We start from the raw sequence: 72,089 nt of genomic DNA on the forward strand, positions 1-72,089 counted from the left end.
TATTATTATCTATTGTACAGTCAGTATCTATCTTACAGTTCCGAAATTCACCTTCATTGTTCATGAAATCATAGATCTGAGAGTCCTGGGAAAAGATTTGCCAATACTTAAGGTTATATGGTATAACAGGACTGTGTTTGACTTCTGCAGTGTATTGGTGGTTTGGTTGAAATGGCAATTTACAAGTACTAGCAAATGTAGCCCAACTGTGGGCCTGCATGTTTTGTTTTCTGGGAATGGCAGCAAAGTTTGATTCCAGGAGGTCCTTGACCAAGTCTGAAATAGTATCCATATATTTACCAAGCCCAGGGTTGTTTACAAAATATTCACCACTGATCTATTTCATAATAAACTCTGAGCCTCCCATGAAAAAAACTCTTTTGGCTCCCAATTTCGTAACCAATTATAACCCTAGAATCATGGCTTCATATTTGGCCACGTTATTGGTACATTTGAAGTTCAATCTAAAAGCATGTCCCTCAGCATGGTTATTTTCCATATTATGGATCTAGACTCCTGCATGAGACCCTAACCTATTTACAGACCCATCAAAGTCTAAATGCCAAAGTGACTCATGGAATATGTTCTCACTGTCATTTGTTCTGTACTTAAGGTATTTGGCTATAATTTCCTTTTTATCAGTTTCTGTATTGTATAAGATGAAGGAGTCCATATCTGAGTGCATGGAGTATATGGGAAATTTTTTGGGCTTCTCCTCACTGCTAACCATGTACTTCATCAATGTCTCCCTATATAATTTTTTTGGTTGGCCAAAAATAGATATGGTGGCATAAGAAATATCCAATTGCAAAGATCCCTAAAGTTTTTCTCCCCATGAGCGAGATAGTATCATTCCATATTCTGGTGGGATATCTGCGACTACAATGTCCATCAAAATGCTCTTTGCAGGGCACTGGACAAGAGTCACACATAATTCTTTGATTAAGCCAAGGAATTTAACCTCACTGGAGTCAAAAGAAAATAAATCCTTATAAGGCCTGGTAATATCTAGGTTCAATCTTTCGATTATTGCTTTTGGCATGAGATTGTGGGATGCTCCTAAGTCCAACATAGCATTATGCAAAATTTTATCATGAATATTTAGGCTGATGTAAAACGGAGGAACTCCCCCTTGCTGATGAATTCCATTGGCCTCAGGGCCAAACAACAATTCAGGCTGGTCATCATTTAAATTAACAGAATCCTTTCCCTCTTCTATGTTCAAAGTCTCAGTTATCTATGACCTATAAGTTTCATTCTTTACCAGTTTGGTCAAGGGAACTGATATCTTTAATTTAGCTATTTCATTTTTAATATTGAAAGGGAATTGAGGTTTGTTTGTTTGATTTAGATCTTCCTTAATGTGTGCAGTTTGAGTGTCGTTATCCTGTTTCTCAGTGGTAGGCATTTTAGTCTGTGTTTCTATTGTTTTGCCTTGATTTCCTTTATTTTGATTAATTTTAGTAATTGGCTTTCTTTGGGTTTCATTGGAGGTTATATCTACAATCCTAGGGGTTGAAGTTTTAGGTGTTCCCCTAGGGATAATTTGCAATACTTTTTTAATTGGAGCTTCTTTTATTATCTTAGTCCGAGTTTGGATGGATATTTTTAATGGGACTCTCGTTATTCTTCTTACTTCTCAAGCTATGTTATTTATGTACCCTCATACATAGTTGATTCATTACTTTGCTTAAAATCAAAAGATTCAGCAAATTCTAACTGTAACTGTCGAAGCATATATAACTCCTATTCTTCTTGTGTAAGAAAAACAGTGTCTTCCTCTGTGGTTTCTGTCAGTTAATCTTGGTATCATCCTCTGCTTTTTGGTTTTGTGATTCCTCAACATAGTTTTCTTGGAAGGGGGGCCTAATCTGTTGGTCTGGTGTAGCTTTTTTTGTAGTATTAGGGTTCTTCCTAAAATTTAGGTTTCTTGTTGGGGGTTGTTGTTGTTGATTCTCCCATTGATTTTCCTATCCATTATTATTTCTAAACTTTTAGCTAAAACATCTACTTTTCCATCTAAAGTTGAAGCTTCTTCTTTAAATACAACTTTCTTTTCATTCCTCATTCGTGCTTTTTTAACTAACAAGTTGGCTTCTACACTGACAACATTACTTTGCATTTGTTCAAGGTTTCAGGATTTCTCTCCCTTAGCTGGTATGACATATCAACATCAAAACCATCAGGGAACTTAATTAATGCTAGGTTAGGTGGGGGCTTAATGTTGGCTGGAATTGCATTATAAATATTATTAAACCTAGTGCAATAGTCCTGAATTGACTTGTTGGGAGCTCTCCTAATATTTTCATATTCATAAAGTATTTGCAATGGGTTCTTCTTTCTTTCCCATCTATCAATGAATAACCTTTGAAAATTTGCTAGGTTTGGAATGTGGTTGGTAGGAAAGGCTTTAAACAAATTCTTGACATCACTAGTTAAAGTTTGGACAAATAATCTCATCTGGACATCTGCCTCATCTATTTCATGCAATTCAAAAGATTTAGACAACTTGTTTACAAATTGCTGGGCAGTGTAATGACCAGTAGCATCAAACAAGAAATCTTACTCTGATAATCTGCAGGCATGGCATGAAGTTTGGCAGGTAAAACACGAGGAGCATATCTGTTTTCCATTGTTGTGATTCTGGTTTGACTAGGGGGTAAAGTTGAGGTGGTTGAAGAAGGGCTTGAAACTGATGGAGGTGAACTAGATGACGATGGAGATGATTGATTAATAATTGATTTAGGTGATTGAATTGTGGTAGATACAATTGATGAAGTTATGGTAAAGGAAGGTGGATTTACAGTGAGTGATGATTGTGAAGAAATTTGAGATGCAACATCAATAATGGCAGCTATCTATACAGATTACTGAAGATAAGCACTATATATATTACTAATCAATGTAGAGGTCTAGGCTTCTAACTTGTTGAAAGAATCTAAGACAAATTTATCAAAATCTAGATGAATAACCCTTTTTTATTCAATGAGTTGAGTAAACTCAGTGTCTAAAACTATTTCATGGATATCATTCCAAGATTTGGTTCTAAATAGTGAGAGGTCAAATGACAAATCAAAAGGGACTTCTTCTAAAGTTGAAAACTCCTCAGGGAGTGAATTGGCTCTGTCTAGCTGGCTACTATTGGCTTAAGTTTCTTCGTTTTTTGGCTTCCTTAGAATTTTGTCTTGGTCATCCACTATAGTCACAGGGTTTGGATCTGGGTTAGCCCTAGTGTAGTGAATCTTGTTAGGAGCCAGAATTTTAAGTTTTTAAACTATTTTTATGAAATTTTCTGAAAAATTACTTCGGGTAATGACCTTAAGGGGATGAAGATTTGATTGAAGATTTCCTTAAAAATTTTATGAGACTGAGGATCGAAGTCCCCAATATGGTCGCCAGAAATGTTATCACTCTGATAATTCCTTTGAAGTAATAAGAAGGAAAAACCAAAGGTAACTACTATCCACTTTTGGAGATCAGGACCTAGCCTTCCTGATGCTCAGAGAGGGCTCTCTCTTTAAAGTTTAACTTTGTTTTAGTTAAGATGTTTTAGGTTAGCTATGATTTTTCAAGGGGTGTTTGATTTTGTTTGAATTTTGGTGGTGGGATCTCTTAAACAGATGGATAAATTGATGTATTTCAGACCATTGGGCTATGGAGTCAACTGATAAGGAAGCAAGACTGGATAAAATCACTAAAGGGGATGTTCCAAGGGCAAGATAGCAGAGTGTATTTTAGATATTTGAGACAGAGGGGTGGAAAGGTTTCACTCGGGGTGAGAGAGAAGTTAAGAGTTCTCAGACCCGGATAATGAATGAGGAAGGTAGGGGTAATCGAAATCAAAGGGCTGTTAAGAATCCTTTAACTTGGATTATTTATGAAATTAATCTAAACCAAAGAGAAATTAATAATTTTTTAATTTAAATATCAGAAGAAAACATTCAAATGCTTAATTGTTAAAACATAGTGTGATTTAAGCAAGTTCTGAAATATTATTCCAGTTATAGCATTTAGATTGAAACACATATAAGATTTGAATAACTTTGAGAAAATGACAAAACGCATGAAAATACTTGTCTGAAATTCGCTCAACACATGAATCCTTTGAATAGTCTGATCTTTATTAATCAATCCATCTTGTTGGCTCATCAATTGATACAATAACCTTCTGGTTCTTCTTGATCAAAAAGTCTATAGAAATGTCTATTAGAATCCACCCTACATACTTTGAATTGTGAAGTATGTATACAAAAGTTTATTACAAAATATCTCAAACTGATTTGAGATTTAATCTAGGATATAAAAATATCTTCTTGCAAGAAGATAGAGATAACTATTGAATTGTTTCATGCTGTCCCTTTTATTTTGGTACTGCTAGCTTTTATGGCATGATTTTTAGCCCTTTATGCTACTTTCTTGTTTGATCTTTCACGCTGGAAGCTTCATTTAATTTTAGCCTTTCATCTGATACACTTTGACACTCATACACTTTGACTCTATTGATCTGTCTTCATCCTTTTACCATGCTATTTTACTTTCACTTTACATTAACTTTTTTACTGCATATTTCTATAGTAAATCAGTTAATTTCTCCCATGCTTCAACATTAGGTAATTGAATTTTTAGCATCCTCCTATATATTTCATCTGCCTTGGTGTATTTGGCAAAAGTAGGCTTATTGATAAACAAGTGTTTTACCTCATGCTGGAGGTAAAACAAGTTTTCAAATGTCTGGTAGAGTACTTTGCCTGTTGGAAATGCCTTCATTGATGTTGTATTGACCTGATCTTTTGCTAGTTCTCTAATTTTCTTGTTGTAATCCTCCCGTGTCATGAGCTTGTCATTAATCACTAAGGGACTGGGTAATCCCTTTTCTCTCAAAACTTGAGACTTAGCCATAAATTTTTCTACAAGTATTTACATATTTTGACACTTATCCTCTAATTTTTGCATTAAGTCCCTCTTGGAGAGGACCTTTCTAACCTCCAAAGTTGTCTATGTTCTGTCTTCTATCTCCAATTCTTCAAGCTCATACTTATTCTTACTGTTAAGGAAGTGGATAATTCTGGTAGCCTCTTCTGGAATTTCTCCCAATTCTTCTTTTACTCTTTGGATGGCCTCTGTAGCCATCTTTATTAACTCTGTCTGCTCAAAAATCACCTGAATCGATGGCTAAATATCATTGACAAAGTAAATGATATTGGCCTATAGTAGTTCCTCAACCTGTCCAAGGGGTTCTTTTAGTGTTAGGTCCTTTTCCATGGCTTTCAATCTCTCACTCATCTTGGCATCTTTTTGCACTTCTTCTTTGTGCATGATTTTGGCAAGCTTGTAATCAATTTCCAAGCTTTTCACCTTTTATTCATCTCTATTGCCTGTATGGACATTTCTTCCATAGCTTTAACCAACTTTGTTACTTCTTCACCTGATGTACCTGCTACTGATGTAGAATTCTGTGGAGACTGTGTTGTGGCCATAGTAGCTGTGGGAGCTAATGAGGCTGCCAATGTGGAAGAAACAACCGTGGTAACTATTGGGATGACATTCACTAAGCTAGTTCCAATATCATTTTGCTTTAATTGGATTAGGCTATCCAATTCCTTTTCTGTCTCCCTCAACTGATAATTTAGTTTAAGGAACTCAGTCTTCCAAAGACTTGCTTCTGGTGTCTTTGGCCTGTGAGGAGGCCTTTTACAATTGATACTAGGCTGAAATGTTGTTCAATGAATTCTGCAACTGATGGGTAGCTATGGGTTTTCCTGTAAGGGTGGAGTAAATTATTTCTCCAGCCAGTTTTTGAAATTCAATTTTGTCAATGGGATGAATATCCCTTGCCAATACCTCAAAATCAATCTTCTTGAAGTCTGCTAATGTCCTTGGTTGTTGTACAGTTGGCTTTATGAAGGACATTTACATCTTTCCTTCCTTGATGTAAAATGCTGACATCAACCTGGTTTGATTGGTAGGTGTAAGCTTGAGATACTGTGCATAACACTGTGCCTTCAGTTTCTCATTTCTCATTTTGATTTCTTTGAACCTGTCCTTAATGTCCCTATCTTTATCAGCAGGCTTACTAAATGAGGAGACTTCTACACTAAGCTGCCTTTCTAACATTTGAGTCTGTGATGCAGATGGCTCCTGTGTTCCTCCATATGGAGTTGTGCCCTTGCTCATGTCTAACTCAATATTAGTTATTTTTGTTGAGCCTTCTGTGTCTTCCTATTCCGAAATAGGAATGAGCCTTGGCCTTTTGCTCTGGCTGGCTTCATACTGCACATTTGAAGTGTCCATACCTGAACTAAAGGCTCCCTCTATCTTCCTCTTGGGATTTGTTTCCTCATTCTAAGGAGTCCAAAAAATAGTAGGGGTACTCATGGTTCCTTCTTGCTTCGGTACCTGCAGGAATGAGTTTTCATCAAGCTCTCTCTCTAGATCAAACAAGGTATTTTAAACATCTACCTTTGCACTATCCCTGTCTATGAGAGTGTTTTCCAACCACTCAGATTGATTGGAATATCTCTCTATCTCTAGTATGGTATGATGAATGTAAGGTCCAAATTTAACCTTTTGTCTAATTTTGGTCATAAATCCTTGAGGGTCATACCTCCACATGAAACTATTCTAAAACTTCATTTGTTGCATAATTTGATCTGCTTCCTTCCCTACTTCTCTAGAATTGCAAATGAAAGGGCCTAACTGATTTTTTACCTTGAACTGAGTTCTTTTCTTGGCTGATACAAAATTGACTTCATCAGAGTTCATTATCTACCTATAATACTCTAGAGAAAATAACCTCATGGGGAGGTATTTGGGAAATTTGTATGGGGAAAGCTAGCAACCATAGATTCTTATCTCAGTGTGGTTTTGGTAAAGGTACCAATATACCACCTTACTTTGCTTGGACAATTGGAGCACTCTTTTGATTTCTTGACTTATCCTGGGTGGAGGGTTTCCTGTCATCATGGTCATGACTGGATGGACAAAAGAAAATGAAATCTGAATAGGTGTATACTTGTGGAATAATGGTGTCCAAAATATGACAGACCTGGGTTGGTCTTTAGTATCGAAATTCTGGATGGTGAAGGGAAATTTGTCTGATTGATAATACAAAATCACATGGTATAGTACATATGATTACTTGAATACTCTTTCATTGTGCATTCTGGTAAATTGTTCATGCATCCTCTCAGCTATGAACTAGGCATAATTGTACAAAGTAGCAGGAAGCTTTCCTGGGGTGAAAATGGACATGAAGGCTAGGATGAGCTCATCAACGAATTCATCAGTGGTACAGCCCAGAATACATGATATCATGGTTATAATTTGCTTTCACCTTTCAGAGAAAATGACAGAAACATAAGGAGGGGCATCTTTAGGAATGTGATGCTCTTCTACAATGAAACTCCAGAATATTTGGGACAGTTTTGATGGACTCAATTTGGTGTATTGGTTTAACAAATCCCCAATTGAGAGTCGGTTCAGGTTTGACGTGGTTGGACTTGTAACATCTCATTGATTGACTCAGCTGTGATAGTAAACAAGACTTTTGGGTTAGGGGACATTATAGCTCTCTGACTGGGAATATAACAGGCATGGCACATATGGACAATCTCAAGAAAGATATGTATTTGTGGAAACTAGTATTTGGGCAAATTGGAGTCCCAAAGGCCAATGTCATCAGAATGGTTCAGATATCTGTCTTTACATAAACAATGAATTTTGAGCAGGACTTCATATGCACTTGTGTGTCTGATTTGAAAATCCTTGTCCTCTAGGGGAAGGTGGTCAAGGTCCAAATAGGGAGTTGTGATAGGTCTGACATCCATGGTGATGGGGGTAGCCATAATTCAGTTCTTGTGGATTTGAATTTGGCAATATAGGTTTATTCAGAGGTTTTGAAGGAAACTAGAAGCTTTTAGAAGGGTTTGGGCACACAATTTAATTTTTAAAGTAATTTCAGTTAATTTTACTTAATTAAAACACTTTAAAGACTAAAAGTTTTCAAATTTGAAACGGTGTCTGGTAATTTGTTTTCAAATACCTGAAATTTGGGTGAATTGACTTTAAATTTGGTGTTCTCGGAACTACAGAAGTTTGAATGGCTCTAGTACAAGCTAAGAGGTTGATTCGGGTCTCTGCACCTTCTTCAGGAATGGTATTTGAGATCAATTGGTGAATTCAGCGTTTGTGGGTGTCACAATGGTTTGCATAGGTTTGCAAAGAAAATAAGTGAAAAAAAGAATAAATAGGGTTTTTCGGCCTTTTTATTGAGCAACGATCACTTTTTGGCGAGTAATTTTACACATGAATAGTGGGTGGTTTTTTGGGTTGAACGGGGAGGACGCTTCCCAAGCCATCACACCACTTTCATGGAGGAGGCGGTATTTAGGAGGGGTCACCCCATCTATGTTAGCACTTGACACATAGCAGAGATGGGGCTAGGCAAAACCACTTTGTCAGGCAAGTAACGGTTGGACTGTTGGGCCTTCAAATTGTCATTCACTTCCATCACATTTTCACTTATATTTCCATATTGTCACCTTCACTCCACCTCTATTTCATTACATTTACCTCCATTTCATTACATTTACCTTACCATTATCATTATTGGGTCACATTATGTTTTTCCAAACTTGATTAATTCTTAGCTTTTTAAATTGAATTTATGGTTAAAAATTAGAAAATAATGTGCATATGCTTATACCTAACAAGTGGGATGAGATTGTTGACATGTGTAGGTCAAAAGGAAGCTTCTAAAAGACCCTTATGTGGTCTCCCAAAACCAAATTCGAATTTGAGTGGAGAAGATCATGGGATCATGAGGATATGTGTCTCATTTCCTATTTGTATTGAAACTCTAAGAAAACATGTGTCTTATCATTTCCTATTTTGATTGTAACTCTAGAGATATGGGGAGAGATTCATGGACTCTCATTAATGAGATAACTTCTCATCTTTTTGTATAAATAGGGGAAGTTTTCTCCTATCATTTTCATGTGTAAAATTGGAGTTATGCTCAAGCTTTGAATACAGAATTAGATTGTGGCACCATACTCATGAATGTTCCTTCATTTTGACTTGGTTTTGCTTACCTATGGAGCATCTCGATTTACCATCTCTCACACGTTTAGATGAGCTACCTAAAATGTGTGAGATTTAATTGCTTTTATAGATTAAAGTTCATTTTCTTTATTAGTATTAGTTTTAGAATGACTGTGTAATCTTTGTTTTTCTAGAAACATTTCAATAGGAAAGATTTATTTATTTTCCAATTGGATTAAGTTTTTTTTTTTTTTTCCAAGGAAAAAAACGAACTTTTTTATAAGAAATAAAAAAGTTACAAAGCATATGAGTTAACATTCAGCAAAAAAGCTGCCTGATAAGGAGCCAAGACTCCTCTGATAAAGTTCATCAGCACCCCTAAGAGCACTAACAAAATCTCCTGTACTCGGCCTGAACAACCACAACCAAGAAAAAGAAGCTGAAGCCCACAGTGTCTCCTGGGTATCCTTTCATGAGGAAAACAACCCAGAAAAAACCATATAGTAACCAGATCACAATCCGCTCTATCAAACCAGAGCATAACAGTATATAAGAGGAAATAAAAAGACCAAAGTTGACGTATGCCACCGATATCATATGAAACACAGATTATCTAGTGCATATAGATGGAAACCAAAAAATATTATAAGTTTGGAGGGAGATCCGACACACGGATCTGATCCTAAACATGTTCTGTTACTCTCCAAGAGCCCACAGCTTGCTGCAGGCCTTCTTTAGATAGTCGATCCGCCTCCTCATTGTACTCCCTGTAGATGTGGTCAATAGAAAAGACATTAAACCGCTGTTTTAACATTTGAATTTCTTCTAGTAAAGGCATCAACATATAGTGCTGGCATCTATGCTTCCCATTAACCCAGTTAACAACATTCATTGAATCTCCAAAAATCTGAACTGTGAGAATATTTTTGTGAAAGAGCCAACAAAGGAGCAGCTTTAAAGCAGTGAGTTCAGCAAAATTGTTTGTTCCCCTCCCTATTCCCACTGAGGCCTTTAGAGAGTGAGAATCGCTAAGATGTATGCACACCCCAGCACCCGTGTAATCGTTTTGAGCTGCCCCGTCAAAGAAAGCCCATGGTATCCCATCTCTGATACGAGGTTCCTTCCGCGGGACAAGATTTGCAGGTTCTTCCTTTACAGGAATGCTTTCAAGGATGGCACTGCTTTGAATGGCAATAGCAGCCACCGGGGTCGACGAGCCTCTAAAAATGCTACGATTCCTTGCAATCCAAATACCCCAGCAAATGATGGGGGGTAAATTCCTCAGATTCCTCTCTTGAAAGTGATTCCACCAATATTCCCAGGCTGAGGCCAAACACTCTCCCTCCCATCTTAATTTTATATTTATGAGCCTTTCCACTTCATTCCAAACCTGTTTTGTAAAGGGGCAAGATAGGAAAAGATGGGAAATGGATTCGGAGTCAACAAAACACAGGGGGCATCTTCCAGGACCCTGCTTAAACCGGCCTTGAAGAATTTCCCAAGTAGGAATCTTACGATTTAAGGCACACCAAAAAAAGATTCTAGCCTTTTTAGGACATTTAAGTTTGAACAATGGCTTTGACCACCAAACAGGAGGGTTCCAGCCTTTATTCTTCATCAAGAAACTGTAGCCAGCCTTTGGAGAATATAGCCCTGTCTCTGCATGAGCCCAAACCAGAGAATCCGGCCTATCCTTTTGTTGTTGGGAAAACTATCCAATACGGAATGACCCTATCCCACTCTAAGGGTGATAGTACCCCAGCAACAACCGAATGCAAAGCTATTCAAGATTACTTGTTTATGAGATGTAAGAGAGGGGAGAAAGAGATCCACTAACCGTAGTCTTCCGCTAATGTTTGATCCAATCTTCTCTCTTTGCTGCTTGCTCCCAGCTCCTTGCTCTTTCACTGGCCCAGCTACACAAAGATCCTGCAAAAGCACAAGAAAGGGAAACTACAAGAAGCATACATCCACAATTGATTCAAGGATTAGAATAAATCAAATATACAAGCATCAATACGCCACAAAGACACATGCATATAGAAGAACCTCAAATGCTTTATTAATGGAAGAAGTAAAGTTCTGAGAGTGTTACAACCATGAGAGGCCCAATCCAGCAACACCTCCCAGCAGAAAGAAATCTCCCCTTCACCTCCTTCAAAGAAATCACCCAATAGTTCTATACTCAAACCAACAGCACTTCCTTACATTCACAAGATTCCAGCCCCCCTAGACCTCATGAGAGAGCTCTATATATAGGAGATTTGGAGAAAGGATGAGTCAGCTTGAGCTTGGCATGAAGCTGACTAGTGTCCTCTCCCACTTCAATTATACTTCAGTTCTTGAGTCCACTTGGAGTTTCTTGCTTCCACTTGGAGATCTAGATCCTCTTACTCATCACAAGGCGAATTCCCTGATCCAAGTGTCATTTTGGAAGCTTCCTGGGTATTTGACACCTTGCAGAATGACTGTGCCACTTGGCCAATCTCGCCCAACGCAGGTAGCCTTCATTGCTTTTGACATTCAGCGTAGGTACAGAGTGGAGCAGTTGACATTCAGCGCAGATGCTCAGTGGAGCAGCTGACATGATCCAGAATTAGCTTGTTTTTGAGTGTTTTCAGGTGGAGAACTGATTTTCAGTGCTGTGGTTTGCTGACCTTGTTCCTCTAGGGGTAGGAACAACATGTTTAGGGACTTTGGATCCCTCAGATTATCGACATTTCATGCTTCATGCTGTTAGGCACAAAAATGTCTATAACAGTTGCCCCCTAAAGTATGAGGTCGTTTATCGGGTGAAATGCTTTATCAGGAGGATCTGAAGTTCATTCAATCGCTGAGAAGTGCCCTGTAATAAATACAATACAATACATTATTTTTTCATTCTGCTTTCATGATCTAGCTGAGGCAGGCATTCCCATGCTCAGCTTTATAAATTCATTTTGGTACATATAACAGACGATCGTTTGATGGTAGACTAATAATTCTCTACTGAAATTATCATCCTTTGAGTAGGATGATCATCTGCTGTAATGATGTACATATCAAATGTCTTTATATTTCCTGAATATATATCGCAGCCCGGATGGATGAAACTAGATCCGGGGTCTTCAAAACTCGTTCGATCTTCACTCTAAGTACAAGTCGATCCATGTGAGAATTGCGCTGAAGTCGAACATGGAAAGACATCGCTTGATTACCGGTCAATAATGTAAACCGTTAACAAGCGCGAGAGGAATCACCAATAATGATGATGACCCTCAAGGTACTGCAGTACAATTCACGTGGTGTGAATAAAGGACTTGGCGTCGAACACCACGCAAAATCTTCTGGTCGAAGGTCATTGATGTATACCTGTCGCCGGAAGTGAGAAACTTGCCATTGAGGCATGCAAGCTTCAAAGTACTCGGGGGGTTTGTCCCTAGATCAACTTCTTGGATAATGAGCTGAAGTCGACAAGAAGCGATCCGTCAAAGGAGGTCCTTAATGAATCCCACATCAGTGACACGGAACGGAGCTAATGATTTTAGTGGAGGTGAAAACAATCTGTGAAATATGATTTAGGGTGGCGATCATGGGTGGATGAAGGATAATGTATGGCAGTGGATGGGACGCGGTTGACTCTTTCTGAACAACATCTCTTGAACATATAACGACACTGATGTGATGGATCGGTAGCATTACCCCAAATGTGGATGGTTTGGCGAGGACCATGGTGATGAGACCGGTGAATGAAAACAACCCAACCCGATGTGATACGGAGGACAAAGTGTCATGTTCAAGAGCGACTTGCTACCATTAAAGCTTTGAGGTTCTCCCAATTTTTCCCCAGTCATTTCTGACCAGTACCTCTTTATTTTTTTCAAGCTTGAGGAGGATAACATATGCTTGTTCTATAACCTGCCCTTCGGGCAAGCCCATCGCTATGTTTTAACGAGCCTAGCGATAGGGAAACTCGTTCTCGTCTAAAGACAAGTTTGTCGCTATTTAATCATTTTAACGAGTCTAACGACAAGGAAAACTCGGTCCTTTTCAATTTTAGAGAGTCTAAAAAGGTACAGAAAGTTAACTCCAAAATTCCTTTTTCGTCATCTAATCCCTTAAGTCCGAAAAAGTATAAAACAATACAGAAGGGATGAGTTTTCGATGATTTTAACGAGCCGAATAAAACAAGTGCTTGACCTTTTTGTGCAATAATCCCTCAGGTCCAAAAAGATTAAAATATAGAGGAGGGATAGCTCTTCCGATCAATTTAACGAGCTGGAAGGCCAAAACTCGGCAAACTTTTCATATTTTACGAGTCAGATGAAAAGAGCTCAAAGAAGACTCGTCTTTTGAGGAACGAGTGATAAACAGGGATAGTAGCAGATTCCAGGTACAGGTTGGAATTTTCCAATCACGGCAGTGTCACAAGGATGGCTATGTGAGATCACTCTTCGCAGATGTTCCTCAAAATGGGTAAACAATCATATGGAGGTGAACGATTGGCCAAATGGAATGGAGGTGGCAGGTGCAAAACACGACCAAGGCTTTTTATGGCTAATAATTTTACGATCACGAATGGTTATTTACCGATACTGGGTTCATTTTTTAACGAGCTTAAACTTGCTCAAAAGCTTATGTTTATTTTTTAACGAGCATGAACTATGACGCTAAAACTGCTCGGATCTCGCTTTTCTATTTTTTAACGAGCATAAATTCCGCGGTAAAACTGCTCGAAATACCAGTCATAAGATAAGAAATGTCTCTTGTGAGATAGCTATTTTTTATGGAGCTTTATCTCACGAAGCTATGCTCCTCATATCCTTTCTTTATGCAAGTTTGGAAACGGCTAATCCTACGAGTTTAAAGGGTTAGACCTACAGGTTTAAAGGGAGGACCTAAAAATTTAAAAAAATAAATAGTCGTCCCTTGCTTGCACTCCAAAAGGTTGCATGCCCCCAGGTGTAAGGTATAATTTCAAGGCTGCCCCTACTTATCCGATAAAACATTTGTTTTAAAGGGTGAGGCTTGCCTCTTTCTGGTTACCCAAAGATGGTTTTATTTGCTGCCGCAAATCAATCTCTTTCTTCGGCAATGTCTACCGAAATAGACAAGGGTGAATGACTCTTTGTCAAACAAGTAACCTTGACAAAAGAATTCTGTTCTAGAACAACCCCTCTTCCATCCACGGACGGGGTACGGACTAGTCACATTCTTTCGCGGAAATTCTACCTTATACCCAAGGTTTCCTCTGCCCGAAGTAGACCAGGATGCATGCCCCCTGGGTCCCAGTCCCATCTTTCCGAATCACTCGCACTCATCGGGAAGGAGGACTGGGGGTGGAGACATTTCTTGGGTGAATAGACCATTCAGGGTTGGTATATGACTATTTGCGATGCGTGATCCCGGAAATGAAAGTTGGTCTACGAGCTTGACCATTCTTCCTTCGTGTGGAAAACACATTACTCTAAAGAGTGAGGAGACTATAGCTCCCATGCAATATATATAGTCTCATCCAAGGAGTAGGTTATAATCCAAGGGTCCTTGAACAACCATCACGTTCAATTGAACGGTCTTCCCTTTCAATGTAACAGGTACATTGGGGAGGATCCCTAATAGTCGACTGGTTCCTTTATCAAAACCTGAGAGATTTCTTATCTCAGGTAAAAGCTCCGGGGAACCCAGTTCTTTCCAAGCAATAGAGGAAAGGATACTCACAGATGCCCCTTCATCAATGATATTCCAGCCATTACCATTCTGTAAATTTGGACTATGATTCTGAATGGTATACTGGCTAGTAACCGGGGTCTGCCTAGTTGGTTCCAATCAAAGGACACAGCCAGGTTGCTTGGTGGTGGGACCGAATATACGGCCGGATATGACCTTGATGATGTTCCTTCCTGCGATAAAGGAATGGGCACATTGCCCTGACGCTCATCAGAGTCGGTGCTGATGAAAAGAATCTGGATGGTGTCATCCTTATTCTCTTCAGTGAGGGTGTCATTTGAAGATGAACCTTCAATGACGGTGTCATTTGAAGATGAAACCTCTGAAGGCGGAACCGGGTCAACTGCCGTATCGACCTTTAGACTTTCCTCTGGTCTGGATTCAGTAGGTTCATTTTCAATGACTGACGCTTCAGCCGACCACTTGAGCGGGCCATCTGTATTTTCAACCAACGAAGGACTTGGCACGAGTTTTTTGTATCCAGGAGGAAGCATTACTGGTGAAACCGAACGATCTTCCAAAACTCTCTTCGCTTCGTCTAAGAAGGGACAACGGTGGATGGCGTGATCGCCTTCACACAGTTTGCAGGGGGATCTTGCTCCCCCTCTTTGTCTTGAACCTTCACTTTCGCTGGTTGACGGTAAGCAATCAACATGGCTATCAGAGGTTGATGCTCCCGAATTGTGCAAACGAGGGGACCAGTCCTTTAGTATCCGAGGAATACAGGGACAATCTCTATGGAAGTGGTCTCCTCTACATATGACACATGGCGATTTAGGCCCGGTCTGTGCTGTGTGTGGATTTTTGTCAGATGTCTTTTGCTTGCCCCCAGTCGCCTTAGGCTCCTTCTTCTTCTTCTCTCTCTTCTTCTTCTCCTTCTTCTCCATGGGAGCTTGGCTTTTGCCGGCTCTACCTTGCGAAGACGAAGGATTGGAGGAAGAGTTATAGGAAGTGGAAGGCTGGTGGGCATCTCTAGACTCATCTAACTGTTGACTCGACTGTTCAGGAATCATGGTGGTTTGAACTACATTGGTTGAGAATAACCAAATAGGCAGGCCAATTGTCAGTCCTGGAAGCGACAATGTGGCCATGTGGGGCGCACCAACTTCTCCCCAAGAGGAGAAAGGACTAGGATTTCCATCATGTGGAATTCCTTGGTTAGGGCATTCCATGTTCTCAACCTAAGATCAACGCGGGAATAGGAGGTGATTATGTTCCGTTTAAAATAAATTTTATAACGACGCTTAGACACAACTTGCTTTTTCACTTTTTAAGAGTCGAGAAAAAGCTAAAGATGACTCTAGTCTCCTTCGATGTTTTAACGAGCCTGAAGTGACAAATGCTCGGATGGACTTTTTCAGTTATAGAGTTTGAAAAAGGCCAAAAGGAACTGCTCTGGAGTTCTAGGCAGAGGGTGTGCCAAACTTTTCGCAAAACCACAGAATACGTTTTACGGTACGAGTGGTCGATCTTCGTGAATGTTGTGTTCACTGCATTGCGATCAGTAGGGCGGCCGACACGGTTTCCTATTGGATAAAGGCTTTATTCCTATAGGGGTCTCCCAATATATACGCGATGGTACGTGGGAGCACAAGTCCGTATTGATACTTATCGCTTCACCGTGGAGGAATCACCCAACCACTCAACGCTAAGATATCACGTTTAACGACGCCGAAACACGTCTCTAGCTTAGACCTCTATGTGTTTGCGTTATGTTTCAATGCGTTGTTATGTAAATTCAATTTATTTTAAGGTTGATCTTGTTTAGCAGTTTGCCTTTATGGATCACCACGAGATGTATAATAACACTCCTGAATGCAGTCTAAGATGATAAGCAAGCTTTTCAATCTTTCAACTTTGAAAATCTTAACTACTGAGGGAAAAGAAAGACAACATCTTTTCACACAGATCATGGAGCACACACTAATGCACTTTTTCCTAAATCAACATGCAAACTGTCATAATGCACATGCACAATGCAAGTATTTCTTTTCTCTTTCTTAATGTTGGCGTAATGCAAAAAGAAAGCTGTTGTATAATTTTGAATTCAATTTCAAGTGAAAGCAAACAAGCTTGTCCAAAATCAAAAGACACCTTAAGATTTACTTGTTTCGACACTAGAAATATATAAATTCAAACCATATGACGGAAGCAAAAGCTCAATCAGCTATGAACAGCAAGCAAACTAACTCTTAAGATCAAAACGACACTTTATCACAGGTCTAGATCTAAGAGGCCACAGCAAGACTAGTTCACTTTCGTTATGGGAAACTGTAAATGATACAAGAAATACACAAAGAACAAACATAGTTTCTTTATACAACCGAGGTGGAATAGTGGCAAGGAAAGTTGGTTTCAGATAGGCACATTGACTGGTAACAGGCAGCAAAACAAGAGTGAAAACAGGGCAAGAAACAACAGGAAACCCCAGTAGCACAAAGCAAGACTGGTCCAGCGCAGGTGGGACACTGTCTGTTTGACCTTCAGCGCAGGTAGCCCCTTCGGGAACTGCGCTGAAATGCAGACAGCCTTTGTACAACCTGCACTAAAGAATGAAACTTTCGTTTCTCTTGGTTTTCGGGTCACAGATTGCTAAAAAATTCACAGTTTTTGCTCAAATCAGAAGCTATCAGTCAAGGACACACTAAGGGATGACAAGGAGGATGAAAAGCTATCACTAAGAGCTTATTAGAGTCCTTGTGGATCAGCTCTTCAAATCATAAACTTTCCCAGAAACTGAGCTAGAGTAGCTGCCCTCTACTTTGTATTTGGAGGATCCAAATACAGTTCGATTCGGTACTCCCTTTGTTTATGAAATGAATAGCAAAAACACAAACAACCAACAAGATACGCTCCCCAGTGGAGTCGCCAATTTGTTGTTGGGAAAAGTATCCAATACGGAATGACTCTATCCCACTATAAGGGTGATAGTACCTCAGCAACAACCGAATGCAAAGCTATTCAAGATTACTTCTTTATGAGATGTAAGAGAGGGGAGAAAGAGATCCACTAACCGTAGTCTTCCGCTAATGTTTGATCCAATCTTCTCTCTTTGCTGCTTGCTCCCAGCTCCTTGCTCTTTCACTGGCCCAGCTACACAAAGATCCTGCAAAAGCACAAGAAAGGGAAACTACAAGAAGCATACATCCACAATTGATTCAAGGATTAGAATAAATCAAATATACAAGCATCAATACGCCACAAAGACACATGCATATAGAAGAACCTCAAATGCTTTATTAATGGAAGAAGTAAAGTTCTGAGAGTGTTACAACCATGAGAGGCCCAATCCAGCAACACCTCCCAGCAGAAAGAAATCTCCTCTTCACCTCCTTCAAAGCAATCACCCAATAGTTCTATACTCAAACCAACAACACTTCCTTACATTCACAAGATTCCAGCCCCCCTAGACCTCATGAGAGAGCTCTATATATAGGAGATTTGGAGAAAGGATGAGTCAGCTTGAGCTTGGCATGAAGCTGACTAGTGTCCTCTCCCACTTCAGTTATACTTCAGTTCTTGAGTCCACTTGGAGTTTCTTGCTTCCACTTGGAGATCTAGATCCTCTTACTCATCACAAGGCGAATTCCCTGATCCAAGTGTCATTTTGGAAGCTTCCTGGGCATTTGACACCTTGCAGAATGACTGTGCCACTTGGCCAATCTCGCCCAGCGCAGGTAGCCTTCATTTCTTTTGACATTCAGTGCAGGTACAGAGTGGAGCAGTTGACATTCAGCGCAGATGCTCAGTGAAGCAGCTGACATGATCCAGAATTAGCTTGTTTTTGAGTGTTTTCAGGTGGAGAACTGATTTTCAGTGCTGTGGTTTGCTGACCTTGTTCCTCTAGGGGTAGGAACAACATGTTTAGGGACTTTGGATCCCTCAGATTATCGACATTTCATGCTTCATGCTGTTAGGCACAAAAATGTCTATAACACCTTTATTCTTACATTGGATCTTCTAAGCTCCTGAATGAATAGCTGCCATTCATTCCTCCAGACGGGATCTATTCCTAGATCGACTTCAGACTTCCAAGCCTGCCCCCATATAGATGACTGCTCCATATTTGCAATCTGCCTTAAGTTTCTAATTCCAATATCGTCCAGGTGAGTGAGCATTCCAGGAGAAAGAGCAAAACCCTCACTACACCCCACCCACGGGTCCCTACCGATCCTCAAATTCTCACCATTTCCGACCCGCCAAGCCAGCCCTTGTTCAATTACCTTAAAAGCCTCAGAAGTGGCTTTCCAGATGACAGAACAGTTTCTTCCTTTTTTGTTTGGCGTTCTAATCCAATCTTCGAGTGGGGTAGGGTCAATGTACTTTCTCTTAACTACCTTCGTCCAGAGATTCTCCATGGAGATGATTCTCCATCCTGATTTAGCTGCTAAGGCTAGGCTAAAGTCAGTGGGACTTTTCAATCCCCATCCACCCCATTCTTTTGGTCTTGCGATCTTGTCCCATGCCACCCATGGAAGAACTGAATCCTCTTTTGACCCAGACCACAGAAACCTACTGCAGATCTGCTTTATTTTGTGAAGAATCCCTTTTGGGATCCAGGTCAATGCTGCCCAAAAAACCGGAATAGCCTGAAGGACTGAATTTACCAAAGTAAGTCTTCCTGCTCTAGAAAGCCACTTGAAACTCCAATGGGATATTTTTTGTTCAATCTTCGCAATTAGCCAATTCCAGTCTTGCTTTCTGTAAGATGATGGTTTAAGCCAAAAACCAAGATATTTGAACGGCTGCTCCATATTACAGGTTCCAAAAGGCAAGTGAGCAGCAATCACAGTCTCCTCCTGTCTATTGAAGCCCTCGAAAATTAGTTGAGACTTTCTCTCATTTATTTGAAGCCCTGTAGCTTTCAGGAACTGATCAAGAATGCGCTTAATCTCTAATATTTCATTTAAGTTCCCATTTGAAAACAAAAGAATATCATCGACAAAGAGCAGATGAGTAATGAACAGATTAACAGCAACTTCCAAACCTTTTACCAAACCTGAGCTTTTTGCCTTTGCAATAAGCCTGCTCAAGCCTTCAGCAGCAAGAAGGAATAGCAGGGGAGAAAGCGGACACCCTTGTCGCAGCCCTCTTTGACTTTTAAAGAATTGAGAAGCAGCTCCATTTATCAGGACAACAAAATTTACATTTGTGATACATCCCATGATCCAATTTATGAAGCCCACCTGGAACCCCAGGTGTGTCAAGAGAAGCTTTAGATACATCCAACTGACCCTGTCATATGCTTTAGATAGGTCTATTTTGAGCACTGCCCCTTTTTTGTTTGCTTGCCTGATACTGTGGATAGTTTCTTGAGCTACCCCTATAGCTTCATGAATTTGGCGCCCATCCAAGAAACCAAATTGTTCCTTTGAAATACAGCAAGATAAAAAGGGTTTCAGGCGAACTGCAATGATCTTTGCTATAATCTTGTAAATGGTATTGCACAGAGAGATAGGCCTAAAATCTTCAAAAGATCCAGGGTCTTCTTTTTTTGGAATAAGAGCTATGAAAGTTGCATTGAACGGGCCATAGATTTCTCCTTTCACTCTAGATTCCTCCACCACTTCAGTAATTTCTGCCCCGATAGATTCAAAAAAATGTGTAAATAGTTCTATGGTCCATCCATCGGGTCCTGGACTTTTATCTTTTGCCATAGACTTTATTACACTTTCTACTTCTTCCTTTGTCACTTCTCTAAAAAGATCTTCAGCTTCTTCCTCCTCCACAAAACGAGGAAAAGCCTGGGCAGTTCTGATGATTTCAGGCAGTGAGATCCCCCCAGGATCGGAGAATAGAGATTGGAAGTGATTCTTTCCCATAGAGGACAGACCTTCAAATGATGTGGCCTCCCTGCCTTCAGAATCCCTCAGCTTCTAGATAGTGTTTGCATTCCTCCGCCCTTTTGCATAATTATGAAAAAAAATTGTGTTTTCATCCCCTGCTTTCAACCAGATAGCTCTGCTTTTCAATCTCCACTCCTCTTCTCTATCCAATAAGATTTTCGCTTTTCTCTTTTCTAGAGCCAGGATTCTTTCTTTCGATTCCTGGGATGCATAAGCATCCGCCTCTGGGTCTTCAAGGGCCCCCAGAGCCTCATCAATGCTGACTAGCTCTTCAATTTGTTTTTTCCTTCTAGCTGAAGCCCATTCAATAGCAGCTTTCTTAAGTCTCTTAAGATTATCCATGAATCGAGCTGCTTTATTCTCCGAAAGCTCCGAGCCCGCATGTCTCCAGGTTTCATTGAAAAGTTTTATGAAAGATTCCTCCTGAAGCCAAGAGGCATTAAATTTGAAAGGAGCAGCCGGTTTTGAAGGGGGCTTTGAGAATTCCAGCAGGATGGGAAAGTGGTCTGAGTTTCCACCTTCACCCACCCATTGCCGGAATAGGGGAATATTGGACGCCAACCTTTCATTGATAAGAAACCGATCCAATCTTTTCGCAATCCTATCATCCCCCGTTCTTCTGTTCCTCCATGTTGGTTTTGCTTTAATGATATTGACATCTATCAGATGATGAGAAAGGAGGGCATTAGAGAAGAAATCAGTCAGGGGATCCTCCCTCGCAAGAGGCCCCCAAGCTTCAGCGATCCCCATAGAAAAATTTAGGTCTCCCCCAATTATTAGATTTTTATCTTTAAACAGTGCTTTTGAAAGGAGATCATTCCAAAAAGAAACCCTTCCCTGACAAGGGCCGTAAACATTAACGATCAACAAAGGGATATCAAAATCAGGGGACACAACCTCCATTCCCAACACATTTGGTAATCCCCAGGAATTTAAAACCTTCAGCCTTCCTTTCTTAAACCCCATGGCAAGCCCTCCTGAGTGACCTGCAGCATCAGCAGCTATGAAGACCCAACCCGGTAAGAGAGAGCAGAGAGACGATTCAATATCCATACTTTTGCCCAAAGTCTCTTGAAGAAACACTATATCCGGGTTATTACGAGAGATAAGGTCTTTCAGAGCTAGTTTTTTGGGTTTACTAGCTAAACCCCTGCAATTCCAAGAAAAACAAATCATTTTATAACCGCCTCAGGGGGTTTTGCTGCTCTAAGCGCCCCAGGAATTGTCATCTGTTTCCCATCAGCTACATCATAAACGGCTTTAGCTTGAGTTTTTGAAAGCATGGATTTTCGCCCTCTACCCTTCTTAGAACAAAACTTAGGGGTTTCAGACCCTAACCCACCTACAGGTTCCATAATCTCCTTCGAACAACCCGACTTCTTGCTGTGGGATCTAAGGTTATAATGGCGTGCAGCAGAAGAGGGTCCAGCACCCATACCCAAAGGGGGGAAATCCTCACAGTTCAGATTTAAGGAGGGCAATTCAGCAGAGAGATTATCAATATTTTGCATAACATCCTTACATTTATTAAACAGAGAAACCCCCCCGACAAAAGATTCAGAACAGAAGGCAGTATTTTTTTGAGAGGACTGCATACCCGATTGATCTTCTTCGTTGACGACGGCCGGAACAGGAGTAGGAGGATCCAGCATCGGTTGATCCTCTGGCGAAGTCAGCGTACCTCCGTCCTCCTTGTGCTTTCCTTCCACTGACTGATGCGTGTGCTCTTCCGCAATAGTCCCAGTTGGAATAGGCTCCTCCTGCGGACTCTCGACATGCCTCCTAGGCTCTTCCCACTCCTCTTCATCTCTTTGTGTCCTCCTCTTTCTCCTTCCCAGCGGGCAATCCCTCGCCAGATGCCCATATTCATGGCAGCGATGGCAGCGGAACGGAAGGAGTTCATAGTCCAAAGGTTGTTCTACAACGTACTCCCTATAGCGCAAAGTAATAGATTTTGCCAGACCTTCCTTGGGGTTGAGTCTCACCAGGATTCGAGCCACCGCTTTCTCATAAGTGTGAAGATACGACCTATCGGCATCCAGATAGGTTCCCAACAAGTTCCCTATAGACTTAAAAACAGAATCCGCCCAGAGGAATGGAGGTAAGCTTGGAGCCCTTACCCATACAGGGAACTCGTCGACCTTTTCTTTGGCGGCATCGAAGAGCGGCGTCCATCTTTTGAAAAATACCGGCCGGTTCCCGAATTCCCAATTTCGCCCTTCGACCCATTCCACAGCCTCCTTGCTGTCGAAACTGGCCATGAACCATCCTTTAACCAGGGAATTTGTTTTGAAAGAGGCCGCTGGAGTACCTAACCATTGACTCGCCGCCCACTGCCTGAGGGCTTTGCCTGAAACAGGCCTCCCTCTGATCCTGCCCACAAGTGTGACCTCTGCTACCTCCAGAACGTCTTCCACCTGCACGTCCATTCCCAGAACCAGCTCCGAGAAACACTTTGTCTTCAGCGGTTTTGACTTCTTTCTTTTTTCACCTGACCTTCTCAGCTCCGGCTCTGTATTCTTATCACCGATATCTGGTGTTTGTACTCCAGATTCCTTTTGCGCCCCATCTTCAGGCCCTGCTGCATGATCAACCCCATTTCTTGACGGGGTTTCTACCAGCCCTTCGATTGGGCTGCCTACCGCCTCTTTCTCGGAGGGATCCCTCTCAAATCCTTTACCTGCCCCGAGCGATGAAGATACTAACCCCTGCTTAGCTTGCCCACCAGAATCGATAACCAACCCCTCCGACCTTACGATACTCTGAGAAGGGTCCTTAGAAAAAAGACCTCTGTTAACAGCCAAACGATGTGCACTTCCCCCGGCCTCATTCCCTGAATCTTTGAGTCCCCCTACGGACCTCCATACCCCTATGTTATGAACAGAATTGATGATATCTTCCAAACCCCCTGACGGACAGAAGATTTTAGATGGGGATAAAGACTTACCAGTCGACGCAGCAAAACCCTTGTCTCCCCAAGTACTCAGCTCTGCTTTAGGGATTTCCTTCTCAGAGCTCTTGCCAGTGAAGCCCAGGTTACCTGAAAGATCCCAACTCTCGTCCAGCAGGCCTCTAGCAAAGCTTGAAACCCTTGTGACACCAGCCGAGACCGAAACAGCTCCATGCCCATCAGTCTTCCCAATTAACTCTCCGAGATTCTGCGCGTTGATTTCCTTCCCCCATACCGTGAGTAGGTCTTCAGGAGATGGGTCAAGCTCCACCGACTCATTAGCAATTACCATGGTAAAAAAACCTAAAAGTCCGTAAATGGCAATACCTCCTCCCAACCGTTACCCGAGAAAGACAGCTGAAAAACCGCCTGCAACCAAAGAAGTCATACAAAGCAACAATACCGGGACAGCACAGCTCCAAGAAAGGTTCACGGGTTACAAACAGGAAACCGCTCTTACAACCCTCGTTCGAAACAAAACCCTCCAGCCTGAAGGAAAGTTCCTTAACCCAACCTTCTACACCCCGCTTGACCCACGAAGTAACCAAAGCTCGCTGGGTCCGCCAGCGCTGCGCCTCCGTACCTGCGTGTCAACCTGCAGGATCCTGCATCACCTAGGCCTAGGGCCTAGGGGTCCCGGATCGAAACCTACCCTCGCCATCCAGATCTACGAAATTTTGTCCAATTGGATTAAGTTTGAAGCAAGAACTCATAATTATTTAGTTTCCTTTCATATTTTGTTATTTACTTTCTTAAATCAAACTATCAATTCATTGTATAATTGAATAAAAGGTCAGGCCAAGAAGGTGACTTCAAATTGGGTGATTGAATGTTCAACCTATGAAATCATCGAGCTTTACTTTTTTGTGCTTTTACATTTGCTTTTAAGATCCTCATTTAATTGCATTAACTCATATTCCTAAATATCATTCTAAGAAATTGATTTAATCATATTTCAAGATTGAATGGTTGAATATTTAATACATGCAATTATTGAGTTATTTTCTACACTGTTTACTTGTTTTTCTAGGACATTAGAAGTTAAAGTATAGATAGTTGCTTACACATCATCTCAAGAAGGTAACACTTCATAATTGAATTCTGGAGTAACTAAGTATACATTAGTTGTTTTTTTCTTACATGCTTTGAAATGCTTTCTTAGATTAAAATTTCACTTCCTACAAGTATGATCGCACGCGCTCTATTTTCTTTTGAATTTGTTTTCTTTCTTTTCATTAATTGATTTCACAAGTTAGTTGAATTTCATTTTCATTATTTGATTTCATAGATTAGATGAATTGGTTTTCGTTATTTTGTAGTTAGGTTGATCTAAACTGAAAGACAATTTCTAGCACATACAGTGCACACATGCTTCACAACTTTACGAAACCCTCGGGTTGACAAATTAAATGACAGGCAATCACTTTGCCCCAACATTTTGGCACCGTTGTCGGGGAAGTGTGCATAGGAACTAGCTTTTAGTTTAGAGTGTATTTTATTTGTTTTTGTTTTTACTAACCATTTATGGACAAAGGGTCTAGAATGCAACCCAAAGACTACATTGAGGAATGTTATCAAAAAGATGTTACGCCACAATATGCATCAATTCGTCAAGAGATCCTTGCGGAAAATCGAAAGGTCAAGTCGATTTTTCATATCCTTACAAACAATCAGGTACATTTTTCAAGCTTGGATATGAGCATTTAAAAAATTCTAATCCGTAAATGGCTTCATTGGAAGCATGAATATACTTAAAATAAATAAAAAATAGTTTTTAGATAGATAGGAAAAATAAAAATAATTTTTTATAATTTTTAGGATAAATTTGATGTTTTATGGTGCAGTGGGAACCACCCATCTATTAACCCTTGGTAGGAAAAATTTACAGTAAAGCAAATTGTTGAGAACAAGGAGCACAAGTGAAGATTACAAACAATGATTTAAGGTATGAGATCAAGCCCTTTCATTTTATTTTTGCAAAATTTACAAAGGAATTGACTGATAAAATCTTGACTATGCTAACAAAATAAATCTCTCAAGTATGCTCTCCTTCTACACTTCATGTGACCTCGAGGATCAGAAAGAGAAATTGTTTTGTTAGTATATCATAAAAATTATTTAGTTACTGCAAGACTTGCAAATCCATGTGCAAAAATCCTTACGTCTCTAATGCAAGAGTTTTTTGCAGGATTATAAAAATGATGCAGTTAGATTTCTTCAAAGTGCTATCCCATCTTTTATCTCATTCCAGATGTCGAGTCCCCAAGAATTGTCTATATGATGATTGATATAGTTAGATATTCCCTTTTCCTTTGTTGAAAGACATCCACGCAACCACAAGCCCAACCTTCAAAACTTGCAAATCAAAAATCATGGGAACATTTATAGAAAACGCAGCAACATAAACAAATGATTTTAAAATGAAAATTCTGAGAAAAACAGGGTAAATTTGAAAAAAATGAGACGTGTTTTCTCTAGAACAAGGGCAATTAGGTAAACTGTGAATGATTTTCTGGATTTTGCAACCATTAAGGAGAAATCCGAAATTACTTTTTGCAGAAAACGTAATTGCCAAAAAGTGTAAACTGTCTTGACATCTGACTGTAAAAATCATTTTCTGAGAAAACCAGGGTGAATATAAAAAAATTATGACATGGGTTGCTTCAGGAATGGGATGAATTTAATAACCCAGAAACCGTTTCCTCGGATTCCTAACCATTTGGGAGTAATTCAGGGTTCTTCAGAGCTCTGTTTTGCAGATTGCGTGAGGAAAAAACGATTTGTTTTGAATTGTTTTAACATGGAAAGTTGAAAGTAGAAAAATCCAAGTGAATAACAAACTCTGCTCCACATGGCATGTGGTCTAAGAGTCCAATTTGATTTAATAAATTTGATTTTAGAAGAATCCAAGTGAATAACAAACTCCGCTCCACATGGCATGAGGTCTAAGAGTCCATTCTGATTTAATGAATTCAATTTTAGACACGTGTCTCATTCCCTATGTGTCTAATGATTTTAAAAAAAAATCATTTTTTTATTATAATTTCTTTTGATAAAGAAAAAAGAAAAAAAAAAAGAAAAGAAAATATATATATATATATATATATATATATATATATATATATATATATATATATATATATATATTTTTGGCAATGATGCAATCAACTTTTTTGAAGCAATTTATAAAAACGAAAAATACCTGCAAAATTTGATTGATTTTTTTTTTTGTACAAGTACTTTCATATTTTTGCCGCTTCAAATATTTTTGACATCATGTTATTTTTGCAGCACCGATGACGATTCAATAATGGCTTGCAGAACAATTAGAAAATAATTTAGATGATTTATGAACATTTGGAATTAATATTATTGTTGTGTATTTTTCTATGAAGTTTTAACTTACAGAGCACATCAAATCTTTGTGATGCCAATTGTTTTGCTGAGCACAGTGCATGAAGTCATCCAACAACAGGGAGTTAATTTAATTTTCATGGTTATTTCTTAAAAATGGATTGTTGTCAATATCATGAATTGGATTGAATATAACATTTTTTATTTTCTTTAATCTGTTTTATTTGACATTTACATTTTGCATAAGAATCAGAAAGTAATTTGGCCATTTCTTTTTGAAGACACTTATGTTTTTGATGTCAAGTTGTTTTGCAGGTTTGGGATGATCTAATGATCATTGAAGAAAACTAATTGTGCACACAATTGGCCTTCAAAGGACCGATTCCATGAAAAGCATAAGAACAAGTCCATGTCCATATCCACCAAAACCATTACCTTTCCTCCCTTTTGAATTATAAATCCAACCAAGCAATTCAAAGCAAGCCACAATCATTTTTCCCAACAAGAGTCAGTTGTTCATTTTCCTTTATTCACATACACTTTCCACCTGACCCACAAATAAAAGAATGAAACTCACTTACATGCTTATTCGTATCCTTTTTCATTTCGCCAATAAACCCTGCTTCAATGCAAATTATTGAATCCATAGTTCTTTGAGTCTAAAATCCTTGCAAAAACACCTTAAGGCTTGCATGCCTTAATGGCAAGTCCTCATGCTGACGAATAATAGGAATACATCATTGTCCCTTGTTCATCGGATCTTCTAAGTACTCGACAACAAAAAAATTATTCGTACTTAGCAAGATGTGTTCGGGCATCTTAACTCTCATTGTCATCAATGGTGAGAGTTCTCGTGTTGACTAAAAGCATCCTTTAATGGCCACTAAGTCAATAATTTCCTACTATGTTCAACATCGAAACATTTATTCACATAGTAGGAATTATACCAATGAGTTTTGAAGACATGAAGACTATCATTTTCAGCATTTTGGATAAAATCTAGAAGATATGCAGCTACAGAACTAGATGGCAGCTGCGGAATCAGACAGCAAATGCAGAACCAGATAGTAGCTGTGGAATCAGACAATAGCTGCAGAATCAGATGACAGCTGCAAAATCAAATAACAACTGTGGAATCAAACAGCAATAGCAAAATCAACACTATTCCGCAGCAGATTCAACAAGTTTTAATAAAAGAAAATAAAAAGTCATCTTGACTCTTTTCTCCATGACTTGTCCAACCACTTGAAGAATATTATGATCATAATTTTGTAGCCTCCACGCATGCAGTTCATCTATTTCTAAAGGGTAAGTTAAGGTATGTCATTTTATAACTTTTTACCATAAAATTTCTTGAAAAGCTAGAATGATAATTTTTGGAAAAAAAAACATTTCTCTTCCTCATCTCATAAAATTGCAAATATCATCAGTTGGGGTGGGATACATTCATATTCATAATTTTCTATATTCATATCACATTCAAAAACCCACATACTTTCAAAAGACATTAACTATTACATTATTGCTATGAGCATACAAACGCATGTCAAAAGTACTAAAAAAAAATGATAATTGGATACAAACACAATTATGGTTGTCACACAAGAACCAACTATGATGCAATTCAATAATGATATACTTTGCAACAATAATCAAATTATCATTATGAAAAATTCAAATATAAAAAATAAATGCAACAACAAAATATGGTTGTAACACAAGAACCAGCCATGTTGCAATTCAACTAAAAGATTTTGCAGAAGTATGAAGTTATCAAATGATATCATGCGAAGTTAAGCCAAAGCTCAAGGATAAAAAAGAATTAATGTAATATATTGCATGAGGACATGCAATAGCTTCAGTTGGGGGGTATGTTGGGCCTTGAAATTTTCATTCACTTCCATTACATTTTCACTTATATTTCCATGTTGTCACCTGCACTCCACCTCTATTTCATTACATTTACCTTACCATGATCATTATTGGGTCACATTTATGTTTTTCCAAACCTTATTAATTGTTAGCATTTTAAGTGAATTTGTGGTTAAAAATTAGAAAATAATGTGTTTATGCTTATACCTAACAAGTGGGATGAGATTGTTGACATGTGTAGGTCAAAAAGAAGCTTCTAAAAGACCCTTATGTGGGCTCCCAAAACCAAATTCGAATTTGAGTGGAGAAGATCATGGAATCATGAGGATATGTGTGTCATTTCCTATTTGTATTGAAACTCTAAGAAGACATGTGCCTTATCATTTCCTATTTTGATCGTAACTCTAGAGATACGGGGAGAGATTCATGGACTCTCATTAATAAGATAGCTTCTCATATTTTTGTATAAATAGGGGAAGTTTTCTCCTATCATTTTCATTTCTAAAATTGGAGTTATGCTCAAGCTTTGAATAAAGAATTAGATTGTGGCACTTTACTCATGAATGTTCCTTCATTTTGACTTGGTTTTTCTTACATATGGAGCATCTCGATTTACCATCTCTCACACTTTTGGATCAGCTACCTAAAATATGAGAGATTTAATTGCTTTTATAGATTAAAGTTCATTTGCTTTCTTAGTATTAGTTTTAGAAAGACTGTGTAATCTTTGCTTTTCTAAAAAAATTTCAATGGGAAAGATTTATTTATTTTCCAGTTAGATTAAGTTTGAAGCAAGAGCTCATAGTTATTTAGTTTATTTTCATTTTCTATTATTTACATTCTTAGATCAAACTATCAATTCATTGTATAATTGAATAAAACGTCAAGCCAAGAAGGTGACTTCAAATTGGGTGATTGAATGTTCAACCTATGCAATTATTGAGCTTTACTTTTTCGTGCTTTTACATTTGCTTTTAAGATCCTCATTTAATTGTATTAACTGATATTCCTAAAGATCATTCTAAGAAATTGATTTAATCATATTTCAAGATTGAATGGTCGAATATTTAATACATGCAATTACTGAGTTATTTTCTGCACACTTTACTTACTTTTCTAGAATATTAGAAGTTAAAGTATAGATAGTTGCTTACACATCATCTCAAGAAGGTAACACTTCATAATTGAATGTTGGAGTAACTAAGTTTACATTAGTTGTTTTTTCTTAGATGCTTTGAAATGCTTTTTTAGATTAAAATTTCATTTCTTGCAAGTATGATTGCGAACACTATATTTTCTTTTGAATTTGTTTTATTTCTTTTCATTACTTGATTTCAAAGGTTAGTTGAATTTCATTTTCATTATTTGATTTCATATATTAAATGAATTGGTTTTCGTTATTTTGTAGTTAGATTGATCTAAACTAAAAGACAATTTCTAGCACATACAGTGCATGCACGCTTCACAAGTTTACAAAACCCTCGGGTTGACAAATTAAATGATAGGAAATCACTTTGGCCCAACATGGACATTGAGTGAACCCGATATCCCTGTGGATCATCGGATGTGGACGCTGATGATTAGATGACAGTCGGGTGAGTCATGTGCGCTAGTGATATGAGCATAGGTTTCGGGGGGCCCAGGTCTTTAATCTTTGGCAGTTTGGGATTAATTAGGAGTTAATCCTCGGATTAAATGATCAGGTGAGACTTAATGATGGGATTATTTCAGCTTTACTGCGAAGTGGTGAATTAAGTGGGTTTTGTCAAGAATATGGGTTAAAAGTATAGTTTATAACTAAACTAAGGGTTGGGGTATTATATAGGGGATTTAATTATATACGAGAAAAGGTGTATTGGGAACTATAGTATTATGTTAAAAATTAATATGAAATGAAATGAGCATAGTGAACATACCACTAAGCATAATGTAACATTTTTGCATTTTATTCACATACACTTTATACTTATGATAACATCTTTTTTTGGGTTTTTTGAATGAAATGGAATTTTAACTTGGAGTTGTTTACTTTTCATAGGAAAATGGAGTTTAACCTTAAGAAAAAGGGTTTTATTAGGGTAATGAAGGAAAGTGAATTTTTATGATGGGAATTCTAACACTTGATGTCCATAATTCATTAAGTCGACAGTCCGGTCCCACCAAAAGTTAGAGAAATTCTTTGAGTCTTTATGACTTGAAGGATTTTAGTACTAAAACTTACTTGTGGATGGGGAAATTAGTAAGTAAAGGGATGAAATGAATGAGGGGAAGCTAATTAAATGAACTTGTAAACCATTATTTTTTCTTTCTTAACTGCTCATGCACATTGAAAGATATGACTAAGCATGACAAATGTGGTTTTATCCAATCAACTTTATATTTTAGCAACCTTTCTTCTACTTACCCATTACTTACCCTACCATTTTCTCTTCATTTTATTTGGGTGCATTTAGGCTAGCAAACTCTTATCATTCATTTTTCTTTTGAAAAGTAAACTATCTAATTCTAACCTTATATCATCCAATGGGCTTAGATTAAATTGATAAGCTCCTTTTATTTTCTCTACCTATCTAATAATCTGCCAAGATTAAACTATTTGGTCAGATTTTACTCTCTAACTATAAACACAAAAATCAAAGCATGAAATAGTCAAGATTAAGCAGTTTGACTACCATGGGTTGTGGCATGTATGACAAGCTATACACAACTATTATTTAAGACAGTAAAGCAATAAAATAGTAGTGGCATTTAGACTTGCACACTTTCATGATCTGTTTTTGTTTTTGGGGTTCATATATTTTCATTTTTTGATCTTTTCTTATTCTTTTTGTCCTTTGATATTTCTTTTAGAATATACCCTCTTTATATTTTTTAAATTTTTAATATGGAAAACATTTTTAGAAAGCAAAGGTATGTACAATATTACAAGGCTTAAACTTAGCCAATTCAAAATTATGAATCCTATCACTATAGGACTCTAACAGAACCCATAACCACTACCTCTCCTATCATGTGTATCCAACAATCTTACACCTCTGACTGTGTCACCCCTATCCAAATTGTATCCTGATTGACACCTACTACCATATGCCCCATTAGCCATTTCCTCATATCTATAATTGATTCGTGGTTGTCCCTATCTCTGTAAATATGATAAGCTTTCAAGAATCAATGCATTGACCTCTGCCTTCTTTTCCTGAGCTCTAGAAAGTCTTTCTTGTGACTGAATTATCCTCTCATTATCTACCTTACACCTTTTGATCTTTGCCTTCAAGCTTCTAAGTGTATCTGCTATGTCAAGAGAATAATCTTCCCCATCCTTCTCACCTAATGTATAAGGGGATTCACGTGAACTTTAATCCACCATCTTCTTGTCATCTTTGGCCTTGTTCTTTTTGCAAACATGCCATGTTGGATAAGCCAAATATAAACATAATCAGACATACCTTGGTGATGTTCATAGGAGGGTATCTCATTTGCACAAATCAATCTAGGTTAGCATGATATACATGCATATACACTCATAATTACACCAACATATCAAGAATATCAACATCAACATCATGACGACACATGATTACCACAATGACAATCACAATGCATGCAAAACAAACACATCGACAACTACATGCATGCAAAACAATCACATCTACCCCAAGCTCCAGTGTTGCAAAGTCACTCTAATACCACCCTGTAACCACCCCCTCACACATTTACTCAAATTCAAAAGCTCATTGGGTTAAACATGAGACGACTATTTCTATGACATGAGCCAACCTCAGGTGTTCTAGTTAAGGAAGTGGGACCTACAAACTAACCACAAATTGACATCGTACATGGACTACGGATCACTCAAGAGCTGGACAACCACCATAGGTGACCAATCCCTGAGTTGGAATCCTTTTTCAGTAACCTAGCATCCAGCTACATGGAAAACAAGGAAAGGGTGTGGTTATAGGCCTCCAACCACATGCATAGGCCTGCTTCCATGCGATTATGGCCTAAATTCCTCAGTTCAGTTCCTATGATCCTGCGATCTGAGCCACTTTTCTTAGATAGCCTCTAGACCACTGCAAAGAACTTCCTATAATTTTCTAGAACCATATTTAACACAATGACAAAGCTAAACGTTCAAACTTGAATCATAAACTTGACCTAGACTACCTAGAATACACTACACATTTTGTCAAACATATGGAAAACATATAAGCTACAGGTCATGAATGCATATCTAATCATAAACTCATAGTATTCATTTGAGAATCACTAAGAAGGATTCAATCCTTCTCAAACTAGGTGCAATAACACTTGTTAGTCCATACATTAATCAACTATTCCATAACTTATCAAAAGATGTCAAGAGCCATAAATAGAATACATCATATAAACAACATATAACCAACAAATAACCAATATAGAAACCATTGAAAATCAGTCATAACATCACCATCATAATCAATACAATGCTCATATATCACAATAGGAAAATATCTCATATTAACATGTGAAAATTCAAACCAAGTCAAGGACTTCCATGTACCACTTGAACATAGATGGGGCTGAACCAAATATCTCTTGTAGCTAATCACCCATGCACCATAATCCAAGCATGAATGTGGGATATCATGGAATAAACAAAGACAAAACCAATTGGCCCTTCCAGAGTCCAAACTACCACAATCCCCAACCACAATGATTCCACCTCTATGGTCTAGAAATTGCTAACACCAACTAGATGGGTCACTACCGAAGCTTTCCAGGGCTCCAGGAACTACTAAATCAACCCACAACTTTCCAGGGCTCCAGATCATTTGTTCCAACCATGGCTCTAGGGACTAGTAACTAAACCCACTAAGGGCTCTAGAGCCTTTGTCCCAACCAATGGATCCAGGAGCTAGTAACTCAACCCAAGATGTTCCACGGCTTTAAGAGAATTTGTTCCAATCCACAACCATAAGGAACCAGAGCACCAATAAGAAAAATAAGTAGAAGAAACCCACAACACCATGGATATCTAGGAAATGGCAAGGCAAAGCTAAAACCACTGTCACTCTAGGAAAATCTCCATGCCAATAACAACACATAACTAGAGACTCACATGCATCTACCATGCATCCAGGAAGAAACGAGGAAATCACATACGAAACCTATTACCGGCAAAGAAATCCACATGTAGTTGTTGATACCACTCTTTCATTGTGATTTCCTGCTTTCCTTTGCCTTCTTTGTCCAAATCCAAGTGAATGCCTAAGTGATCGGGGAATTCTCCAATATTTCTCTAAGTGTGCAAGAGTACGAGAGAATGAGAGAATGAAAGAGAGCTGAACTCAAAACTGTCAAAAGGCTAGGAATTGATTCTTTGACGTCCTTTTATGATTGAGGCCTCTATTTTCCCTTGCATACAAATTTGCATCTCTTAACCTTGATTTTCTCCTATTTTCCTTTATTTTCATATTTAAATGCCATTTATTGCCTCTTTGCATTAGCTAATTCCATTCTCAATTTTCATAGCCATGAACTAATCAAAATTGATTCCCACTAGGACGTTTTTCCCAACATTAAGCTTGGAATATTTTTCCCATGACCATGATCTTATTTTATTTACATAGAAAATCAACTAGGGATTATTGAACCATGATACCTACTATACACTGGAAGCGATGTCTCATGTCAATCTACAATGATTGTTGTGTAATGAAAAGTAAGGGGACTGACTATTAAATGTAATTCTTAATACATACATATTTTGGATATGTTTTCCTCCTACAAAATATTAACCAATTCCAACCTATAGCCTTGAACTAGATGTGGTTCTTATCTAATGTTTATGGACCTAGTCTATAGTGAAACATTTCTATCTTCTTAAAGTCCACCAATAGTCTACAACCCCTAAGAGAGACAACACTATTGATTTAAAGAGGTTATTTTAACATAATTAAATATCTATCAAAAAAGAAAGATTGTCTTAGTTGTTTCGAAGGGGAGGCCGCACTATTCGAAGAAATGATGAAACACCTCAATATTATAAATATGGATACCATCAGTGGAGTATTCCCATGGAATAATAGAAGAGGAGGCACGCAATAGATAGCGTCCTACCTAGAAATATTTTTAATCTCACAAATATTGATGGAATAAAATATTTTCATAGGAGCTTCAATCCCACGATGTCAATGTTCAAATCACTAACAAATTAGTCTAGATTTGCACATTAAAACAAACCACAAAAGTCAACCTTTTATTTTTAATTTTTCTTTCTTTCTCATGCAAATTATAAGAATAAATTAATGAGTGGTGTTTGGAGGCAGACTACATTGAAGGTAATGAAATGTAATGAATTCAGTAAAAAAATCAAATATGTTAAAGGGTGGCTGATAAAGTAGAACAAGGAAGCTTTTGGGAACATCCTTCAAGCAAAATGAGGTCCCAAAGTGAAAAAAAAAAGCAACTTTAACATGACAAAATTCAAGTAGGAACATCAAATGAATTGATGAAGGAAGAATCCAACCTACTTACATAACTAGAACATTAGAGAAAATATGAAAAGGATGTGTGGAAGAAAAAATCATGGATCAAATGAATAAAGGAAGGGGAAAGGAATACTTCCTTCTTCCATGTTTTCTCATCATTTGGATTTGTTATAGATTAGACAAATTGGATAACTTTTTTAGTTTCTTCTACCCTCTTCTGAGTCTTGTTGAACAATTCCCCCATGATGATAGTCTCCATATTGAGAGGAATTAGCCAAGGAGATTCATTATTTCCCTTCCTCTTTATTCTTACAGTGGAAGGTTTAGAACGAGCTCCTAAATTAGTAGTTGTGGCCAAGAAAGTGAAGGCGATGAGAATATTTGGGAAAGATCTACAGATCTCCCATAAACAAGTCAAGGATGGAAATTTGTGTATGGGAGCCCCCACAATGAGCTAAGCCATAATTAATCTTAATGTCTTACGGGATTTCATGAAAGCCTCAAGTATAGATATAAACCAATACAAACCTAAAATTTTCTTGTTTAACACTCCTCTTGAAGTGCATGCTCATGTAGAAAAATTGTTAGGGTATAAGCATTCTACGTTTCTATTAAAATGGTTAATATTCCCATTAGTGTATAACTCTCGAGAACTCCTTGAAAATGAAGCCTTGGCTGGAGTTGTTAAGAAAAATGAATGACAAACTTTCTAATTAGACATTACATTGTCATAACATAGCAGATCCATTGGTTCTTCTAAAATTACTCATCCAATGTTTCCCATATTATCTCATCTACAATGATGGCTCACAACTCCATTTTGAATTCCATTTGAAGAATTTGAAGATAATTTTTCTAAAGATGAACAACAAATAAAAATAAATGAACATGTTATAAACTAAATAAAATAACATTGGGACACATAAAATATTGCATAAACACAAACACAAAAAAACATAAAACAAGAGAGACATAGATAATACATGGTTCACCAAATTTGTGCTATGTCCACATAGAAACAACCAATCCTTCATTTTATATTGTCCAACAACCTAAATGGATAAAAAGTAATTTCCTCTTTTCTCTCACACAATCTCCACTCTTGTTCAGGCACAAAATAATAATAATAATACATAGTAACAATACATTTATGTCATCTAAAATGAGGGTTTCCTTCTAGCTAAAAAAACCTAAAATAACATAAATTTTATGATCACATCTTATCCCTAATGAATGTCCCATATTGACTATGAAATTACAATATTTTACAGGGAAACGTTTATCTAATTTTTGCTTCGAGGGCGCTTCCCCTAAATTCTCACCAAGGGGGGGGGGGGGGGGGGGGGGGGCATAGGAGGCTTCTACCACCTCCACCCCCTCCCTCTTTGGGCTCTCCGATGACACTCCTAATAGGGGGCAAACCCTCCCACACCCTACTCTGTCAGGGATTGAGATCCAACCACGACTGAAAAAAAAACTTTGAATCAGAAAGATAATTAGACTCCAAACCCAACAAAACGTTCATTATCTAACAAAACAACTCTTCATCTCATTGTACATTACAATAATGTTTCTCAACTATGATATATTACAAGCAATATCAAGTTACTATTTTCTTATTTTAGATTTCTTTTATTATTTAAAAAACTCAAAAATCTAAAATTTTAAAAATTTCATGAACATATATATATTCTCGTAATTCTTCACCCAAATATCATCTCTACCATATTTAAAGGTAAGAAATAAACTATTTTAAAATATAAATATATCTAAACATAAACTTAAAATCCTGCTACGATTTAACTTCCATGAAACCACTTTATTTATATATAATTCTTAAATGTTATTAAAAAGATAATAAAAACACTATTTATTGAAAGAGAAGCATCCTCTATAGAAGGAAATATTGGTTTTCATAATGTGTTAATTATCATACATAAGTTTGAGGCTTTTTAATGTATATATTCCATGTCATTATAATAATGACTTTAAGCAAGTATATATACATTTATAATAGACGTTGATGTTGTCATAATGATCATAGATTTCAATGTAAGAGTAAGTAATGAGTTCTTATTAGTCTGTGACATAAGGTAGTATGGACTATAGTAATCGATCTATGCTTGTATATTATTCTTTGTACAAAAATCAAATGATTAAACCCAAAGTTTTATTTTTCATGCTTTAGTTTACCTTTTTTCTTAGCTGTTAAATAGTGACAAGTTTTTGGTTAGCTAATGAAAAGTTTTGAGGTCTTATTTGGTTGCTTCTCGAGGTAGAGAGGCATAAAACTTAGTTTTAAAATCCATATTCTTAACATTTCTTTGCATAATGAGTTAATGTTAGCATTATTCTTGCATTACTTAGTTAATATTAAATTTTTGCATATAATATGACTTGAATGTGCTTGTGGCTCCCGATTCCCGAATGTGCATGATTACATGCAGTTGCCTCATGAATGTAGTGTGTTTTCATGAGCTTCTAATGATTTTTTGTGCGCTTACTCTAAAGATACATATATGCCAAGGAAAATTTTAGCAACATGATAAACTTGAACTTTGGTTTTGGGCGGTCTTGTGCGGGTACAAGAATTAGAAGATAGGATTTAGGAAAGGGCGAGATAAGGTAGGCATGATAAATCTTATGATTACTTTTGATTGATAGGACTTATCCATATATATGCACCTTTGCCCCGACCACCTGTTCCTATATGCTCTAGCCACCTCTTATTCTTGAATGTAAGGATATGAAATTACTAGTAGATGCAACAAAGAAAGAAACGAAAACGATAGTTTGAATGGTTTATTACATGTACTTCATTGGGCTTAACATAGTGAAAGCACTACCATTAGTGGAGGCTATGGATATAGAGGTCGCGAGGAAGGAATCCCATCCATCAGTTGCGTTTGAACTTACGATAGGACATCGCTACTAGTAGGGTGCTAGGTTGGATAGATATTTTCTACTTGACAATGTTTCTGAATGAGACCAAGTTCTTTTTCCCTTGCAATATTATCTCCATAATTCGAGTGCGTTAATTGAAAGCTCATCATTATAAGAATTTGTTATTTTCAAATGGATGGTTCCAAATATCCTGATCCGAATGTTGAATGGTTAGAAGAATCTTACTTGGAAATCTCCATTGGTGATTACAAGTTTCAATATTTCTTGGTGTTTGCTAAGACTAAAAACATGGACTAATGTACATTCGTGAGCCACCTTCAAGGTATGTATGATCATTGTTCTAACCAACAAGATAAAGTTGCAAACTAGTTAAATCAAGTTGTTATATCATACCTTTTTTCTGGTAGGTAAGACCTTTAATTTCTTGTGGAAGGTATCCAGGTTGTCATCCATATTTTTATACATTTTTCATACTATCACTAATCACTTACATCCTTTTGCTTGCAGGTCTAGAACAACTTAAATGGCTGCATTGGAAATGTGATTTCACATAATCCTATCCTTCTAGTTTTGATAGATTAGGATGTAGCTTTAGTTATATTCCTATGCTTATTTGAATTCTAATTATTTCTGCATTACATTACAACACTTTTCCTACTTTCCCCTTTTCATTTAAATCTTGTCATGCATATTCCCTTTACTAGTCTTTACTTTCCTTTCTCTTTTCCTATATTTTATGATATATCCCTTTCTTTTGTGTATTTTATCGTTTTTCATTTTAATAAGACGATGTATGAAATTAGTCTTTTTTGGATCTATGGTAATGTGGAAAAATTCGAAAGGGAAACTGTAACAACTAGCAATGCTCGACTTATTTATGGTCTACTTATTTGTTTGGGCCTAGATATCGTTTAAGGTCAATGATGCATGTATTGAAAATATGCTTCATCCTAAGTGAAATCTCAACCAAATTTATGTCACTCGTATCTATAATGGGATCTTATTTCCTTGAATCTAATTTTATATTGATCAGTTTTAACGTGTTAGTTCAATCAAGTAGGGAAGGGAAAGGAGGAAATCTTAAATGAGCATACTAATTTCATAAGTGTATACATAAGAGTCTCTACAAAGTAAGGAATAAGATCCTCTGCTCATTGAATAATTCAGGATCCCTCTTCTGCCCTTGTTTAAATAAGCCCCAATGAAATTCCAATGAGAATAAAGTAATAAAGTAAATAAAAGGTGAAAGAAGAGAAATGCTTCCTGTGTATGGAGGTGAAGAAAGCAACTTCGTCGAGGTATTGAACAACCTTGCTGGTAGTGAAGAAATGCTTATGATTCCTTGGAGTGACTTTCTTGGGGTACTGAATAGGCCTTCTAGTAGAAAATAAACAATGGAGAAAATTAAAAAATATATATATATATCTTAAATTGCAGAATTCACATACTCCTACTCCCTAATCGAAACCACTAAATTTTTACTAGTCCTGTGAAATGTGTTAAGATAGTAAGAGGAGTAGAAGAGACTACATCTGTAACAAAAATAAGTAAGGAATCTAGAGTTATCAATAGGATGAGACAATACTTCTATAATGCTACACCTCATGCTTAATGTTATACCTAAATGGATAAGTGAGGGTTCTCCCAGTTTGTCGCCAAGTGTTGTTGCCACTACAACGCCATCCAAAATTTTTCCTATATTTAAATTTTGAAGCCTCCTTATGATCATGCCATCCCTCATTTCAAACCATTAAGGTCATGTCAGTTCATGTGGTCTAAGTCCTTAAGTCTTCATTTATGGATTGTAAGTCTCAATCTACTTGTTGTCAAATGCACAACTCTTGATTTCTTCAGAAGCTAACACATGCCTTGGTGATTGTGTAGTCTCTGGCAACATTGATTATGTAGTCCATTGAGATAGTGTAAGGGAATCCTCTGTAGATTGTGATTGCACACTCTTTTTTGAAAATGAGAGTGTACTTCTACAATTCAATATTTTCACCCCACTTAGTGGTAGTGAATTCAATCTTGACTCCTAGTTTCTCAACATGCACTAGGCACACTCACAAATATTGACCCTAATTACATGTCTTCTCTCCTTTTATAAAGAGTCTAGTCCAGAGCTCATTTCGACATTCATCTTTCACTTTTAAGCTCTACACGCTTCAGGATTACAAGGAGCATTTTTTTACTCATGGTTGCGAATGCCCCATCTTCCAAGTGAGTTTCTCAACTATCACTTTTACTTTTGCGAGTGTCATTTTTACTTTATTTTTCTCTTTCATGTGTCATTTTTTCTTCTTTTTCAAGTGTTGCTTTCACTTGTTTTCATTTTTTCATGTGTTACTTGTGTTTTCTTTTGTTTTCACATGAGTCGCTTTCACTTGTTTCACATATCTTAAGAGAAGCTTGGTACAACTTATAGAGGTAGCTCCAACACACTCTCTTGCACTAGTTTAAGTTATTTATCATAAGAACTTGTGCTGGACACATACCCATGGCAAAGTGTGCCTTTTCGTTACAATTGACACTTGTTTCATAAAGATATACATATTATGTGTCACACTTAGAGATAAGTGTTGTATTACTGTCATTTAATTGTATGCATGATGGTTTTGGGTACTGTGTATTTTCTTGTCATGTGTTTCATTGTATATGTGTGTGCAATCACATTCAATACCTATTATGTGTTACTCCATTATCTCATTGATCTTACACTTAGTCGATTTTGGAGTTCTTTCTTGTTCTCACATATTGTACAACCTTATGAGCACATTCAACTTCTAACTAAGTGATGGGTGCATTGGTTATTCCTAAGCCTAAGTAATGAAAACCTTACCTCCTGGACCTCTACATGTACCCACCTAGAAGAAAACTTCTTTCAACTATGCATTAATCAATCTTAGATCACAATCACTCAAACTCGTTGCCTACAACTCCGCAATGCACAGTTTTTGATCAACCATTCCTTGTATTTTGCATTACGGAGTTTTAGTGAATAGTGGGGTCATTTTTGGACCCATGAAGTTCCCAACTGTGCAATCCCTTGAGCCTCCTCTTCAATCATTGTGCATTGCACAATCATAGCTCTCAAGCCTGTCACTCTTGTCTCTTACACTTTCTCACTACACGATACCTTGGTTAACCTTTCCCTCACTATGCATTGTGTGGTCTCAATGGATAGTAGGGCCATCCTTCAGCCTATAATAGCCCCTGGTTGATTTTCCAAGTAGAAAATATAGGACTAAGGTCATGGGACACCTATTCCAACCTGAATGGTGGGAAAAACATCCTAGTGGGTGTCACTTTCAGTTTATTTATGGCGAAGGAAATTGGAAAAAGCATTGGCAAAGGCAAAGAGGCAATAATTGGCATTTTATTTATGAAAGAAAGGAAAATAGGATGAAAGGGAGATGAAAGGTCACATATTTACATGACATGGCAAGAAAATGAAGAAAATAGAGGCCTCGATGATAAAAAGGCTTTCGAGGATCAGTTCATGGCATTTTCACAGTTTTTGGTGGAGCTCTCTTCTATTCTCTCATTCTATCATACTTTTGGACACTTAGAGTACTCTTGGAAAACTTTTGCATACTTTGGATTTGGAAAAGGAAGGAAAAAGAAAGGAGGAATGCATAAGGGAACAAGTGGATCAACAACTACAACTAAATTTCTTTATAGGTAATAGGTTGTATGTGTGATTTCCTTGTTGACTTATGGATGCATGGTATAGGATGTAGTTTTATGGTTATGTGTTGTCATTCGCATGCAAGATTGGATGGATTGATAGTGGTTTTAGCCTTGCCTTGACACTACTTGTAGAGCCATGGTGTTGTGGGTCTTTCCACTTGATTATTTTCTATTTGGTGCTCATAATTCCTTCTGGTTTTGCATTGGAACATATACTATTGAAGCCTTGGAAAAACTTGGGTTGACTTACTAGTACTGAAGCCTAGTTTGGAAAAAATACTCTGGAGCCCTTGGTGGGTTGAGTTACTAGTCCCTGGATCTAGGTTGGACAAACCCTATGGAGCCCTGGAAGGTTGTGGGTTGAGTTACTATATCTTGGAGCCCTAGGAGGTTGTGGGTTGAGTTACTAGTTCTTGGAGCCCTTGATAACTTGGGTAGAGACCGACCTGGTTGGTGGTAGTGATGGCAGACCATGAGGTGGAATCATTGGTTGAGGGTTGAGGTGGCTTAGCCTATGGAAGACTTAGTTTTGGTTTTTTTTGGTTTACATCATGATATCCCACATTCATGCTTGGAATATGGTGCAGGGATGATTGATGGAAAGAGAGATTTGGTTCAACCCAGTCTATGCTTAGGTGGTGCGTGGAAGTCCCTGACATGGTTTCCATTTTCATATGTTAATAAGAGTTATTTTATGTTGCGATCTATGAGCATATGTATTGATTATGATGATGATATTATGGTTGAGTTTCCATGGCTTATATGTTGGTTATTGGTTGTCTTATATGCTGATTATTTGTTGGTTATATGTTGGTTATATGATGTATATTGCCTATGGCTCTTGACATGTTTGATGAATATATGAATGGTTGATGAATTCATGGACTAACAATTTCTATTGCAACTAGATAGAGAGGGTTTAGATCCTTCTCAATGATTCTCAGGTGAGGACTATCAGTTATGATCAAATACACATTCATGACCTATAGATTATGTGTTTTCGATGTGTTTCATGAAATTTATGCTAAGTACTAGGATTATCTAGGTCAAGATCTTGTTTATGTTTGAATGTTTGTAATTGTCATCATGTAACTTATGTTTCTAGAAAGTTTTAGGAAGTTATGGGTAGTGTTCTAGAGGCCAGCTTGAAATAGTGGCACTAATCCCATGAGTGCATGCTTTGAATGGAGGATTTTAGGTCACAACCACTAATAGCTAGGATTGTGAGTGTGGTTGGAGGCTCACAATCTAATGCATTCCTTGTTGTGGGTGTAGTTGGGGGTTAGATTAGTGAAAACTTAGTTCTAGCTCAAGATTTTGTCACCAGAGTTTATGGAATAACTTCTATGTGACCTAGTGTCCTGAGGGATGTTTGTGAGTTGTCAGTTTGTGGTTAGTTTGTAGGACCCACTTCCTTAACTGAAGCTTGGAGTTCAGGTCATGTCATAGTAACTCTTCATCTCATGTTTACCCTCGCAGGCCAGTGAAATTAGGTAAATTTGAGAGGGGCTGGTTACTGGGTGGTATCAAAGCTTCCAAGTTCAAACACTTAGACTTTTTGGGTGGAATGTATTTGTCATGCATGCATGTTAGTCAACTTCGGGTTTTTTATGCATTCATTGTGATGGTCATTGTTGCATTAGTGTTGTCATGTAGAGGTTGATGTTGTTGGTATATTATGATGCTGATATGTTGGTTGAGATGGAGAAGGAGATGCAAAACATCAGAGTGAGGTTACAACACTAGAGCACGGGGTATGAGCAGATCATCATACATGTTTGAACGTTTGGCATGCAAGTATGTTCGTTAATGGTTTTTATATGCATTGTTGTTATATGCATGCCTGTAATTCTACCATTGTTGTGGTTACATGCATGACAGATGCTATTTAATCATTGTAGCCACATGCACATGTGTCGGATAGTCATGTATGGTATTAAACGTGTTGTTATATGCATGATCGTTATGGTCATTGCAGTTAAGATCTTGATGTTATATGTATCATGCTAATATAGATTAGCTTGTGCATATGGTTATGGTTATGATATTTAGGTATGAATCGATATAGCTATGATATTGCATTGTACTAATCTAGGCTAACTTATGTATATGTGATAGCATCCTCTGAGATACATTGAGGTATGAGTTTTATTATTTTGTCTTCTTGGTTATTCTAACATGGTATGTTTATAGGTTGTTTAGATGTTCTATTAATTACAGGATATGAGTATGTGTCTATAAGATTTCATGAAGTAATGGCCTTGTTTTAAGATGATTGTACTAACCCAATATGTGATGAGAAAACTAATATGCACTTGACTGTAAGTGGGTGCTAGTTGTGGTATTATGATTAATGATTGTGAGTTGATAATGACATGGTTGTTAGTCTTGGTAAAGAATGATTTCAAATTAATGGACATGATGTCTTGATATTTGGAACATGTGACTGACATGTGTAAACAGTTGGGAAACATGCTTTGTATTAGCATGACAAGGTAACATTTGTTTTTTTTTATAACTAATATTTGGGCGATGTGATAGCGCATAATAAGACACAATTGTAGTAAGATAAAAGTTAAAATAAAGGAATTGGGTGAGAATTCATTGGCTATCTTTGAAAACCATAATTCTAAACGAATGAGTGTTTTTCATGAATACAGGACCTCTTATTAAACTTGATTTTGTTTGACATTATGTGGTTATGTGTTATATTCATGAACATGTATTTGATAGGTATAATAGTTGGTTTCTAGTGCTAAATAGATTCCTCAAGGAATTGGAGTTCCTTGAGAGATGATATAAGTACATGTTCAGTTACAAGTCAGCGTGTTGGGTACAACAAGGTAAGGTAACTAGTAGATTGTTATTTTTATTTATGCACTAACAGTTGTGTGTTTATGGAAGTATGATTTAGGGCATTGCATGGAAAAGGAGACTACCATGAACTATTGAAGAGGCTTAGGTTGAGCTTTCTTTTGGAAGCACTAGGAACCATGTGTTTGAGTCATGGTGTTTGTTGTTAGTTTTGTGTTTTTGTTCTTTTTTTATTTGTTTGTGTTTGGTTTATAGTTTTGTTTATGTTTGGTGGATGGCCATGCCACTTTATTTATGGTGTCTTATTGCTATTGTTTTTACATGGTTTTCTTCTTGTTTATTTATTGTTCTTTCCTTTTATGTTTTAAGGGTCTTGGGAATTTGTTGGGGAAAGAGGAAGGGTAATGGAGCTTGGGGAACAAGTGGATCAACAACTACAACTAAATTTCTTTATAGGTAATAGGTTGTATGTGTGATTTCCTTGTTGACTTATGGATGAATGGTATAGGATGTGGTTTTATGGTTATGTGTTGTCATTCGCATTCAGGATTGGATGGATTGATAGTGGTTTTAGCCTTACCTTGACACTACTTGTAGAGCCATGGTGTTGTGGGTCTTTCCACTTGATTATTTTCTATTTGGTGCTCATAATTCCTTGTGCTTTTGGGTTGGAACAAATACTGTTGAAGCCTTGGAAGAACTTGGGTTGAATTACTAGTATTGAAGCCTAGTTTGGAAAAAATACTCTGGAGCCCTTGGTGGGTTGAGTTACTAGTCCCTGGATCTAGGTTGGACAAACACTGTGGAGCCCTTGAAGGTTGTGCATTGAGTTACTAGATCCTAGAGCCCTAGAAGGTTGTGGGTTGAGTTACTAGTTCTGGGAGCCCTCAATAACTTGGGTAGAGACCGATCTGGTTGGTGGTAGTGATGTCCGACCATGAGGTGGAATCATTGGTTGAGGGTTGAGGTGGCTTGGCCTACGGAAGCCTTGGTTTGGTTTTGTTTGGTTTACATCATGATATCCCACATTCATGCTTGGAATATGGTGTGGGGATGATTGACGAAAAGAGAGATTTGGTTCAACCCAATCTATGCTTAGGTGGTGCGTGGAAGTCCTTGACTTGGTTTCCATTTTCATATGTTAATAAGAGCTATTTTATGTTGTGATCTATGAGCATATGTATTGATTATGATGGCAATATTATGGTTGAGTTTCCATGGCTTATATGTTGGTTATTGGTTGTCTTATATGCTAGTTATTTGTTGGTTATATGTTGGTTATATGGCTTATATTGTCTATGGCTCTTGACATGATTGATGAATATATGAATAGTTGATGAATTCATGGACTAAAAATTTCTATTGCAACTAGCTAAAGAGGGTTTAGATCCTTCTCGATGATTCTCAGGTGAAGACTATCAGTTTATGATCAAATACACATTCATGACCTATAGATTATGTGTTTTCCATGTGTTTCATGAAATTTATGCTAAGTACTAGGATTATCTAGGTCAAGATCTTGTTTATGTTTGAATGTTTGTAATTGTCATCATGTAACTTATGTTTCTGGAAAGTTTTAGGAAATTATGGGTAGTGTTCTGGAGGCCGGCCTGAAACAATGGCACTAATCCCATGACTACATGCTTTGAATGGAATATTTTAGGTCACAACCGCTAATAGCTAGGATTGTGAGTGTGGTTGGAGGCTCACAATCTAATGCATTCCTTGTTGTGGGTGTAGTTTGGGGTTAGATCAATGAAAACTTAGTTCTAGCTCAGGATTTTGTCACCAGAGTTTATGGACTAGCTTATATGTGACCTAGTGTCCTGAGGGATGTCTGTGAGTTGTCAGGTTGTGGTTAGTTTGTAGGACCCACTTCCTTAACTGAAGCTTGGAGTTCGGGTCATGTCATAGTAACTCTTCATCTCATGTTTACCCTGGCAGGCCAGTGGAATTGGGTAAGTTTGAGAGGGGGTGGTTATTGGGTGGTATCAGAGCTTCCAAGTTCAAACACTTAGACTTGTTGGGTGGAATGTATTTGTCATGCATGCATGTTAGTCGACTTTGGATTTTTTATGCATTTGTTGTGATGGTCACTGTTGCATTAGTGTCGTCATGTAGAGGTTGATGTTGTTGGTATGTTATGATGGTGATATGTTGGTTGGGATGGAGCAGGAGATGCAAAACATCATAGAGAGGTTACAACACGAGAGCACGGGGTAAAAGCAGATCATCATACATGTTTAAACGTTTGGCATGCAAGTATGTTCGTTAATGGTTTTTATATGCATTGTTGTTATATGCATGCTTGTCATTCTACCATTGTTGTGGTTACATCCATGATAGATGGTAGTTAATCATTGCAGCCACATGCACATGTGTCTGATAGTCATGAATGGTATTAAACGTGTTGTTATATGCAAGATCATTATGGTCATTGTAGTTAAGATCTTGATGTTATATGTATCATGCTAATATAGATTAGCTTGTGCATATGGTTATGGTTATGATATTTAGGTATGAATCGATATACCTATGATATTGCATTGTACTAATCTAGGATGACTTATGTAGATGTGATAGCCTCCTCTGAGATACATTGAGGTATGAGTTTTATTATTTCGTCTTCTTGGTTATTCTAACATGGTATGTTTATAGGTTGTTTGAATGTTTTACTAATTACAGGATATGAGTATGTGTCTATAAGATTTCACGAAGGAATGACCTTGTTTTAAGATGATTGTACTAACTCAATATGTGATGAGACAACTAATATGCACTTGAGTGTAAGTGGGTGCTAGTTGTAGTATTATGATTAATGATTGTGAGTTGAATATGACATGGTTGTTAGTCTTGGTAAAGAATGATTTCAAATTAATGGACATGATGTCTTGATATTTGGAACATGTGACTGACATGTGTAAACAGTTCAAGGGAAACATGCTTTGTATTAGCACGACAAGGTAACAGTTGATTTTTTATATAACTAATAGTTGGGCGATGTGATAGCACAAAATAAGACACAATTGTAGTAACGTAAAAGTTAAAATAAAGGAATTGGGTGAGAATTCATTGGCTATGTTTGAAAACCATAATTCCAAACGAATGAGTGTTTTTCATGAATACAGGACCTCTTATTAACCTTGATTTTGTTTAACATTATGTCGATATGTGTTATATTCATGAACATGTATTTGATAGGTATAATAGTTGGTTTCAAGTGCTAAATAGATTTGTCAAGGAATTGGAGTTCCTTGAGAGATGATATAAGTACGTGTTCAGTTACAAGTCAATGTGTTAGGTACAACAAGGTAAGGTAACTGGTATATTATTATTTTTATTTATGCACTAACAGTTGTGTGTTTATGGAAGTATGATTCAGGGGATTACATGGAAAGAGAGAGAACCATGAACTATTGAAGAGGCATAGGTTGAGCTCTCCTTTGGAAGCACTAGGAACCATGTGTTTGAGTCATGATGTTTGTTGTTAGTTTTGTGTTTTTATTCTTTTTTGATTTGTTTGTGTTTGGTTTATAGTTTTTTTTATGTTTGGTGGATGGCCATGCCACTTTATTCTTATTGCTATTGTTTCTTCATGGTTTTCTTCTTGTTTTTTTATTGTTCTTTCCTTTTATGTTTTGAGGGTCTTAGGAATTAGTTGAGGAAAGAGGAAGGGTAATGGAGCTCGGGGAGAGCTGAATGAACCCAACAGGTAATGTAAGACCTTGATGAAGCCTGGTGCATGTATAAGGTTCATGGAAGGTAAGGATAGGACAACCAGTTTGATTGGTTGGGTCCACTGGGATAAATGGACGGCGGTAGGATAGTCATGAGAAAGGAAAAGTAAATGGATTTTAGGCACAAATTCCTTTCGTATGTTGGGAACTATTGTTGTGCATGTTGGGCATGGATAAAGGGAGTTCTCTGAAACGTTACCTTATGATATCTTGTAATTATGTTGTGATTGTGATTATGTTGATGTCTGTATATGTATATGTATGTATGTCATTGTCTGACAGAGTCGTCATGGATCATGATTGCTTTATGCTAATATTTATATGTAGATATGCATGTATGTATATCATTGTGCTAATGTTTATATGTATATATTGCTTTGTGCTAAGGAATTATTACTTATGTAGGTTAATGGCATGAAGAGGTTCCTAGTTTATGAGGAATCAAGTAGGCAGAGTAGACATGGCAAATCTATGAGGTTAGTACTAAGTCGATACTAATTGATATTATGTGCTTATAATATGCCTATGCTTGTGTTATGGACAAACACTGCTAAGGGATACATCAATTGAATGAAAGCAGTTTGATCTGCGACATGCTGGGAAAAGCATGGATAGTGGAAAGACACTAGAAGAAAATGTGGTCTCTGGATATACAATTGGTGTTGTGTGCATATTGCATATGCGGTGTTGTGTACATATGGTGTTGTGTGCATCTTGTATATGAAAATTTGTGTACATATGGTAATGTGTACATGTTGTATATGCAGTGTTGTGTACATATGGTGTTGTGCGCATGTTTCATATGCGGTGTTGTGTACATATGGTGTTTTGTGCATGTTGCATATGCGATGTTGTGTACATATGGTGTTGTGTACATGTGGCATATATAGTTTTGTGTACATATGGTGTTGTGTGCATGTTACATATGCAGTGTTGTGTACGTATGGTGTTGTGTGCATGTTTCATATGCGGTGTTGTGTAAATGTAGTGTGGTGTAAACGTTGTACATATGGGGTTGTGTATATAAGGTGCTATGTACATGTTGTACATGCGACATTGTTCACATGTGGTGCTATGTACATGTTGAACATGCAGTGTTGTGTGCGTACGGTGTTGTGTACATGTTGTACATGTGGTGTTGTGTGTACATGGTGTTGCGTATACACTTTGCAGGTGGTGTTGTGTACATGTGATGTTGTGTACACATTTTGCAGGTGGTGCTATGTACATATGGTGTTGTGCACATGTTGTACATGTGGTGCTGTGAACATACCATACATGTTGTGTGGGTGTAGTTGTATGTATTTTATTGTGTTGTACTTTGGGCATAGATGTATGGATTGTGTTGTTTTGTACACTAGGTGTAGATGTATGTATTGTGTGGTGTTGTATGCCATGTGTGGGTTTATGTGTTGTGATGTAAACTATGTGTATATGTAGGTGATCAAAGATAAGAGAAGGCATTGGGTGCTTATCAAGTGCGGCAATCGATCCGATGTGTGGACAAAAAGGACAAAGAATAAAGGCTGAAGTAAAGAACCGATTGAAAGATAAGTATCAATATTTTATTTTAGTTTTTAATTATGCATGTGATATATGACTTTGATCTATTATGGTTACATGTGATCTATTGTTATCACTCTGATATTTCTTTAGAAGTTAAAGAAGGAAGAAAAATCAAATGTAACATAACTGGTGACCATACTAGGGACGTCGATCCTCAGTCTCATAAAACTTTAAGGAAACCTTAAATTTCACCTTAAGCCCTTTAAGGTCAGTTTATGAAGTTAATGTTGAAAAAATTCATTAAAAACAGTTAAACAAGTTAGAATTCTGGCTCCCAACAAGATTCACTATACTAGGGAAAATCCAGATCCAAACCCTGCAACTATAGTTGATGACCTAGACAAAATTCTAAGAAAACCAAAAAATGAAGAAACTCAGGCAAGTAATAGCCAGTTAGTCAAAGCAAACTCACTCCCTCATGAGTTTTCAACTTTAGAGGAAATCCGTTTTGATTTGTGATTTGACGTCTCATTACTTAGAACTAAATCTGAGAATGTCATCCATGAAATAGTCTTAGACCCTGAGTTTACTCAACTCATTGAATCCAAAAGGGTTATCCGTCCAGATTTATATAAATTTATCTTGGATGCTTTTAACAAGTTAAAATCCTTGACCTCTACATTGATCAGCAATATAGATAGTGCTTACCTTCAACAATCTGTTGAACTAGCTGCCCTCACTGTTGTTGCCTTTGAAATTGCTGCATAATCTTCACTCACTATAGATACACCTTCTTTTACCATAACTTCACCAACAATATCCACCACGGTCCAATCCCCTAAACCAGTAATTCCTCAACCATCCTCACCATCATCTAGTTCATCTCCATCAATTTCAAGCCCTTCCTCAAGTACCAACTCCTTACCCCCTAGTCAAACTAGAATCATAGCTATGGCAAACCGATATGCACCTCTAGTTTTACCTGCACAACTCCATGCCATGCCCCCAGATTATCAGAGTAAAATCTTCCTGTTTGATGCTATTGGTCAGTACACTGCCCAGTAGCATGTAAACAAGATGTCTGACTTTTTTGAGTTGCATGAGATAGATGAAGCAGATGTCCAAATGAGGTTGTTTGCCCAAACTTTAACTGGGGATGTCAAGAAATGGTTCAAAGCCTTTCCTGCCAACCATATTGCAGATTTAGCTAATTTTCATAGATTATTCATTGATAGATGGGAGAGAAAGAAAAACCCATTGCAAATACTTTCTGAATATGAAAACATTAGAAGAGCTCCTAATGAGTCAGTTCAGGACTATTGCACTAGGTTCAATAGTATCTACAATGCAATTCCAGCCAATATTAAGCCTCCACCTGACCTAGCATTAATTAAATTCCCTGATGGTTTTGACATTTACATGTCATACTACTTAAGGGAAAGAAACCTTGAAACATTGGAACAAATGCAAAGCAATGCTATTAGTGTAGAGGCCAACCTATTAGCCAAGAAAGCCTGAATGAGAAATGAAAAGAAAGTTGTATTTAAAGAGGAAACTTCCACTTCAGATGGAAAGGTATATATTTTAGCTAAGAGTTTAGAGAGAATAATGGATAGATTAAAAAACATGGACATGAAAAATCAATGGGAAAATCAACAACTACCCCCAATAAGAAACCCTAATTTTAGGAAGAACCCTAACATTGGAAAAACATTATACTAAATCAACATATTAGGCCCCCCTTCCAAGAAAAATATGTTGAGGGTTCATAGGACCAAGAAGGAGAGGAAGAGACCTAGATAAACTTACCAGAAACCAAAGACGAAGATGTTGTTTTGCTTACTCAAGAAGAACAAGAGTTGTACATGTTGTAGTAGTTGCAGTTAGAATCTGGTGAATCCCTTGATTTTAAACAGGGATATGAGTCAGCTATATATGAGGTACACAAACAATATAGCTTAAGAAGTAAAAAGAATAATGAGACTCCCATTAAAATATCCATCCAGACCCAGAATAAGATAATAAAAGAAGCTCCAGTTACCAAAGTGTTACAAATCTTCCCTAGTGGAACACCAGAGACTTCTACTCCTAAAATTGTAGATATAACCTCCACTGAAACTCAAACAGAGACAATTACTAAAATCAATCAAAATAAGAGAAATCAAGGCAAAACAGTAGAAACACAAACTGAAATGCCTAGTACTGAGAAACAAGATAAGAACACACAAACTGCACATGTTAAGGAAGATCTAAATCAAACAAAAAAAGCTCAGCTCCCTTTCAACATCAAAATTGAAATAGAAAAATTAAAGATATTAGTTCCCTTGACCGAACTAGTAAATAATGAATCCTATAGGTCACAGATAACTAAAAATTTAAACACAGGAGAGGGAGAGGATGTTGTTAACTTGAATGATGATCAGCCTGATAGCAGCTACAGCTACAGGGACAGAGGAAAGAAGATGACACAACAGCCAAGGACACCACAGCAGAACCTCAAGAAAAAGAAGGAATGCAAGCTGATCTTGAGGAACTAAACTGGCAACTACAAGAAAGGGAATTGCAGGCATGCATAGAGATACAATCTCTAAAACAGCAGATGCAAGAAAAGGAGGCACAACTGGCCTGCATGGCCAGTTGGGCAATGGACGCTCTGCAATGTAGGTAGTCGGCCAAATCCTATGGCCTATACCTAAGGGATCAGTGGCTGCAATTCCAAATTAACACATTGGCACAGAGGGGTATCTCCCAAATCAAAAACCCCCAGCAGTTCATGGATTTATGTAACAGCAGTTCATTAGAAGACAAGGCCAAGCTATCAGTGTTCTACCTTCATAATTTGGCCCTTCCAAATGTGACCTCATGGGACCCCAACACAATAGTAGGGGACATGCAGTTGATGGCAATGACCTCATGGTTAAACCACGAAGAAAAGAGAGCAGCAGAGGTCAGAAATGTCATGAACCGAGAACTACATGAACCACTGTTGATTAGAGCAGAGCCAGGGGACCCCACAGCATTGATATCAGCTCACCAGCACCTAGCAACCAACTCTCAGGCTTTATTAGAGTACATGGATCGACAGGCTCAGGCTATAGCACACTTCGAGGATATGGAGCGATTATTAGGGGACAATTGTGTTCATGCTTGCACCCATAGGTGGAACACATTGTCCCACAGCATCAAAACCAGGGAATATCACACTCCAACTAGAATGAGGGAGGCCTTGGCACGAGTGCCTCTCTACAAGAAGTCTATGCAGAACCTCCAGGCCAGCTGGATCGGCCTCAAGCTATGTCCACCTTTGCTTTTGGGATTGTTAGAAGGAAGCACAGAAGAAGAAGGTCATAAGCAATGGGAAGAGGTGGAAAGGAAGGCCAAATTCCATGACAGTGAGGAGGATACTACTTCATAAGCCTAGGATGTGAGGGTGGCAATTAAAGCAATGAAAGACGAGGAACTGGACTAGTTGCTCAGAGGATGAGCAACCCTTTTAGCAGGGGGTGATGATGAGCCCCAAATTTGGTAACTTGTTGGGCTCATTTGGCCTAATTATCCTTGTTCAATCCTTCATTTTTCATAGCTTATGCATTATTTTTTAGTATGTTTATGTCATTTGTATGAATAAGGGTAGTCACTCTTCCTAGCTGGCTAACACGTGCTCATTTCAGGTTTTTTGACACATCTTGGAGCAAAACCGAGCAATCATGGGCTAGAAGACAGCCAAGCTTGAGGTGAGGATTCGTAGGGGGGTTGTCTATGGCATTAAATAGCCTTCCTCAGGATCTTCACCCCCAACTACGAGCTCCAAAGGCCACCAAAACCGGATCTAGAAGGCAGCCAAGCAGATTTTGGAAGAAGCTGTCTACTCACAGTTTGGGCAGCCAAGTCCCATAGATTTAGGAGGCCAGCTAGGGCCCTGTTGTGGTAAAAACACAACCCCCCCCCATTATTGATGCGTCCACTTCGAATAATGGGGACCCTTTCTATAAAAATTTTGGCTAAACACCTTTTTGGATTTTTATTTTAGATGATTGCCCTACGCTTTTGTTAATTTTTAGTTTTTTTTTGGATTCTTGTTTTGATTGCTTTGTTAGATTTGACGCTTGTTTTGCCTCATTTGGTCAACTGGTTTGAAAATGTCACTCCTTTGAATGTCTGATTATTTATGTAGCCTGGGTTAAAAAAATGCGTAAAATATACAATATTGCATTTTGTAAATAAATTAGTTCAATAATGTATTCAGTTTAAATATTAAACCGTAGTGAGTTTTTACTAACATTTTTCCATATAGCCAAATCATGAAGCAACCGGATTTTAGTAATTTACTCCAATAAATTATTAATCTCGAAAAATCATAATTTCAAAGTGGCTATAATTTATTTTTTCATTTTATTAAAAATAGTCGTAGTTTATAAAATAAACCAAAATAAAAAATTAATCTTTAATATTAAATCTTAAATTAATTAAATTAATTATTATTTAAAATATAATTAATTAAATTAAATTAAAATTTAATATATAAAAAATATAAAAATAAAAAATAAAATTGATTTTAATCGCATCGGAAGTTTTAATTGCATCTGGAGCTTTCAAATGACATGTTTCTAAAACCCCAATGGACTCATACCCTTCCGACGCCGATTGCCGATATCGCATCGAGGACTTTGGCATTGTAACACGTTTGGACCCATACCCTCATTCCCCGATCCGATAAGCCAAGCTATGTTGCATTAAGCAAAGGGGCATTAAAGCATAACTATTTTAATACATACCATGCCCCCGATGCCCCGATGCGATATCGCATCGGGGACTTTGACATTGTAACATATTTAAGAACCCCGATACCCTTACTTCCCCAATCGACGATAAAGCATGAGCCATGGGGCATTAAAACAAAAGGCATGCTTTAGGTTTTATATTCGTTTGAATTTCTAAAATCACTCATACGTATGAGTGGAATAAATAAAAAATAGTGTAGGTTAGTATATTTTTAATATTAGTTTATATATTAATATGTTATATGTAATATATTGTATTAATTAAATTAATTAATAACATGTAATATATTATATTAATTAAATTAATTAATAATATGTAATATTTTATTAATTTAATTAAAATTTAAATATCATTTAGATTAATACTGATTAGTTTTTTTAATTAGATTAAATTTGTTTATAAATCGCTAACTAGATATCAGTTAGTTAGATTAATAAATAGGTTATTAATAATTAGTTTAGTTTATAATTAACAATTAATTTAGAATTCTAATTTAGGATTTAATTTTTAATGAGAATTTTGATTTTTTAGCCCAGCAACAAAGTTTCCAGATTCATGCCAGATTTGATTCATCAACTTTGGAGGCTCATAAATTGAGTTATACTTGGCCAAATGAGGCCCAGGACGGCTCATTGGAAAGAGAAAATCAAGAAGAATATTTCTGAGGAGATTTCATTGACAGATTTGGTCATTTATTGGGTCAAAAATCAGGCAGAAGATCAAGCTACGAATTTTGAAAACAAAATCATTTTTCTGAGTTTTATTTTCATTGGTCCAGGCCTCTTCTAATTGCAGATTCACTCGTCATTGATATTCTTGGCCAATTAAATCAGCCCAGGCATCAAAAGAGAATTTATATTTTAAAGAATTTGACTGGATTTGATTTAAATGCCAACAATGCCATGTTGATTTTATTGTTGCATTTTAATTTATTTTGATTTCTTTTTGCAGGAAAACAGTGGAAGAAATATAAAGAAAATGATCTCAATCAATGAGAAGGCTTCAGCAATTGGATTTGGCAGATTTCTCTTCACCAAACTTTCCTCTCAAGAATTCCTTCACAGATAGTATAAGTAATAGATTGCAGAATGTAATAGAGGGCTGCTCTACTCTACAATGCTAGACTTTTAAAAGCACTACTGTAATAGGAATTTAGAGCTGTAAGAGAGAGGAGAGAAAATCTCAGATCTGGGGATTATTGAAGATTTTTCCTTTGTATCTTGGATTATGTATGAGGGGCAGAGTTCTCACTATTGTGGCTTTAGCTTTGAAGGCAGAAGTTCAAGCAATCTAAAGGACTGTTGGAGACCAAGATCAGAGAAATGGATGCAATAAATTGATATTTTTAATACTACTGTTTTAATTATCAGTTTCACTTTTATGGTAACAGGAATGTCTCATTTTATTCATGTTTATGCACTATTGTCAATATGGGTAATTTGTCTCAATCTTGTTATTAGGTATCTCTGTTCTTATGAATTAAAATTTGATTTCTGAGTAACTATTTACTCAGAAATCTGTCATATAAAACTGATTTATTGAATGGTAATGTGTTGTGAACTATTTCCACATGTCATTATTCAATTATTGGATTTACTGATTTGATAATTAATGTCATTTTTGTGAACTACTTCCGGGAATGTTGTTGGTTTATTATTTTAGTAGATAGGTCTCAATAGGATGTGTTTTGGTAACCATAATATCAGTTAATTGAACTACTTCATTAACTTGATATTCATTATAAAAGAAACATATGTAAATCCCAATACTTTAATTATCTTGCTCTTAGTTGGGTTAGATTTATATCTGCCTAATTAAGATAGGATTTAGAATAGATTCTTTTGCTTGCATCATAGAATAGGCTTACATTTAGAGTAAATTCTACATTCTTTCAAGTCCTCTCCTCAAAGAGGCAAAACTTTAGCTGTGGCTTGGCTGAACCCAAGTCAGCTTAAGGGTCATTCTCTTGCCTGATCAGCAAGAAGAAGTGATCTGATATCCCTGTCTATTGGTATGTAAAGATACATCATAAACCAATAGCAATAGGGAAAAGGTAACTGGACCTAGTTGAACTAGTCGGAGCCATCACACCAAACGGAAAAGGAGCTGCTTTTAAGGTCCGGACCGGGTGGTTATCCCCCAATGTTGTTGCAGCGATTTTCGAGGCATCAACATTTTTGGCGCTAGAAGGAGGGAATGAGATTTTTGTCTATTGGAGTCTTTTCAATTTTAATATTTTATTTATTGCGATGGCTCCTCTCAAACTTCTAATTTGGAGTTGTAACCATGGACGTGCATCTTCCAATACTCCACCCGAAGTGGTAAGACTCTTGTCTCAGGTAAAGTTCAATGGTAAGAGAAATTCTTCTGCTTTTAATCATGTCTTTCAAGTTATTCAAAATGTTTCAAATTATGATTTTTAAGGAATTGATGAAGGCATTTTATGCAGAATTTTTACTCTTACATTTGCGGCAAAATCCAGAAGCTGGTGTAGAACTCTTCCAGTTTCTTCAATCCACAGCTGGGATCAATTTGTTACAATTTTCATGTGTAAATTCGACAGCTATGATTATGAACAGGTATGTGAAGAAATTGAATATCTACGAAGGTTTAAAAATGAGTCTGTTAATGATTTTAATATGCGATTTCATTTGAATTGCTTAAGATTTAAAGACGAAGATAAACCTACGGAAGAAGAATCATTAGATTGGTTTGAATATATTTGTTCTCTTCCAACCATTCCCAATCCATATGAAATTAATTCGAGCTTTGTTCCATCCCCTTCTAATATAAATGAGAATTCCAATATGGATGTGCAAATAAATGGTGATGAAGTGGTTTTACAAAGCTTGGAAAATATTTCCATTCAAATGCAAGAAGACAACAATAGCAATTTTGGGGAAAAATCCGCCTTGAAATCTGAAAGCTACTTTGAAGTAAATTCGGAAAATCAAATCGCAAATCAGCAAGTACAAGCAGCAATCAAAGTAAATAAAATGCAAACTGCTGTACAAATTTCTGAATTTCTCCATGATGAGCAAATGCCAAAATCAGAGCAGCAAAGCAGCCTTCTTCAAGAAAGCATGAGTATGCAAAGGAATGATCTGCAATCTGAAATTTACAATGAGCATAATGCACAAGAGCTCTCAAACAGAGACAGTTTTAAATGCATTGTTTCAGGTTCACATTTTTCCCTTTATCCTGATATTTTTAATGATAGTAATTTTTCTCCTCTTAGTATCAATGATATTTCATAAATTAAAGAGGATGATTTAAATGAATTACCATTAAATTTTTATCAAGATATAGAAACAATAATTGATCATTCTTTTGCCACTAATGAACATGAGATTTTTGTTCCTCCTTGTTTTGGTATATTGGATGAAATCGAAGGAAATTCCAGACAATCTTGTGAGGTCATTTATGATGATTACTCTGACATTGAGGATGTTGATTTCTATTATTCTCAAGAGAATCCTCATGATAAATTTCAAATAACATCTGAGGATGAGGAACGCTTCAATTTAGGAATTATCCCAACTAATCCTCATTTTAGAGCAGCAAATTATCTTCATGATTTCACCATTCAAGAAATCATTCCAATTTATTATTCATATGAGGATCAAACTCCCATTCCTATTCATAATCATAATCCGTTTTCTATTTCACAAGTTGGAATTCGAAATTACCCAAATTCCATAATTCTGGCCATTCCTTGTGAAAATGAAATCATTTCAAAACGATCCCAAATGTGCTGTAATATTAGTTGTAAAAATAGTAATTTCATTTTATTTTTATTTCCCCACTTATTTTGTATAAAATCAGATTTAATTTTTCAAATTTTCCACACTTTTCGCTGGCATATTGAATACCTTACTATCAAACACTCAATTGATGCATTGCCCAATTGGGAAATTCAAGTTTCATATTATAATCATCAGCATCGAAAGATATTAATATTCCAATTTATATCAATGCTAATGTTTCATCAAAAGCTTCTATCTTTTCAAAAGCAATGTCAACAAGAGAATATATTTTTGCAATCTGGCCAGCAATTCAATTCAATTAATAAATTGCCATTTTATTTGAAAGGCTTCCATCCATTTTTCCTTGACTCATTTGAAAATTGTTTGGAAATTTTTCTTTCAAGGAAAATTATCAATGATTTAAAATTTGTACATAACACTAACAAATTTTTTCAGGTCAAAGAATCTAAAAGTTCATCTTCACAATCTGGCCTGTTATCTCTTCCTTTGAACATTTCTCAATCCTTAATAGAAATCCATCCAGATTTTTATGATCCAATTGGTAGTCAATTGGAAAGGAAATTTCAGGAGAGAGAGATTTTAATTAAGTTCCTAACAATAACTGTACATTCTGATTTCATATTTATTTTCCTTAGTTTAGTCAAATCTGTATTTTTATTACTAACATTTGAACTGTGCATAAACGCAGGAATAAAAATGAGAAAATGGCTACACTGGAAATATGACTATACCTAGTCATTTTCATGTATATGGTTAGAATAGGAGTAGAATTAATTTAGTTAGTTTGTTTTGTATAGATAATTTATTTTTAACAGTTCTCTAGATTAAAAATGAAAGAAAGCAATCAGCCATTCTCATACATGTTCAGTAAAAACATTTTTCCCTATCAAAAAATTTTAATTCTTGCTTTCTTTTAAATTTCTTACAACAATACCTCTACTCTGCCTATTTCGAATAATGTCTTGATTAAATTCAATTAAAGTTGCACTTGGTATCGATTGCCTCAAAGCCACTTTCCTTCATTTCGGGATTTCCTTCTAAGATTTTCTTTTGAAATTTATATGGTAAGGATTTGAGGATAAAAAAGCTTCATGACCCCATTATCCCATGAAATGTATGACTGTCTATGATAAGCTTAATTCTAATTCCATCATTATTAGCCAGCCCAACCTTTCACGGTAATCATATGAAGTTCATATTATCTTCCTCGGAATTTGCTAAAAGCTGACCTTAAGGATGTCCATTTTGCCAAGTACACACTTTCAAATCTGTTTTGATATTTTTTCATAATTAGTGGCTTAATCTCATTCTAATCTTTAGTTTATTATTTGATGCTGTAAAATGCATCATCTTTATTTACTTAAGGCATCATTGAACAGTCACTATAACAATACAAATTTTTCTCAAGATCAATTCGGAATGAGCAAAGGTAATAAATTGTTGTCTCACTTCGAAAGGGAAGCATAGCTTAATATTTATTTCTGATAAATTTTATATTCCCTAGACATGAATAAACAGATCTTATTTAGGCTGATTTCACACTTAGATTTACAATAAATGATGAGATGATTTTGAACAAAGTCAAAATTTTGATAAATCGAAGGAGGAATTTGAAGATTCATAAGGTAAAAATTTGCAGACAATTTCCTTCCAGGTATGCATTTGCAAGTTCGTTCTCATCTCTTATTAGTTTCTCTTTTCCTTAGTTTATTTTTATTTGTGTTCTGTTTTATTTACAGGTTTTCATTCGTTTTCGAAACTTGAAGTAAGCAGCAAACCCATTTCAAATTGCAAAAGGTTCAGGGAAATTTTATTTTTGATGCATTAGAATTTAAGCATTTTTTAATTTTGCTTTTATTCACTTAGAAAATCCAATTGAAATTTCAAGGAATATCATAAGACCATTTGCATCAAAAGATTTCATCAGAAGTAATTCTTAACATTTCGCATACCTCCGATGTATTATCTTACTCATATGCCATATCGCATTTCGCATATCGGAGCTCTGCAGTTGACATATACTTCCATTATCGTGAATCGTCGATCTCTGATAATCGACTTTACCGATATTGCGATAAACACATAATTCTGGACCCGATATGAAATTCAAATCAAAGTCATAAAATTATCGCGTCCGTTTAATCGCAATAATGGTAAGAGAATAAATTTTAAAGGGCCGATGTCTCGGATCCGATATGTTATCAAATTTTCATCATAAAGTTATCGGGTCCACTCTTCATCACATATCGGCATATCAAATATTGTTACACCATGTACTTAAAATTGCCGATTGTCGACTAGCCACGTCATTCATCGCATATCGGCATCGCAAGAATCATATCGTGTTACATCGGGTACCAAAAGTTTGCCAATCGCCGATATCGCAATCGCTTCGTCACATTGTTATTTATGCTTACATCAAATCTCTGACTCTACGATGTGCGATGCGCGATATGGGAAGCACAGTGTAAATATGCCCCGACCCCCGATATAATATTTGTTTAATGATGCGATCACTCCATCTCATAGCACAACTTCTCATCGCATATTTTCATATCAACGATTCGTCGTTGCAACTTTTGATGCGAGAACTTCAAATGCATGCCTCTAATCCATTAACATTCAATCGATATGTGGCATAGCAACAAAATGGAATTCTTGCAAATTAAACTTAAAGCATGGTGAAGAAACATGTTGTGTGGATCATCCGATGAAGCGATGTGTTAAAGCGAGCTTGGGTAACCACTACGGGAAAAAGGCAATTGATGATAAATTTGCAGCATACAAAAAAATCATTTCAATTTCTCATACATTTTAGTTTTAAATATATAATTCCGTAATTAAAAATGGAAATCAAGACCTCTATCTTCATATTTAATTTTTATTATCTTGGATTTGGTCTTGATTCTGAAAAATTTATCAAATCATGGAGTTTATATGAAACATATAATATTCTGAGGAATAGTCATTACTGCAAATTCTCATTCTCATTTCTGATGCATTTGTTTTAATTTCAATTCCCCTGAGCACTAAGCATTCTATTTTGACATTTTACTGCTTGCTTTAGTTTAAATAAAATAAATAATGATTTTGGGTTATAGGATTTTGGTTAGTGTGACTTCTTCATGTTTTTAATGATAATTAAAATAAGGAGTCAGCTAGTTTGGAGAAATTGATACCTTTCAGGTAAGATCAAAAGCAATTATCCAATGGTAAGATTCATGTGCCCATTTTCATTAATTTCCATTTCATCACTCTAGTTTCATTTTTGTTTTTAAATTATGCTGATATAAAACTCTGTTTTGCAGCTCTCCATTTGAAGTTTCCAATCCTTCGCCAGATCATATTTTCGAAGTCCATACTTTTCTCCAAGTTTTATTTCAATAAGCAGCAATAATCTTCATCGAAACAACTACACCAGGAAGTTTCTGAACATTTAGTTTGTTTCTTTAAGCATTCATTTTATTAGAAAACGATCAAGATGATGCTTTGAAACAAGAAGATTAATATCAGACAGAAAGTTTTCATGGTGACTGAATTTTATCGTCACTGCTATCCAAAAAAGCCTAAAACACTTACAACCCTGCAAGGTATGATTTTTCTAAAATCTCGACATCAGAAGGAATGATTACACGGTTATTTTCTTTTTCTTCATATTGTTGAGACATTGGTATAAACATTCTTGTTTGAGTTTATCTTTCGAAACTTGGATTTTCTTTTCCACTTTTAAAATTTCATCATTTTTAGTTTTGTTTGTTGATTCCTTTCTCATTTTAGCATAAGAATTCTTTTCCTTTGGTTTTCAGTTTTGATTTTGGTGACTTTGCCATTATTTATATGGAAGGCCTATTTGTTACCTAGCAATGGTCAGGATACGTGGAGAAAAATTGTTAATAATCACCTATTAGCTTTTTCTTAAATCTCTTAATGAAGTTTGATTTTCTTATTATAGACGTAGACGTACTTAAGGAAGAGATTACCAATCAAGAAAAGTTGGCAAAGTATCATAAAATCTGAAAAATTTCCTTTTTCATCAAATTGTAATCATTTTGAGATTTCAAAATTTTATTAAGATCTTTCAGAATTCTATTATCAGTCAAGAAAAGTTATTTATAACCAAGTAAAGACACTTTACAGCAAAGCACCTTTAACTCTGAAATTGTCATTCTTAACTCTTAAGGAGTCAATGATTCTCCCTGTCCCAAAGAGTCTTATTTTTCTAGAGTATAATCTAGAAATATATTTAAACTTAAAAGATAAGAGGTCTCATCATGAGCCTGCTTACCATGATCATAGGCGAAAAATAGGCTGACATTACCAACAGTGCTAAACAAACCAAGGTAATGGCTTATGATTGCAAACAATTATAAGACAAAGGGTCTCATCACGAGCCAGCTTGTTCAGTTTAATTATAACCAGTGAATGGCATTGTCAACTATCTGGCTACCATACTAGGACAATGGCTTTTAAGATTTAATAAAAAAAAATTTAAAAAAAAATTAAAAAAAAAAAATATATATATATATATATATATATATACAAAATAAAAGTAATACATATATAAATGGATTTATCTCTAGATCAATAATTCTTGGAAAGATGGGATTCTGAATCATTTATGATTAAAAGGTAACCCTGTCGAAACTATAGATGTTTGCTGGCAGCAGTGGCTCTACCTGTGGCAAATGAGTATATTCTAAAAGCTAAGCTGTAAAGTGACCCCTGCTTTATCTCTACAACTAATTAAGGACTAATGTAGAGTTTTGAAATATTTTAATGTATGAGGAATTTAAAAAAAAAATACAATTAGATGATTCTTGCTTTTATTCAGACTAATGAACTTAGTCAAGCATTTCAAGCATAATTTTCTCTTCTTTAATTATTTTTACTTTAATTTTAGAAAAATCTCATATCAAAGAGAGATAACTGGTTCTTCTCCCGTGTGTCGCCATTGTTGTGGTAAAAACACAACCCTCCCTCATTATTGATGCATCCACTTCGAATAATGGGGACCCTTTCTATAAAAATTTTGGCTAAACACCTTTTTGGATTTTTATTTTAGATGATTGCCCTACGCTTTTGTTGATTTTTAGTTTTTTTTTGGATTCTTGTTTTGATTGCTTTGTTAGAATCGATTTTCTATAAGCTTCACATTGACGCTTGTTTCGCCTCATTTGGTCAACTGGTTTGAAAATGACACTCCTTTCAATGTCTGATTATTTATGTAACCTGGGTTAAAAAATGCGTAAAATGTACAATATTGCATTTTGTAAATAAATTAGTTCAATAATGCATTCAGTTTAAATATTAACCCGTAGTGAGTTTTTACTAACATTTTTCCATATAGCCAAATCATGAAGCAACCGGATTTTAGTAATTTACTCCAATAAATTATTAATCTCGAAAAATCATAATTTCAAAGTGGCTATAATTTATTTTTCATTTTATTAAAAATAGTTGTAGTTTATAAAATAAACCAAAATAAAAAATTAATCTTTAATATTAAATCTTAAATTAATTAAATTAATTATTATTTAAAATATAATTAATTTAATTAAATTAAAATTTAATATATAAAAAATATAAAAAAAAAATGATTTTAATCGCATCGGAAGTTTTAATCGCATCGGGAGCTTTCAAATGACATGTTTCTAAAACCCCGATGGACTCATACCCTCCCGACGCCGATTGCCGATATCGCATCGGGGACTTTGGCATTGTAACACGTTTGGACCCATACCCTCATTCCCCGATCCGATAAGCCAAGCTATGTTGCATTAAGCAAAGGGGCATTAAAGCATAACTATTTTAATACATACCATGCCCCCCGATGCCCCGATGCGATATCGCATCAGGGACTTTGACATTGTAACATATTTAAGAACCCCGATACCCTTACTTCCCCGATCGGCGATAAAGCATGAGGCATGGGGCATTAAAACAAAAGGCATGCTTTAGGTTTTATATTCGTTTGAATTTCTAAAATCACTCATACGTATGAGTGGAATAAATAAAAAATAGTGTAGGTTAATATATTTTTAATATTAGTTTATATATTAATATGTTATATGTAACATATTATTAATTAAATTAATTAATAACATGTAATATATTATATTAATTAAATTAATTAATAATATGTAATATTTTATTAATTTAATTAAAATTTAAATATCATTTAGATTAATATTGATTAGTTTTTTTAATTAGATTAAATTTGTTTATAAATCGCTAATTAGATATCAGTTAGTTAGATTAATAAATAGGTTATTAATAATTAGTTTAGTTTATAATTAACAATTAATTTAGAATTAATTAGAATTCTAATTTAGGATTTAATTTTTAATGAGAATTTTGATTTTTTAGCCCAGCAACAGAATTTCCAGATTCATGCCAGATTTGATCCATCAACTTTGGAGGCTCATAAATTGAGTTATACTTGGCCAAATGAGGCCCAGGACGGCTCATTGGAAAGAGAAAATCAAGGAGAATATTTCTGAGGAGATTTCATTGACAGATTTGGTCATTTATTGGGTCAAAAATCAGGCAGAAGATCAAGCTACGAATTTTGAAAACAAAATCATTTTTCTGAGTTTTATTTTCATTGGTCCAGGCCTCTTCTAATTGCAGATTCACTCGTCAATGATATTCTTGGCCAATTAAATCATCCTAGGCATCAAAAGAGAATTTATATTTTATAGAATTTGATTGGATTTGATTTAAATGCCAGCAATGCCATGTTGATTTTATTGTTGCATTTTAATTTATTTTGATTTCTTTTTGCAGGAAAACAGTGGAAGAAATATAAAGAAAAGGATCTCAATCAATGAGAAGGCTCTAGCAATTGGATTTGGCAGATTTCTCTTCACCAAACTTTCCTCTCAAGAATTCCTTCACAGATAGTATAAGTAATAGATTGCAGAATGTAATAGAGGGCTGCTCTACTCTGCAATGCTAGAATTTTAAAATCACTACTGTAATAGGAATTTAGAGTTGTAAGAGAGAGGAGAGAAAATATCAGATCTGGGGATTATTGAAGATTTTTCCTTTGTATCTTGGATTATGTATGAGGGGCAGAGTTTTCACTATTGTGGCTTTAGCTTTGAAGGCAGAAGTTCAAGCAATCTAAAGGACTGTTGGAGACCAAGATCAGAGAAATGGATGCAATAAATTGGTATTTTTAATACTACTGTTTTAAATATCAGTTTCATTTTTATGGTAACAGGAATGTCTCATTTTATTCATGTTTATGCACTATTGTCAATATCGGTAATTTGTCTCAATCTTGTTATTAGGTATCTCTGCTCTTATGAATTAAAATCTGATTTCTGAGTAACTATTTACTCAGAAATCTATCATATAAAACTGATTTATTGAATGGTAATGTGTTGTGAACTATTTCCACATGTCATTATTCAATTATTGGATTTACTGATTTAATAATTAATGTCATTTTTGTGAACTACTTCCGGAAATGTTGTTGGTTTATTATTTCAGTTGATAGGTCTCAATAGGATGTGTTTTGGTAACCATAATATCAGTTAATTGAACTACTTCATTAACTTGATATTCATTATAAACGAAACATATGTAAATCCCAATACTTTAATTATCTTGCTCTTAGTTGGGTTAGATCTATATCTGCCTAATTAAGATAGGATTTAGATTAGATTCTTTTGCTTGCATCATAGAATAGGCTTACATTTAGAGTAAATTCTACATTCTTTCAAGTCCTCTCCTCAAAGAGGCAAAACTTTAGTTGTGGCTTGGCTGAACCCAAATCAGCTTAAGGGTCATTCTCTTGCCTGATCAGCAAGAAGAAGTGATCTGATATCCCTGTCTATTGGTATGTAAAGATACATCATAAACCAATAGCAATAGGGAAAAGGTAACTGGACCTAGTTGAACCAGTCGGAGCCACCACACTAAACGGAAAAAGAGCTGCTTTTAAGGTCCGGACCGGGTGGTTATCCCCCAATGTTGTTGCAGCGATTTTCGAGGCATCAACAGGCCCTCATGGTGTATAAATGTTAAGGCCTCAGCCTTCGTGAGGGACTTTTGGAAACCATTTCATATTTTGCACTACAGTGCTGTTAGCTCTACTTTGTTCTCTTGTAGCCAATTTGGGAATAACTCTTGACTTATGACTATGTTTTGATAATGAGAAGCAGTCCGATTTTATATCAACTCTGAGTTTTCTATAGGAGGCATAGCTCTCAGGGTTGGGCCCAACCTGAGAGCCTAGGTCTTCCTTTTTGTATTGTTACCTTTCCTTTATGCATCGTAGTTTTCCTTTTATGCATTTGAAACGTATTTCGGTTGGGCAAAGTTAGTTGTGTTGGTTAAATAGGTCATTGTTTATGAATAGAATTGCTTCAGATGTTTAAAATGGATTGGTAGGATAATAACAGGAAAAAAGCTCCAAAAAAGGGGTCAACAACACTCTCTGTTTCGCCTCATCCTTATTGGATCAGGGGCTGGAATTGAAGAAGCAGTGCTGCCCCAACAAAAACACTAGTTTGCTTGACCATGCAATCCTTAGTGTACTGTTTTCATTTGCAGAAGTTAGTTATGGGTTTAGATCTCTGAAATGTTTCTTTGCATGATTGATGTACATGGTTTTCTTTCCAAATAAAGCTGTTGTTCATTCGTTTTATTGACAGTTAGATTAGATTAGCTAGGGCTTTGATTATTTGTAAGACATTGTTGATTTGGTTAAATGTACATTGTGCAAGGCATCTCTACCACTCTCTCATCCACCTAAGCTTCATCAGAGCCAGCTGTTCCATCTCCTAGCTAGGTTCCTCGTCTCACACCTGTCCTTTTGCCCACATAACCCTACCTTCTTGCTCCATCATTGTCTTAGCCTTCTTTAAGCCAAGTCAACCTTCTACACCCTCTCACCACTCCATCCACTAGTCCCTGGGTCACTCCAGGCCCCTATCCTACCTCCCTATCTATTCATGCATCTTCCCTCACTCACCCATCCTCTAAAATCCATGTTTCAAATATCCTGTAGAAATTTCTAAACATCCTGTAGAAATCTCTGAACATCCTGTAGAACCCCTGCAGACTTCCTGTAGAAGCTCACGAATGAGGTTTGTTGATAGCCAAACTTTATGAAACTCTTCGGAAGGGTGTAGGGACTCCTTAGATCCTCTCTGAACCTTCTTGACCTCTTCCAAGCATTTCTCCTCCTTGATCCATCCCTGCACAGTAAAAATCCAGTTAAAAAACACATGCATGATAATTCTAATAACTTATTCAAAAATACAAAAAGATGCTTTCTTCAGATAGAGGTAGTCTAGACACATGTATTTTACCTTCATAGAAGTAATGGCATCTCTCCCAGTAGTTTGCATTCTCTCCTTTGCATCAGTAGGATTAGCTGGTAGAATTAGGGTTTGCTAGGGTTTGCGTTACTTTTTGGCTTTCAGTTCTTTCCGTGAGTAGATTAGCTTCCTTTGAGTTAGCTTTCGTCCATCAGTTAAAAAGCTTCTTCTAAGAGCTCATAGAAGTTGGCTTAAGCCCCTAGCGGGCTTGTGCCAGCTGACCAAGTGACACCTGCGGCAAGAGCTAGTACTTGTGCATACAGCACCGTCGCTTCCAAGTTTGTTACGAACTACCGGGTTGATAAAAGTAAAGAAGGGAGTCCCAGGAGTTGCAACATTATTGCTGCAATACTGGAGCCCACCATCTTTTTGGCGCCGTTGCCGGGGAAGCGTCAGAGTATTTGTGATTGCTGCTTTTCTTCTATTTTCCTGCTCTCGCCTTCTGCTAAATAGTTTATTTCATTTCCATTCTGCAATTTCATTTCTGCAAAAGTAAAGTAGACATTTCCTGCTTTCATAGATTAGACTTTCAATTCTGCAAGCGTAAAATAGAATTTCAATTTTGCAAGCGTAGTCTAGTATCTCCTTCTCGCAATTTGATTTCAGCAGAGTAGATTAGTCCTTTCCTGCTTTCATTTCAATTCCGCATTTTCATTCCCGCAAGATAGATTCTAGTTAGTTGCAATTCCATCTGTTTCAGTTTTGCAGGTACAAGCAGAGAAAAAGCAAAAACAACCAAAAATCCTTTCATGCCTCGTAGGAACAGAGATAATACCGGAAAATTCCTACCCAACACCCCCACCACTTCACTGAGTCACCCTTCTCTCTTCTTTGGTGGCAGTGATCTAGAAGAACCTATAGGTGAACCTCCTGAGATATACGAAGATCCTATAACAGAAGAAGAGCAAGAAAACATTCCTATTGAAACCATGGCTTGTGGAGCACTGGAAAGGTATGTTTTTGACGAACAATTTAGTGACTTTTCAGTAACAATTATAACCCTTTCTGCATCATGAACTTAAAGAAATAAAGAATTTTAATAGAATGTGTGAGAATTAGTATGGAAAGCTTAATCACTGATAATTGTCATTTTTCTATGCAGGAAAAGGTGGAAATGAAGAGCTGCCATCCAAAAGGGAAAGACAAAGGAGGAATAACTGTTGTCCCTCTAGAAGGGAACCGGATGCAAACGAGATCGAACAGATCGAAGCAGAACGACCCAGGGAAGAAAGAAGGGTTACCAATTCGGCGGAACAGGGAAAGAAAAGTAAAGGATTAACGGCTTGGCGAATCCCTCAGGATCTTTGATCCTGAGGGATCGCTGTTTTGCTTATTTTTGTTACCTAGATACCTCCGCCGTTACTTTTATAAAAAGGAACAACATCGTTAAGCAAAGGGACTTTTTTATGTAATCTTAAGTTTCAGACTAAACTTTGATCATCGACTCTCACTAAGACTTGGTTTGTTGTACGTTTGTTGATGCGTTAATATAAAAGACTTGGTGTTTATTTCATCTCTGCGTCTGGAGTAATCTAAGGCGGTGTACCGTTGGAAGCTAAGGGCCCGGCTCCGAAGGACACTTGCTTTTGTATCATTATAATTTGATTTCTGCGTGGTTTGCTTATCTTTATTGCTCAACAATCTGACATGTTTTTTATATGCTATTCCATGCTCTGTTACGACTAATTCATTAATGGTTTCTTCAGGAGATTTATGTAGTGACTCTGTATCGTATGAGTGAATCCTTTCAGAGTTGATTGCATGTTATCAGTCTAAGCCAGCTATTTCTGTTACAGAGCATTTGTACTGAATATTACTGTTATTGGATTCATGTGAAATCCCAATTATTGGAATCCGGAAGTAATGTTATTCTATTTGGAAACATAGTCATATTCTCTTTAACCATCAGATTGCTATATTAGCGTGGTGTGTGTATATATGGTTGATGCTTGTTGTTCCATAATTCATCAATAAAGTACATTCCATCCAATTTGCTTTAAGAGAGAAGATTGCTATTTTATTGCAGAATGTGAGTTTGGTTCAATAGAGCAAGTTTAGTTCTGACTCGCGAGACTTAGTTTATTTGACTGTTGTTCCATTTACTGCCATTCCATTTACTGCTGTTCCATTTCCTGTTTGCTGTTCCATTTTACTTTCTACCGTTCTATTTACTTGCAATTGTTGTGTTGGTGTGAGAGAAGGTCTAAGGCTGTAGTGAGCCTCAACAATCGCTGCCTAGCTCCCAGACCTATGGTCCATGCTCTAATTTCCTTTCCATCAGTTTCTAGAGGGATGGGTTATCGCTTCCGCACCCTTGACTGATAAGCTGCCTTGTGTGATTTTATGCCTTTAAAGTAATCTAGTCATAGTTTAGCATCCGTTTACTCTTGTATTTTCTGAACACTGTACTACTAAGCATTACTCTGACGAATAGCCTCGGATTGAGATACTCTTTGCAATAACAAAGCGTTCCCGGATTGACTTATTAATGTGGAATAACTAGAGGTGAAAGAGACCCTTGTTACAACTCTACATTTTGGCGCCGTTGCCGGGGAAAGAGTATAGCCATTTTTCTTTTACAAAGTAGTGTACGAGTCTGCTAGGGGAGAGTTGGATTTTAAAAACGGAAGGTAAGAACCTGCGTACGGAGTGTTATCACTGAAAATGATGTTGTCAAAATTTTTCTAGATTAGCTTAAAGATCGAGCAGTTTCGCAGCGCCTGAATTCTTTTAGCAGTTTCGCAGCGTCATCTGTTTTAGTGATTTCGTAGCGAAAACACTGATCTTGTATTGGCTGCGCTACCAAATTGGGAATTTGTCTGAAATCATTGCCATTTTCACCCAGTTGTCATGTTTATTAAAATCCATTGGGTTATGCATGAGTGCAGGCTTGAAGTAAACAGACATTCCGGTGATGTTCTTAACTATAGGCAGGATACATATGGTTCTTTTACTGGGCTTTTTCTCCCAGCCTGTTGCAGATGGTCTTGACCCAAGATTACTTGTGATCCCTGGAGTAAAGGCAGTTAGCGAAACAAGGAACACCTTTACAAGCACACATGAGCAATCACCAAACAAAGTAATGCAAATTGTTGTGAATCTATGAAGTATTTCAAAGAACAGTCAAAAACCTGCAATCTCAATTGTTGAGGCATATAAATTAGTCCCGAGATATGTGAAGCACGAAGGGCCTATAAGGTAGTTTGCTGTCCATAGGAGCTGGAGTATTGGCACGAGTGCTTACAGATGGGAAGCTTGCATTCAGTGTCTCAAAAAATGGTTGCCATAATGTTTGCGCGGGGGACTGTCCACTTCTTAGAGAATTGAAGGTTTTAATGGAACATGCTCAAAGTGGAAGAGAGAATTGTTTTCCCTGCTCTGGAAAGGGCCGAGAGAGGTATTACTAAAGTTGTAAATGATGAACAATTCCTCACTCCGCAGGCGCAAGTCAAGTAACTCAAAGCGTTACATATCTATCTGCAATGATTCAGCAAGTTTAGCATGAAACTAAGGGAAGGAGAGTTATGAAGATGTTTATACTGAAGCTCTGCTCTTGGATAAAAACGATTACTTCAGACATTGTCAATGATGAATATTGGGTGTCAGTATTTATGTTTGAACGCAGTGGACCAGCGTTGGCTATCTCTTCTTTGCCTTTATCCTTTCATGAACTATCGGTCTCTAAAGTGGATAAAATTAGTAAATATCCTGCCTGTTCCATCTGATGTAACTTATCCACTTAGTTTGAAAGCACCATAAGACGGTTATTGAAGTTGGAGCCCGAATCAAATCCAGTTTGGCATTATTGTCGATATTCAGAAATACAGAATTCGTGGTCTCTTAGAAGGCTGCGCATTCGATCATGAGGTGCTGTTGGATGCTCTATATTGCCATGGGGAATGCGCATTAACTGTTTGACAATTTCAGTCTTAGAATTTTCTTTATCGAAATGTAGTGATTAACCGCCAAATGTCAAGTGGCTTTTATGAGGGTTTGATTGCCACAAGGTCGCCACTATTATTGACACCCGGATTGAGATGTGGCGCTTCAGATGGCCATATACATTAGCAAAATCACCAGAATCACAACGGCAGATGCTATTTATAATGATGATGTGCTGAACGATGTTTTTCGTTTGATGGTTACAAGCTCACCGCGGTTTAGACAATGGCGTTATTCCAAATCAGACACGGAGGTGCGCCTGCCACTGAAAAGATATTTCCATGGAAGCTCATCCATCGGCTATGGGGCATCACAAGTTTGGGATTCGGTTGCAGCTGAGGATCCTTCTTTCTCAGAGAAAACATGGAGATTGCA

The sequence above is a fragment of the Pinus tabuliformis genome, chromosome 6, assembly GCF_031772625.1.
Source record: "Pinus tabuliformis cultivar Carrire ecotype Pingquan chromosome 6, CPIR1, whole genome shotgun sequence".
In the NCBI taxonomy this organism is placed as follows: domain Eukaryota; kingdom Viridiplantae; phylum Streptophyta; class Pinopsida; order Pinales; family Pinaceae; genus Pinus; species Pinus tabuliformis.